Source organism: Gopherus evgoodei, chromosome 23 (genome assembly GCF_007399415.2).
Source record: "Gopherus evgoodei ecotype Sinaloan lineage chromosome 23, rGopEvg1_v1.p, whole genome shotgun sequence".
NCBI classification, from domain to species: Eukaryota; Metazoa; Chordata; order Testudines; family Testudinidae; genus Gopherus; species Gopherus evgoodei.
In genome coordinates this window covers 12,849,886-12,915,065 of record NC_044344.1, presented here as the reverse complement: position 1 = coordinate 12,915,065, position 65,180 = coordinate 12,849,886, and the positions used below count along the sequence as shown (strand labels likewise).

General features: G+C 47.6%; 1 protein-coding gene across 4 annotated transcripts; it reads left to right on the top strand.

Moving 5' to 3' along the window:
• The first annotated feature begins 11,331 nt into the window (after positions 1–11,331).
• GJC1 (gap junction protein gamma 1) lies at positions 11,332–45,114 on the top strand. Of its 4 annotated transcripts, none has more exons than XM_030541282.1 (3): positions 11,332–11,392; positions 43,316–43,391; positions 43,523–45,114. In XM_030541282.1, the coding sequence occupies exon 3, from the start codon at positions 43,542–43,544 to the stop codon at positions 44,721–44,723; it is 1,182 nt and encodes a 393-aa protein (XP_030397142.1). In that variant the 5' UTR covers positions 11,332–11,392; positions 43,316–43,391; positions 43,523–43,541; the 3' UTR covers positions 44,724–45,114. The 4 variants fall into 4 exon arrangements, with proteins under 4 accessions (XP_030397142.1, XP_030397140.1, XP_030397141.1 ...); XM_030541280.1 differs by lacking the exon at positions 11,332–11,392 and adding an exon at positions 13,762–13,842; XM_030541281.1 differs by lacking the exon at positions 11,332–11,392 and adding an exon at positions 18,506–18,626.
• Positions 45,115–65,180: the final 20,066 nt, after the last annotated feature.

Sequence of the window (65,180 nt, the reverse complement as noted above, 5' to 3'; positions counted from 1 at the left end):
CAGGACCACACATTGTTTTGCTGGGGGTCCTGTTGTTTCCTTTGGAGCATGGCAAACCAGTCTGGTGAGTGCCGGCGTGTCCTTTGTCTAACAGCTGGTCCGGCTCTGGGAATGCAGCAGGAACTGAAGCTTTTGTTTGCAGGCTCAGCTAGGGCTCGGGATGGTTCTGACAGATGCTGAGTGGCGTTTGCTTGCGCACGGCACAGGCCTCCCAAGTGCAATCGGGGGGCGGCTTGCAGCTGGGTTAATGGGTGCATTCCTTCAGGGTGCCAGTGCAGGGCACGGCGGTGCTTCCCAGCCCTCCACTGAGACGCCGGCCGCAGTGGGACATTTAATGGGATCGATTGAGAAGTACTGTCCTTGTTTACCTGGAGCAGCGAGAGGCCCTGCCCCAGTTCAGGGCCCGTCTGAGCTGGGCACAGCACGGACACGGAGCGAGAAATAGTCCCAGCCCTGCAGAGCTCCACAGGTTGGGAGAACGGGAGCGTCTTTCTCCTCAGATGGGAAACCGAGGCTCTGACTGACTTGTCTGCGGTCACGCAGGCTGTGGCAGAGCAGGGAACTGAGCCCAGCTATCCCAAGTCCCAGGCAAGAGCCCTGACCACTGGGCCAGCCTCCCTCCAGTTGTAACCTTTGCTTTGTACAGCCCCTTTCATCCCACTTCCCGAACGGAGCGCCTGTCTGGTCTCTGCCCCGCCGGTGTCTCTGGGGGTGTAGCCAGGTGCGTCCCATTAACCCTTATCCTGGGACGCCGTCTCCCTCCCTGCTCCCAAAGCAGCTTCAAACGCCGTCCCTGCCTGCTCCCCACAAGGTGGAATTTGCTCCCTCCCCACCCCCATACCACTCCCCAGCCCAGCTGGACAAGGTGCCGTCCTTGGCCAGGAAATGCTAGCTGGGCTAAAGTGCAATGTCTGGAAGCAGACTGAAGGGAGCGCCATATACAGATGGGAGGGGAGTTTCCCCCTCCCATTCCCCCCACTGCAGCACCTGCCTGCAGTGTGGCCACTTACCTGGGCCTCGGAAGCCGACTGGCCCCTTTAGAAGAGTCTCCGTTTGGGCACCCAGAATGATTAGCCGCTTTGGGAGATCTCAGCCTTGGCTCCTGTGTACACTGAGATGCTACGTGAGCCCCGAGACGGAGAAACGCCTCTGGCGGTGCAGACGCCTCCCACAGGGGCTGCCAGCTTTGGAAAGTGCTTGGGAGACCTCCCATCAATGGGCTGGAGAAGGGCAAAAGCAGGTCAGGACGAGGCACTGGAGCGTCTCATCTGCTGGGCCTGGATGGCATCTGTCAAGATGCTCCGTGCAGGGGTGCTGGCACTGGGGGGCCCAGCGGGGCCATGGCCTGCTCTCTCAGAACAAGTGCCCGGGTGCTGGATCCCGGTGACAGCCGGGTGTATCTGCTGGGGACAGCTGGGGTTGGCTGTATCCCTCAAAGACGAGTCGGGGAGGATGGTGCACTGGGGAGATATAAGAACAGCAGTACAACTTGGCTTGGTCTTGCGGATCTCAAAGCATTTCACATATTAGAATGAAATAAACCTCGCAGTCCCCTGGGGGGACAAGAGCAATATGACGACTGACATTTTACAGGGGGAAACTGAGGCACGGAGCAGGGCAGAGACTTGGGAAGCATCAGGGACAGGCCTGTGCTTTGCCCTCATTCCAGGTAGGAGGGGCTGGGTGAAGAGCTTGGCACCATTAGCATTGAGACTGCCATTTTCAAAGGGCTGGAGGAAGCTAGCCATTCCGAGCCCATGGGAATTGGTGTCTGAGCCCGAAGGTATTTAGGTGCCTGACTCCCACTGGGGATCTGCGCCTGACTCTCTGAGGTCCCGGGAGTTTTGTCTGGGCTGAGGGAGTGAATGGTTCTGTGACCAGACCCAGGGCCCGTCTGACAATGCAGGTCTCTGCGGTGCCACCCCCTCCCTCGCTGACTGGAGCCAGGCTGGGGTGGCTCTGGGAGTCACGCTTGGCCCCGGATACTCTGCCCTGTTTCCAGACAGGCTGTGAGATTCCCCCACTGCTGAGCCCGCAATGCAAAGCAATGCAAAGGGAAGTTAACTGGGTGTCAGGAAGCCTTAAGATTAGCTGCCAAGCCTGGTTAGGATGCGGCGTCGCAGGGACAGTGAAGGAGAGCGGAGGTCAAACCCTAGGACACAGAGCATTGTTAGACTCGAAGAAACCCAAACTGGTGACATGTCACTAACAAGGTCCAATGAGCATTTGTGTCATGCGGCCCACGGGCTGCATTCATTACTGTTAATAAACCACCCTCGGAGCGGGGAGACGCTCTGAACAAAACGAGGAGGCGCCGAGAAAACTTGAAATCCCTCCAGCTTCCCCAGAGTGAGCCTGACAAGGCGTTAATGAGGGGACTGGGATACTGAAGTTAACAGGAGCGGAGTGTGAATTCACCTGAAACACAGAGCCTGTGTCCTTGGCACTAGCTAGTGCTGCTGGATTTGTGCGAGATTCTTTGCAAACACCTGCTTGGATCCTGACCCACAGCCGTGCCCCTGGGAACCCAGCCTTACAAATGTCTGAAGGGGGAATGGCCGTTCATTGTCTGACACTCCCCTTTGAGTGGAGACAGCAGGATTTGGGGGGTGAAGAAGAGTGGTCATTGGTGGCTATTCACCTGCATTAAGAAGTCCCATCCACCCAGTCAGAAAGCAGACGTGATACCAAGTGACACATGGCACACCACAAACAGCCAAGGGTTCAACCGAACAGCTCCAGGGATGGGAGCAGCTTGACACCAGCCAAGAAAGGGAGCCAGCTGCAGAGCTCAGGGTGGATTTGTCAGCAGAAAGAAAAAGGCCATTGCGAGCACTAGTGCAGACCGCCTGCGGCCCAGGCCGGCTCCACAACCACGGGGGCTGATTGAAGTTTGTCCAAGTGGAGGCTGGAAAATCGAGAACCCCTGTCGCCCGACCAGCCTTCCCTCTTGTGCAGGTAAGAACTCGCTGAGGGCACCAGGATTGCTAGGCTGGGCTGTGCACTCACCATGCCGTAGATTCACAGAATTGAAAGCCGGATGGATCCATTAGATCACCTGGTCAGAACTCCGGTAAATCACAATTCAGAGTTTCCCCCCGTTACTGAGTCCAATAACTTGTTTGGCCAAAGTATCTTCCCTAAAGCCTCCAGCCTGGCTCTGAAGACTCCCTTGGTGTTTGGCCCAGCAGTTAGTCACCCTCCCTGTTACTGGTGCCATTCCCAGCGTCTGACTTGGGGCTCTGCCTGTCTATTCACTTTGAAAATGACGGGGGCCATTGCTACCTCAAGGTCACCCAAATGACTCAGTGCAGAGCCCAGCTCCTGACTTGCACTCCTACCGGCTGGTCTCAGCTCTGCCCAGGGCAGGCAGAATTGTTTGGAGCCCAGGATCTGGGCTGCTACAGCCCCACACTTGGCCCATCTGCGTTTTCCCAGGGCAGCAGTAGTGTTGCCTGGAGTCTGGTTTTCGACAGGAACATGCGGTCGAAAAGGGACACTGGTGGCTCCAGTCAGCACTGCTGACCGGGCCATTAAAAGTCCAGTCGGCGGTGCTCCAGGGCTAAGGCAGGCTAGTGCTGCGCCCCAGAAGTGGCCAGTGGGTCCTGCTCCTAGATGGGGGGCCACAGGGTTCCACGTGCTGCTCCCACCCCGAGCACCGGCTCCGCACTCCCATTGGCCGGGAACCACAGCCAATGGGAGCAGAGGAGGCGGAACCTGTGGGCAACAGCAGTACACAGAGCCCCGTGCCTGGCAGGTCCGCCTCCCCCAAGAGCCGGACCTGCCAGACTCTTCCAGGGCGCAGCGCGGTGCCAGGACAAGTAGAGACTAGCCTGCCTTAGCCCTGCAGCTGCTGACCAGGAGCCGCCCGAGGTAAGCCTGCACCCCAACTCTGAGCCCCAATCCCCTTCCCCAGCCCTGTGCCCCCTCCAAATCCAGAGCATCCTCCTGCACCCCAAACCCCTCATCCCTGGCCCCATGCCAGAGCCCACACCCCCAGCCCACAGCCCGTACCCCTCCTGCACCCCAACCCCTTGCCTAAACCTGCAGCCCCCTCTCGCTCTCTGAATCCCTCAGCCCCACCTCCCAGATTGGAGCCCCATCCTTCACCCCAAACTCCTCATCCCCAGCCCGTTCCCCCAATTAGAGCCCACACCCTCTCCTGCACCCCAATTCCCTGCCCTAGCCCAGTGAAAGTGAGTGAGGGGGGGGGAGAGCGAGCCATCGAGGGAGGGGGAATGTAGTGGGTGGGGCCTCGGGGAAGGGGCGGGGCCTCGGGGAAGAGGTGGGGCTAAATTGTTCAGTTTTGTGTGATTAGAAAGTTCCTAGGCAGCAGTAGGGCAAATGGTGCTGGGCCAAGGCACAGATTCCTGTCCCCAGATGGTCCCAGTGTGAGGGTCGTACCACTCCATACATTAGGGAACAAACCCCGCGGGGTCTGGGATCATCCTGCTGGGGGTGTGAGGCGGGGAGGGGTTTGAAAGAAGGCAGGGCGGGCATTGGCCAACATTCATCGAGATGCTGTGGGGAGTCCCCAGAGTAATGTGGACGCAGCTATGAGGTGGATGGAGACGAAGGGAGAGGCCAGGCTGAAACCTGAGGGGGGTAGGGGTAACATTTTACCCCAGTCCGGTCCCAGGGCAGAGCTGTGGCACAGGGCCATGGGGCCCAGCCGCTACGAGGATGGGCTCCTGGCTAAGGCAGAGGACTAGACTTGGGGTCTGTTCCCCCTTCCTGTGTGACTGTGGGCAGGTCTCTCTGTGACCCACCTGCCCAATGGGGATGATACCTGCTATGCAGGGCAGGGTGTGAGCCTCGATGCATCAGGGCTTTCAAGGGCCATGGAGATTCCTGGATGGAGAGTGCGGCATTGTGACCGCATTACTGCACTGGCTGGGTCAGTGCGTGGCACAGCCATGGCCGGTCCCTTCAGGTGTGGCTCTCCCTGGAGGGGAAGGGAAGGGCCCCCGGCCCAGGCCGTGCCCCGAGAGGAAGCAGGGGGGAAGGTGCTTCCTGCTCAGAGACAGGGACAGTGTTTTTGTGTCAGCCCCATGCGGGGAGCTGGCTCAGTCACTCTGCCAGTAACAAACACAGGTTCTGCTGTTTCTGTATCGTCATGCAAGGGACTCTGCCCACATCTGCCAGCCCACCGTGAGGTCACCCACGCTGTGGGTGTGAGGAAGCAGGGAGGCCGTCCCAGGAACCTCAGAGCCTTGACCTTCCAGCCTGGGCCTCGGGGAGGAGAATTAGGGCTTCCAGAGTCCAGGGAGAGGGAGCCTCGCACCCTGTGACGCCTTCAGTTCCACAAAGGTGCACCTGCCAGGGCCCAGCGTGATGTCCCTTCCCCTCAGAGCCAGTGCCGGGGGTATGGCCGGAGCCTGGCACTGCTGCGGGGAAGGGGTGCAGGGGGCGCTGCCTTTAGGGGCTGAGGGAGGGTGCCAGCCCTTGAGTGCACATTGCTCTTGATCAGAGCTTCCTTGTGGCCTCCACGGAAACCTTCCTCCGGAAATGAGCAAGGTCTTGGCATCCCTGTCTTGGCTCTGCCGCTGCCCCATGTTTCCACTCAGCACTTTGCACAAGACCTGTGGCTGCAACTTCAGAGCCTGTCTCACTTTCAGCCAGTGACACAGAAAAGCAAGAGACCTGAGATGTGATCAGCAGCTGGGCAGGGGCGGGGCCTGTGGAGAGCAGGTGGCATCCTGGGGATTTTCTCTCTGGCCTGTGGGCAAGGGGAATGTGGATGGCCATCACCTGCAAGAGGAAAGAAGAGTTGGGAGAGGCCAGGGCCCTCACACGTCTCTCCCTTGCCTCACTGCGTGTGCAGCAGCTCACAGCTGGAGCGTTGTGATCATGGCAGGGAAGCACCTGGGGGGGCGAGGGGGGAGCGTGTGTGACAGGGAGCTTTGCCTTGTTTGAGAATCCCCCTCCCAGCAATGCAGAGCAGGGACAAGAGAAGACACAGATGCAAAAACATGCAGTGGAGACACCAGCAGTGAGTCCTGACATGACGCCGCTGTAGGAGGAAGCCAAGCTGAGGGCCCTGCATTCCAGGCCGCCTCTCCAACAGCCGCACCCCAGGCACAGCCACATGCAGATGAGGAGCAGTGCCCATGTCTCCTCGCCAAACCTGCCTCCCCCCCGCCAAGGATTTAATTGATTCCTTTTTGCTTTTGTTTTATTTAACAATTGGCTCTCCAGGCCATGCTGTCAGCTGGGAGTGTTCATGGCTGACCCTGTGTCTGCAGCCTGGCTGGAGCAATGGAAGCAGAGCTGATGGCAGCCTGGAGCTGGCAGCACAAGCTGTGGCACTGTGCTATATATAGACAGCTCGGAAATCACAGCCGAGGAAGTAAAGCCAGTGCTGTTTGTGTGTGTCATGGCGGCCGGCACTGCGCTTTTCCGTCGCTAGGCCTCCAGAGGGGCCTTCCTCCTCACACACCCTCATCAGCCTCACTCAGGGGACATGGAGACGCAGATAAACCTGGCTGGGCTAGTCACACCCGCCTGTGGCATTCTTCAGGGAGGGAAGTGTGGTCTAGAGCAGAGGTGGGCAAACTACAGCCCACGGGCCACATCCAGCCTGCGGGACTGTCCTGCCCGGTCCTTGAGCTAGTCCCCGGCCCCTTCCCCGCTGTCTCCCCTCCCCTGCAGCCTCAGCTCCCAACACTCTGGGCAGCGGGGCTATGAGCTCCGTCCGGGCGGCGCGGCTGCCAGACATGCTGCTCTGAGCGGCATGGTAAGGGGGCTAGGAGGGGGGGGGTTGGGTAAGGGGCAAGGGTCTGGGGGGGCAGTCAGGGGACAGGGAGTTAGTGGTTGGATGGGGTGTAGGTTCTGGGAGGGCACTCAGGGGATGGGGAACAAGGCGGGTTGGATAGGTGTGGGAGTCCCGGGAGGGCTGTCAGGGGGCGGGGGTGTGGATAGGAGTTGGGGCAGTCTGGGGACAGGGAGAAGGGGGGGTTGAATAGGGGGTGAGGTCCCAGGGGGGCGGTTAGAGGCGAGTGGTCCCGGGACGGGGTGGTCAGGGGACAAAGAGCAGGGGGGTTGGATGGGTCGAGAGTTCTGAGGGGGGCAGTCGGGTGCGGGAAGTGGCGGATAAGGGGCAGGGGCCAGGCTGTTTGGGGAGGCGCTACTAATCTTTCTGGTGAAAACTGAAACAAAAAAATTATTTAGCACTTCGGCCATTTCCACATTTTCTGTTATTATCTTTCCCCCCCTCACTGAGTAATGGGCCTACTCTGTCCTTGGTCTTCCTCTTGCTTCTTAGGAAGGAAAAACTGAATGCACAACTACAAACTGGGGCATAACTGGTGAGGTGATCATACTGCTGGAAAAGATCTGGGGATTATATTGGATCACAAATTAAATATAAGCCAACAATTTGATGCCGTTGCAAAAAGGCAAATATCATTGACAGGAGTGTCATATGTAAGACAGGGGAAATAACTAATGTTCCCTCTAATTTTTTCCATCCATGTGCGGAATGAATTTTGTTATGTGCACCGATATCAAGGTGATGTGTGGATGTGCGCCACCCGTAGAAACAAAAAACCTAGATATAAATCACCCTCACATATTACAGAGTATAGTTTAGTCCAACCGGTTTTTTCATTCAGGGTAAGGCAGCAATTTAAACTAGGGCCAAAGTCTGTGCTCCTCACTTGAGCAGAAAGCCCCTCGGGGCTTGCTTAATAAACGATGGCAGAATTTGGCCCTGGAGGTGAATACTTTCAAAAATCTACAATCAGCAGCATATTTAAACCTGGATTGTCACCTTCAAGTTCAACACATTTAAAAATTCAGTCCACTCGCTGTCTGGCAACATCAAATGTTCAAATCTGTCAGTTTGAAAACAAAACATCTGGCCTATAATTGTGCAGTGAAGTATTTGGACACGGTATTCTACTAATGTGAAATCTGAAAACAAAATTCAAATCTTTATGTGCAAGCTTCCTAGCTGCGACCTGCTAGCAATGCGTGCAATCTGAAAATTAGAATCCCTACTAGTCTTCTTTAAAGCGAGTGCCACACAGAGCATCTATCTGAAAGGAAATGACTCCAGGACAGTACTAACAGCAGTACCTGCACCATTAACGTGTTCTCTTCATATTAAAAAATACATAGTACCCTTATAATCCAAAGGAGAAAATTACCTGATTCTAACACAGTGGATTGTTAAACTGCATGGAGCTTATAGAAACACAATATTGATTGTTATATTAGCTCAGTGGATTGCTATTTCTACATATTAAGCTGATGGTCAATATTTGCCAACGTATTCAGCACATCAGAGTTCATGGGAGTTTTTGCAACAAGAGCAGGAGTTAGCATACAATGAAGGCCCCAAATAGATTAATACCAAACCCATTTATTTAGGAAGTGTTTTGAGCAAAGTTTAAGGAGTCAAAATCAAACAACGTACGTGCCACAAAGATCCAGCTTTCCCTGCAAAAATTCAGAAGAAGCCACTTTCTTTGGATGTGCAAGTTGTTTATCTAGACCAGGGGTGGCCAAACTATAGCTTGTGAGCTGCAGGCGGCTCTTTTACACTTGAAGTGTGGCTCTCTGACTCCCCCGTGTTCCCCCCGCTTCTCTGCCTACCAGACTGTTTTGGGGAGCTCAGGGGCAAGGGGGGGCTAAGGGCTTCAGCCTGAGACCTCCCAACACAGCAGAAGCCCCTAACCCCACCACAGGGCTGAAGCCCCGAGCCCCGGCAGGTGTGGCCCAGCTCTCAAATTTCTGAAGATTGTCATATGTGGCTCAGAGGGTCAGTAAGTTTGGCCACCCCTGCTCTAGACTCTTGAAGATTATCTACAAGTAGCCCTTAGTCAGCTTCCCAGGGGAAACTTACAACTATACAGAAAAGGCATCTTCAGGTTTTTTTTTCTTTTAATTCTTCATCTTTTTTTTTTTTAAAACCTAGTTCCATGATTTTTAAAAAGCACAGACCATGCTACTAAAATCTACACAGAAAATAACTGCTTGGGTTGTTTTTTTTTTGGAAAAGCAACAGTTGAATCCTTTTTTTTTTCAGACTATGTTGCAGCCGAATTCCTGATAGAGTGGATTGATTGATTTATAGCAACATTTTTTTTAAGTACTTGATCACAACTCTCTAAGGAATTGCATGAGCTTTAACAGAAAGAAAGAAAGAAAGAAAGAAAGAAAGAAAGAGGTGGGGGGGGGCGGTCGAGGGAGCAATGCAATGTCCAGAGTTGAAGAGCAATTAAAATCTTGCTTTAAAAAAAAATCATCCCCAGTTGTTCAGCCCCCTCCCTCCATTTCTGCAGAGTGCAAACAGCATTGGTAGCCCAGAATCAGACCCACAGCTTTGTGCCAGAGAAGTCGTCCACTCTCTCCCCACATCCAATACCCCTTAGCCCAGAATTTCCAGTTCGGGTTCCCTCATGTGGCCCAATCACACGCCTGGGCGGTGTTTTGAAGCAGACCCAGAAGTCGCTGGTGCTACCTGTGACATTCTGTTGCTTGGGGCAGACAGAGTCCTGGAACCTCATATTCCTCCTTTTTGTATAATCACGATCTCATATATAAATGATCTCATATACAAAATGTTCATTACCAGGTCAGTATTAGTTTGGATCTTACCCAAAATACCACGCTGGCAGCCTGTCCTTTAGTGTTTAAAACTAAAAGTTTATTATAAAGAAAAAAAAAGAAAGAACAAGAAGAGAGTTGTTAAAAGATAAAGCGCTCAGATACAGAGACTTCAAAGTCCACATATCAGGTTTTTAGCAGTTTTGGTGAGTTTGCTGCCTTGAAAGTCCCCCTAGAACAGATCCACAGCTTAGATGGGTCGTTCAACCCTTTGTTCAGAGCTTCGTTTGTAGAAAAGTTACTCCAGAGGTAAGAAGCAGGAATGGAGACAAAATTGAGAAGATGCAGCTGCCCTTTATATTCCTTTTGCCATGTGACTGGTACTTCCTTTGTTCCAGAACACAAGCTGCACAGCACATGGCATGGAAAAGCCTTAGAGTTCTCTGTCCACAGGCATGCCACATCTCTTGCTGACTCACAAGCTGTATCCCCTAGTTCCTGTCAATGGGTTCACTGTCGGGCTGATGTCCTGTGATGGGCCATCGAACAGGCTCAGCAGTGCTGCTGCCAATCTGTCTGGGGGTGTCACCCAGAAACACAGCACAAGCCTGGAAATACAGATACACCCTACAGACCTATAACGCACAGTACAAAGGTGTTACAAACATATAAACAAGATCATCATACTTGACTAATTTTCACAGATACCTTACATGGCACATCTGGTCAGATTCCCTGCAGTTTTATAATATCAGTATCACTAATATTATAAAACGGTCTCCCATCTTCCATACAGCATCACATAGGCTTCCAAGGGAGGTATCTGTATATCCGATCTTTGGGTTACACCAATACCTGTCTGGGATGGTCTTAGTTTACTTGGTCCTGCCTTGGTGCAGGTGGCTGGACTTGACCTCTTGAGGCCTCTTCCAGCCCAATGTTTCTATGATTCTGTCTTTCACAGAATTAGAGCTGACAACTGAACCCCAGAGTCCTGCCACCAGAAGTCCTAATTTAAACACAAGAGGTGACGTCCTGGCCCCACTGAAGTTTTGTCTCCCGTTGAGAGTTTTGTCATTAGCTTCAATGGAGCCGAGAATTCACCAAGAAAACACTGCACCTTCTTATACATCATCATAAATTGATTAAAATGACTTTATTTATTTGATGGAACAGTTCCAGGATATGACAAATGCTTATTTATAGATGTGAGAACAGATCCTCAGCTGGTGTAAACTGTCCTAACTCCACTGAAGTCAATTGACCTGTGAAAATGTACGCCTGGGGAGGATCTGCTTGCTCCCTGTATTTTAAAGCATTGCAAGGAATGCTACTTAAGAGCAGAACAGGGAATACAAAATGTGAATTCTATTCCCAACTCAGATACTGACTCCCTGTGAGATGTTGTGCCTCACATTCTTCATCTGCGAAATGGGATTAATGATACTCCTTTACCTTTGTAAAGTGTTTTAAGATCCTTGGATAAGGGTTTTTTTTTCTAGATGCATAAAGAAGATTTTTAAAATAAACTATTGCCTTGAAATTAATTTGAAATGAACAAGACTGACTTTATAAATGAGACCTGTATGTTATACTGATGTAATAAGCATTTTGAATAAAGTAGGTACCAATATTACTCCAGTGTTCTGGCAGAATGCTGACATAGGTCCTACATTCTGCCCTCTCACACTGTGCCTGTAATTTCAATTGGATATAAAATTCTTCTGCATTTCCTGCCCTGAAGTGTGGTATTCTCTGCTCAACAGCTGCCTCCGTCCTCTGCAGAAATGGATGTATTTCTGTGTGGGCATGCTTCCAGATGAAAGGAACTATACATAAGGTACTAGTCCTGTTTTGTTATTATTATTGCTGTTTCATATTTATTTTTCAAATGGCGTAGGTAGAAAGATGCAGTGTAGTTGTAGCCATGGGGGTCCCAAGATATTAGAGAGCTAAGATGGGTGTGATAATATCTTTTTATTGGATCAACTTCTGTTGGTGAGAGAGACAAGCTGTGTGTGGCTGGAAAACTAGTGTCTCTCACTAACAGAAGTTGGTCCAATAAAAGATATTACCTCCCCACACCCTGTCTCTGATAAGTAGAGAGGAGTAGTATAGAATGATTACTTTTAAAAATGTTTTATATAATTTGGGTATTATAATATTTAATATTATGTTAAAAAATGTTGTTTTAAATAACTTGCTTTCAGGAGCAGACGTGGGATGCCAGGATTGCGAGCATCTAACCAGAAATGAATGTTCAAAGCAAAACAACAGACCCTGTTGCATTCAGTACTGAGCCCTTATTACCAGAAAGATATTGACAAACTGGATGGAGTTGGGAGAAGAGCAATTCAGAAGTGGCCAGGGAGCTGAGGAGAATGATTTAGAACAGTGGTTTTCTGGTCCACACACTATGTCTAAGATTTCCAAAGGGGTCCGCATCTCCATTAACATTTTTTTAAGGATCTGAAAATGAAAATAAGGTTGAAGATCAAAAGAGCTAACTATGTATAGCTGGGTGAAGTGATGACTAAGGGGATGCGATACATGTCTCAGCATTGAGAAAGGATTTTTGGACACCCTGCAAGGCTGGGGAATAGCTGTAATGGGGTGTGCCAGGGGTATAAGAGAAACAGGATGAAATTAACAGAGAGAAACATCTTACAATCTAACTAGCATCAGGCAAACAACTTGAAATGTACATCTGGTATCAGTGTGTAACTGGCATCAGCCAGGAGCTTGCAATGTGCGGTTGACACCATATACCAGGGATAGGCAACCTATGGCACACGTGCCGAAGGCAGCACACAAGCTGATTTTCAGTGGCACTTTCACTGCCCAGGTCCTGGCCACATGTCGGGGTGGGGGGGGGGCTCTGCATTTTAATTTAATTTTAAATGAACCTTCTTAAACATTTAAAAACCTTATTTACTTTACATGCAATAGTTTAGTTATATATTAAAGACTTATATAAAGAGATCTTCTAAAAACATTAAAATGTATTACTGGTACACAAAACCTTAAATTAGAGCAAATAAATGAAGATTTGACACAGCACTTCTGAAAGGTTGCTAACCACTGCCATATACAAAAACACATGCATCAGGCATCCTGTATGCAACCACCCAGTGCTATGCAACTGGCATCGTGTGTGCAAACACCTTGCATTGTGTGTGCAAATGACACATATGGCAAATTGCCAGCACTATTATGATGGGTTTCACACTTTTTCTTCTTGGGGGGCGGGATTTGGGGCACCATTTCTTGCCCTTAAAGTGGAAAATTAATTGCCCCACTAGTATCCTAGAGGAGGGGAGTGGAGAGGGAGAGACCTGGACCCATCCTCTACTCCAGGGGCCCTGAAGATAGTGGTGAACCACTTGAACTGACATTTCCTTCCCCTGGGCTACTTCCATCTCCTGCCCTTCAGCTTTCTTGCCCTCCCTCTGCACAAGCCAGGTGCCCCTTACCTAGAGTCTAGGACTTCTTAACCCACCACAGCACTTCTCCAAACCGTTCTCTGCTCCAACACCAATGCTTTCTGCTCCTACTCCCACACTGTCTGATTGCAGCAGGAGGGTTTGCTCATGTGACAAACTGCAGGTGCCGTAACTGGCTTCAGGTGCTCTAATTGATTTATAGCAAACTTTCTTCCCCTTACAGGGAATAAGGCTCCCTCCTAACCCTCTCCTGCTGCCCTCTGGCTGTGCTGTACCACACACTGCATGTGCAAACACCACCTTGCACAGGGCACCTTGTATTGCACTTACAATCGCCATGCACTGGGCAGCTGGCATCATGTGAGCAAACGCCCCGTGCTGTGCGTTTAAATGATATCGCACGTGCAAACACCACCTTACACTGTGCAACTGGCACCGCGCGTGCAAACCCTTGCACTATGTGCAAATGACATCGCGCGTGCAAACACCACGCAGCTCAGGGCAACTGGCACCGCGCGTGCAAACTCTTGCACTACGTGCAAGTGACATCGCGCGTGCAAACACCACGCAGCTCAGGGCAACTGGCACCGCGTGTGCAAACCACCGCCCCCGGCAACTGCCGTGCGCCCCGCGCCGTGCACCGCCCGAGCGCAGCCCGCCGCCCCCCCCGCAGACTGGAGCGGCCGGTGGCGAGCTGCGCATGCGCCCCGCTGCCCTCGCCTGGCGGGGGGCGGCCCCGGGAGGCTCCGAGCGCTGGTCCGGCCGGCCGAGGGGAGCGATGCGGGGCCGCTCCCGGGCACTGACCGGCCAGAGACCCGCCCGGCCGCGCCCTGGAGCCGCCGGCCGAGTGAGTGAGCGGGGGACACCGGCGGGGGGGCAGTGGGGCTGGCAGGGTTGGGGGGCAGTGGGGTTGGTAGGGGTAGTGGGGGTACTGGGGCTGGCAGGGTTGGGGGGCAGTGGGGTTGGTAGGGGTAGTGGGGGTACTGGGGCTGGCAGGGTTGGGGGGCAGTGGGGTTGGTAGGGGTAGTGGGGGTACTGGGGCTGGCAGGGTTGGGGGCAGTGGGGTTGGTACGGGTAGTGGGGGTACTGGGGCTGGCAGGGTTGGGGGGCAGTGGGGCTGGTGGGGGTTGGCTGGGGCAGTGGGGCAGACCGTTGGGGGTACTGGGGCTGGCAGGGTTGGGGGGCAGTGGGGTTGGTACGGGTAGTGGGGGTACTGGGGCTGGCAGGGTTGGGGGGCAGTGGGGTTGGTACGGGTAGTGGGGGTACTGGGGCTGGCAGGGTTGGGGGGCAGTGGGGTTGGTAGGGGTAGTGGGGGTACTGGAGCTGTCAGGGTTGGGGGGCAGTGGGGTTGGTAGGGGTAGTGGGGGTACTGGAGCTGTCAGGGTTGGGGGCAGTGGGGTTGGTAGGGGTAGTGGGGGTACTGGAGCTGGCAGGGTTGGGGGGCAGTGGGGTTGGGGGTGTTGCCTGGGGCAGTGGGGCTGACAGACAGTTGGAGGTGCTGGGGTAGTGGGGTTGGTAGGGGTAGTGGGGGCAGTGGGGCTGGTGGGGGCTGGCTGGGGCGCTGGGGCTGACAGACGGTTGGGGTACTGGGGCTGGCAGAGTTGGTGGGGGCAGTGGGGCTGGTGGGGGAGCACTGGGGCTGGCAGGGTTGGCTGGGGCAGTGAAACTGGTGGGGGTGGGGAGAGGACATCAAGTGTGTGTCAGGGACTCAGGGTGGTTTACAAGCTGCCTCCCTCCTGTGAGTTTTGAAGCATTAAAAATCCCAGTGGTTCCCTGGTCGCCGCGGGTCCTGTGGGGATGCGGCTCAGCAGGGCCAGTGCTAGGCGTGAGCAGACCAGGCCAGTGCTTGTGACCCCATTAACTATTAGTGTGTTTTATTGGGGGGAGGAAATATTCCTGTCTAGGCCCCCCAGTGGGCTAGTACCGTCACTGCAGTTACAGGGTGGACAGAGACCCCCAGGTGACCGGCAGGGGTAGGGCCCTGTATGCCATGGAAATACCCTGCTGACCATACGGATGAGCTTCATGCAGGGAATTGGCCCTTGTCAGAGACAGGACTGAAGAGGGGGAGGGAAAAGAGGAGACCCTCTTGTCTCTTATAAATGTGTATAGTTTGGAAACTAGCCCAAATCCAACACAGTTCCAAGCCTTTTCAGAGCTTTTCTTAGGAACCCTATAACAACAGGGTTATAAGTAAAGTGTAGGGCTAGGAACAGTCTTCAGCTAGTTAATGCAAAAGAGGGGGAAGGAATGTAAGGCTATGTCTACACCAGCAACTGAACGACAAAACTTTTGTCTTTCAGGGACATTAAAACACACACAGACTCCCGAAAGACAAAAGTTTTGCCAACGACACAGGCTGGTGTGAAAAGCTCTTTTGTTGGCAGGACCACTCTAATGCTAACAGCACTCGGTTGGTGGTGGAAGTTTCAGGAGAGACGACAAACAGCGACTACACCGTGCTCCTTTTAGTGACGCAGCTGTAGCGACATAAATCTGTCGCTAAAAGCGGCGTTGTGTAGACAAAGCCAAAGTAGCAAATTTGGAAGAACTTTCTGAGAGCAGTAAAGAGCCAAGCTGGAGTTAGTGTATCCAGAGTGAGCGTGGCAGAAGTATAGATGATGTGATAATGGAGCACGCCATCTCCTTAGGAAAACAGTTTTTCCTTCTGGGTACTCCCCATTATTTTCTGGGGTTCACATTCAATCCTTTCAGCTAGGATCCTGTCCCCCATTTGTGTTCACGCTCAAGCCCCAGTGAGACCAAGTGAAGTGAGTGCACGTTTGTTTTGGTTTCTTTTTTTGTTTTGGTTGCCTTTAGGATAATAAAAATGTTAACTATTTAAATTCTTGTTTGAGTTGGGGAGGAGGGGTTGTGCTTAAAATCTATCAAGCCACCTGCAGTTGCGAAGAAATTGTGCTTTTGGGTGAGGGTTGAATTTGTTAGGGTGTGGTGGCGCTGGTGGGTTGGCGTGGTTTGGTGATAGATCAGCAGTATTTTTTTCAACAGCTTTGTTTCAGGGTCTCTGTCATGGTTGCATTTTGCTTCCCAGTAGCTATGCCTGCACACATGGAGTCTGAGATATCTGCTATAATTAGAGGGGAGGGAAAAGATTAATGAAATATTATTGCCTAAACTACTTTGCTGAAATAATTGGCTGGGAGAGGATAGAGCTAGAAAGAGACTGGAGTTTGCGTTTCTCATCATTACTGATTATTGTCATAAAGGTTTTCAGGCTCCAGTACGAGAGGAAAACCCATAGTATCCCCCTGGAGTTGTTCTGACTTGCATTGCAATTTGTCTGCACAGTGTAGGGGGAGGAGGAAGGGGGCTGTGCTAGGAGGTTCTCAAACAATAACAGTGTTGGAAAATGACTTTATGTTTCAGCTTCTGTCAATTTTTTTTTCAAGAGCACTTTAATATTCACCCTAGCTGAAATAGATGCTCACAGATTATTTCTTCTCCACATTCAACAATATAATTTTGAGTATCTTGTCTTTGTCCTTTTGGAACAACACTTGACGTCTCCTCGCATTGAGTCTAATATTTTTTCCACTAGGAACCAGTGAACCATGTGAGTAAATTTTAGCAATAATTCTGTGCTGCTTCTGTCTTTCCCCTCTCTTTCTGTTAAAAAAATCCAATCCGCTTTTCTTACTTTGTGAAATTTTGGTTTCAAGTGTGCTGCAATTTCCACAACAGCCTATTGTGATCACAGAGGTAAAAGGGAAGCTTTAACAATATGTATCTAGTGAAATCAACCCTATCAAAGCTATTTTTATAGATCATGCTCCTTTGTAGCAGAATTCAAAAGGCAGGCTGGAATTTGCTGTTTTGAATTTGTTCTTCATAATTATTATTTAAAAGGAAGTTTTAGAAGTAACCTTAGCTGATGAGTGTGGGCCAGATACAATACTACAATAGTTTTTCTAGTTTGAAAACTTTCCAAAGTGAGCCAAAGAGCCCTACTTAGGTGTTGTTGATGTAACTTGATCATTTGAATTGTCAACAACTTAGAGGTTATTTTACTAAATTAATTCTCTGGGCTGTTAAAAATTAATTATTAACATTTACAAAAAATTGGAAGTTGCAGGGGGTAACAAGTAACGTATACTAGATTTAGGGGAAGATTTCAGAGGCACCTAACCAGTGAAAATCAATAGGAATTAAGTGGCTAACTGCCATTTGAAAATCTTTCCCTTAGGTTTTAAATGTGAAAAAGGCTTGCTTAGTGAGCAGAGAGGAAGGATTGCATGGAAAACCTAAGCAGCTGACACACATTAAGACTAAACGTGTATATATATTCCTGAGCCAAAAAGTGCAGGAGTCTAGAAAATTTAATTGTGAAATGTCTTTTGTTATCAGAGCTGTTTTTTTAGTAAGAACCAAGACTGTAAATTTTTCCAAGTAGCTATTCCATAGATGTGGGCTGTTTTGCAAAGCTATAGTTTTATAGATGAGAAAGGATTTTAGATATTCTTTTTGAAACTAAATAGGATATTTGGCCATTATGGGAGGTGAAACTTCTGTGTTAGCATTAAGTATTTGTATCCAATTATGGGGGGACAGTGGGGGGTGCTCAGGATGTGTCCCCCATAAGTACTCAGCTGCCGTTTATCTGGGGAAGTAGACAGTCCAACTAGCAGTGCATACGCCAAAAAATATCAGATTATGGGCATATAGACATTAAGCCTTGAATATCTCTGAATTCCTTATAATGCAATCTCTTCCTTTTCTGAGTAGAACAAAATTTACTTACAGATATATGTTTTGACATTGGAGGGAATATGTTATATCCTGGTAGTGTAAGGATTGGGTAATGTTAACACAGCCTTCAGCATTAGCACTTGCTTTTTTGCTTGGTAGAGAATATTGGCCCCAAATCACAGGGTTACTTTCTCTTGGTTTCAAGACATACCAAGGAGTCTATAATTTCCATTGGAACAGCGATAAGCAGACGGACCTTTAATACTCTTTCATGCAAGGATGCGCTTCTACAAGCACATCTATGCTGCTTCTCCCCATCCCCACCTCTGCCCTCCAAAATAGCCTGCAAGCATTTGGTGCAAATACAGATCCCAGTGTGGGAACTTGATCTCATGACCTTTTGGCCCCAGATTTTAAAATTCTACCAACAGCACCAAAATCAGGTTGCAAATAGCTACCTTAAATCACCTTATCTTACTACATTTATGTAAAACTGTTAAAATGGTGATAGGCTAAGACAGTGGTTCTCAAACGTTTGTACTGGTGTCCCCTTTCCCATAGCATGCCTCTGACTGTGACCCCCCCTTATACATTAAAAACACTTTTTATATATTTAACACTGTTATAAATGCTAGAGGCAAAGTGCGGTTTGGGGTGGAGGCTGATGGCTCACAGCCCCCCACATAATAACCTTGTAACCCCCTGAAGGGTCCCGACCCACAGTTTGAGAACCCCTGTTCTAAGAAGAGAAGAGACTGTTCCCAACCTGGGTTTAGCAGCAGAGGCGCCGTCTGACTTCTCTGTGTGCCTAGACAGGAAATGTGGAAGTACACAGCTGCATACTCTCTGCTCTGAGATGCAACCTCCTGAAGGACTGGTGTACGTACAGTCTGTCCTGTTCTCCCCAAAATTCATTGAACTGAGGTAAGTATTTGATCTGACTTGTATAAAGCTTAGTGGAGTAATTTAAAATGCAAGCTGGAAAAAGTTGTGTTTCTGGATGTAGTATAGCACATGTGGGGCTGGCCAGGAGGTGTAGATTTAGGGTGAACAACTTTTTTTTGGTTTCTTTGTAATGAAACTATATGCTGTACTCATGAGAGCTATGTACTCTGTGGTCCAGTTGAAAGGATGGGTGTGTGTGTCGGGGGAGATGAAAGAAGGATATAAATATGCTAGCAGCTATTTTAAGACTTTGAAACATCACTAGCAGCAAGTTTTGCTTGGGCAGATCAGAATGGGTTTAAGCCAGCTATGGCCTGACAGTCTTTGGAACTGAGTGCTAAAGGCTCTAAAGCAGTGGTTCTCAACCAGGGGTATGCAGGAGACTGAGCAAAGGTGCAGGTGCTGTTCATGAACTAAGTCAGCTGTACATTCAGACTGATCACCATTTTAGAGCCTTTTGGCTGAATTAGATCAGAATTGGGAATGCATCTTTTACAAATATATCTACAACTCCTGTGAAAGGAATTTTTTTCAGTTTTCAGTATCTCTTTTCTATTTGAGTAGCTGTAATTTGACTGTAACATTTTGCTCCGAATTGAAATGTTGCATGCAAAGTCTTGGTCCAACAATGAACTTCTTTATATCGGTTTGGGAAGTTGTTTTGGTTTTGATTATAGAGAAATCTGTTTTAAGAGACCATCCAAGATTCCAGAAATGTTGCGTACAATTTTGATACAACACCTACTTCTGCTAAGCCACCCGTTTCTATCAGTCTTGTGAGTGGTCTCTTAGGATGGTTTTCGCTGTGTTTCAAACCAATCCAACTTTTCAAAACTTATGAGGGAGAATTCTTTCGTAGACAAAGACTGTTTGTGCCTGATAAGGATTGATTGAATTCTTGCATAGGTTTTGCTAAGTTGTGGTGTGTGTTCTGGGTGGGGGCTAGAGAGCATGTGGATCTAGGTGAGAGTTTGTCCTTTTGACTTTCAGAAGTCTTTTGAGGTTCAAAAAAAAATTAAATGAATCATGAAATCGGCTATTGCAAATACTCTAAATTTAATCACAAAATGAAAAATAAGGGCAAAGGACCACAAAGTCTTTATGAACTGTTTTAAATTACCATGCTGTCAAGTGTGTTTTGGTAATAGAGCACAGTGACATTCTAATGAAGTGATATTTTCAGAAGTAAAACTTTCTGGAGGGAGGATTATGTGTATAATTTAAAGTTCGGAGCTTTTCTGCAGCAAGATACAATACTTATCATTGCACAGTAGCAAAAAGATCAACTGCATTTTACCTGCTGAAAATGTATATTGCTTAGTTAAAGGCTAGCTATAAAACATGTTGGACTATGGACTATTTAAGTAGTGGTGATGTTTAAATTAACATCTCAGGATTTCTGTGATAAAATGAATTAAAGCTTCTTTTTTAACCCTATAAATAAAAAGATCTATTTGAAATAATGAATAGTGTATTTATGGTCATAGCTGTATTAAGGGAAATCCAATGGAAAATTTGAGTCAGCTGAGCTGATGTTTGAGACATTTCCTTATGGAATCATTGGACTGAAAAATGTTTTATATGCTTAAACTTGAACAGATGCTTCCAAACACAGACCCACAATCTATTTCAAGGCAAGTTTAACATTAGCAGTTCCATTTACACGACCAGGATTAACTTGTGAACAGTTCCATTTTAAATATCTATTTTCAGTGCCTGTTAGTTCACCTCCAAGGCCCAAAGTCAGAAAGGTCTTTAAGCACGTGTCTAACTAAGTAGTCCGGTTGATGTCGGTAGCTTAAAGTTAGACATGTGTTTAAGTGACTTGCTGAATTGGAATCTAAATTTCCACTTAGGAAATGAGGATAAATCCTGCATTCCTTTCTTAACAGAAGTTTTGCCTAAATAAGGACATGGATTGGTCTTCAACTATAACAGAAATTAGTTCCACCTTTTTAGAGACAGGTTTGTCAGACAACAGAATAACAGCAGCTTATGGTACTTGTCTGGGCTCCAGTACTCAAAAGGAAATGTAAACTTTATAACAGGCAATCAGCAAGTCTTACACACCAAACTCTTTTATGCAAACACCACATATTTGGTGCTGCTAAACAGGTGATACATTGCATGTTATCGTTCACCTTTCCCCCAAGTCTCACCTGTATTCTAAACGCTAATCCTTGCCCCCTCAAACTATTTTAAAATTTCTCAACAGCTTCAAACAGTTGCCATTTCTCATTCAAGAAACAGCCTGTTGGAGCATTGAGTCTTCTTTACACCCCAAGTGTGGAAATTTGTACTGGTAAGAGGAGCAGAACTGGTGACTTTAGTGATAGGGTTTAACTTGATCGCCATATTTGGGGTTGGGAAGGAATTTCTCCCTGGGTCAGTTTGGCCAACACCCTGAGGGCGGGGAGATTCGCTTTCCTCTGCAGCATAGAATCATAGAATATCAGGGTTGGAAGGGACGTCAGGATGTCATCTAGTCCAGCCCCCTGCTCAAAGCAGGACCAATTCCCGACTAAATCATCCCAGCCAGGGCTTTGTCAAGCCTGACGTTAAAAATCTCTAAGGAAGGAAATTCCACCACCTCCCTAGGTCATAGGTGTCATGAGTCAAGCATAGTTCATGAGTCATGTTTAAACTAGTATAAATGGTGAATTGTTTGTAACTTGAAGTCTTTAAACCATGATTTGAGATTTCAGTAACTCAGCCAGAGGTTATGGGCCTATTTCAGGAATCGGTGAGGTTTGGTGGCCTGCAATATGCAGGAGATCAAACTAGATGGTCACAATGGTCCCTTCTGACCTTAAAGTCCATGAGTCTAATACAGTTCAATGGCTGGTGAAGGGCTGGACTTGGGCACTTTGTTATTTGAAAGGTTCCTGGAAACTCCTGAGACATTAGACTTTAGTGGTATGATACTATGTTAGGAGGATCAATTTTAGGTCACTTTTTTAGAGGATTCTTAAATTTATTACATGTCTTTTCCCTCCACCTGGCAGTTGGATTGATGTTATTGAAGGACCTGGGCTTTACAGGTGAAGGAATGTAAAAAATAATCATGCTTTTTTTTAAGAGAAATTAAACTATGAAGTATTTCTAAAATATGTGGCATCTACAGAATACATGATAGTACCGTTTGGCGTAATGGCTTTATTGGCACTCATTTGGGGAGCTCTGAATAACTCATCCATGACTTGGCCACTTGTGAATAATGTGGCCATTGCTAACTCGTTGATGAAGCATCTGTATCTAATCACCATTTATAAAGTGCTTTACATCACACTATCCTGCATTCTCATTCCCTCTCTTACTGTAACTCATGGTATGTATTTATATAACAGTGTGCTATCCAAAGGACCTGAGTGATGCACTGAATTTCTGGTGTGTGTGTACTTTTTATTTTAAGGGTTAATGGTGAGTAAGGATTGTAGGATCAGGCCATTTAATTGGAAGAGGCACTTTTAAGAGGTCAGGTAAACAGTTGTTGTATTAGTTTGAAAGGATGAGTACAAAGTTAACACTGACCAGGATCTACAGACATGGAATACATTTGTCTTCAGGGCTGTGCTCTCTTGGGCCTCGTCCAGACTAGGGGAGGAAAATCGATCTTAGATACGCAACTTCAGCTACGTGAATAACGTAGCTGAAGTCAAATATCTAAGATCGAATTACTCACCTGTCCAGACAGCGCGGGATCGATGTCCGCGGCTCTCCATGTCGATTCTGGAACTCCGTTCGGGTTGATGGAGTTCCGGAATCGATGTAAGCGTGCTCGGGGATCGATATATCACGTCTAGACTAGACGCGATATATCGATCCCCGAGCAATCGATTTTAACCCGCCGATACGGCGGGGTAGTCTGGACGTGGGCTTGTATAAAACCACTTCCTTTTTGATTGTATTAAAGTAAAAATAATCTCTCAGTTCTCACTTCAAACACTTTTCAAGTATTTTAAAAATACGTGTATGCTTTTGGTTGAAAGCAGACATCTGTTTAAAATGGATACCCAGGCTAATGCAAAGATCCTGAGGTTAAAACACGTTCAGAAGTGGAAATACTCTTAACAACTGAAAACTTCAACAGAACCCCCCAAAAAAATACTTTATTAAAAAAATTAATTCAAGTGTACAAAAAAACTGTGTGCAAGTATCTTCATTTTCACTCCATCAGTCTAAAAATTATCTTCCCTAGCCCTGCTCCCAAATCAAGTCTTTTTCTATGTTCCTACTGCCCCCTTCGCTGGAACTTTCCTTCTCTTCAGCTCGACATTTCCGTGCTGCAATTCAGGTTGTTTTACAGAATGGCCTGATCCTACTCCCATTGCAGTCCATGGCAGAATTCTTACTGACCTCAGTGTCAGCAAAATGTGGCTATTTTCACTGGTATTGAGGGCTGTGTATATTATTACCTTGAATGAGTCCCTGTGCTACATTCTGGAAGAGGAGGGAAGTGAAATTCAGCTGCTAAGCAAACTAATCCAATAAGCGTGGCTCGTCTACCAATGGCACAATTGTTTTTACTTTATTATTGTGTTACTCCAGCTAATTGGTTTGTGTATGTTGTTTTTATGTCTAGCACATGCATACTGAGGAGATGCTGTCTTTTGTGATCTACTTGTGACTTGTCCCATGTGTGCTAGGAAATTAACCCATTGCTGATAATGGTTATCAGCAAGGGGTCCCCCTGAAATGGTGGTCAAAACAGCTGCCCTGGTAGCAGAGATGAAATGATGGGAAGGAGCCTGTTTTCAGCACCCTTATACAATTGAGACCTGATTCCACCAAGTCAGACAAGGGGAAATTTCCTAGTGTAGATGGTGCCTTAGAGATGATAAACCAACAGATGATCAGTGCTTCCTTGTTCCCACGTCCTGCTGGCAGCCATTGTGGATGAAGAGCTTGCATCTGTCTTCCCTTTCAGAGTGAATGAGGCAGAAAATGTGGCCGGGGCTCAGATCGTCTTTGTATTAAGCAGGATTGCTGATGTCTCAATCAGAAAACAGTTACATTAGTTTGGACAGACCAATGCTGTTACTCTTCCAAATTATTGGTAAATACACATGTACTGTATTACAACAAATAGCATGGATGGATGTTGAAGCATTTAGAACAAAAACTAGCTTGTCTAGAATGTTTTAACATTTTTCTCTATCTTTACAATCTCCTCTTAAATTTTTATTTTTGTAAAGCAAGTGGGAGATTATTGGGATCCATATTTCATAGTGTAAACCTGCCCAGTCTTGGAAAGAAGTGTCTTGTCTGACTGAGGACAACCTGGATCTCAAACTTGGTTGTCTGACAAGAGAATGTATGTTTGCCACTATTTTTTTAAATATCTAAATTGAGTTTTTAAAAGATTTCGTTGTGTTCTTGGCTGTGTGTTTGTGAAGTCCCTCTTATAAGGACAAACTGCTAATCTGATCTGGCCAGCACTTAAAATTCTGTGCCCCTGACTCCACAGTGTGTCTGTGCTGAGGCTGAAGTTGAATAATAATCTTACTAAGCAGTAATTCTGTTCCATGTGGCATTCAAGTAAAGTGTGTATACACAAGCAAAAACTTAATTTAGTGAGTGTTAAGCTTGTATCAGGATACACCCTACTCACCCAAAATCTTGAAAGCATGGAAATAAGAAATTAAAGAAGTCTCTTGGCTTCCGTGACATTTTCATATTACCTACAGTGCTGTTGGTAACACACTCCAGCATAAAGCATTCACTTCCCTCTCCTAAAAGCAGTATGTCCCCCAGCTTGCACTCTGCTGCAAAACTTTAGCAGTGACTTCAGATGCTCTTGCATCAGCAGATCGATGCATCTAACTGTCTCACATTCTATGCAGTTGGGAAGTTAATATGCATTAAGGTTTTGGAGGTTGCTGGTAGGTTTCATGGCCTTACTTAATAATAAGTTTGGTGAAATACATGGCAATATAAACAGCAGTTAATAGAGGCAAGGTTTGAACTCACACAATCTAGGCTCCTAGCTTATTGTAGTTTTCTCCAGGCTACAAGGGTATGTCTACATCTACAATTTTGCAGCGCTGGTTGTTACAGCTGTATTAGTACTGCTTTATAGGGCCAGCGCTGCAGAGTGGCCACACTTACAGCAACCAGCGCTGCAAGTGGTGTTAGATGTGGCCATGCTGCAGCGCTGTTGCACACCGCGGGGAAGGAGACCTGCTTGGAGGGGGGGTCGGGGAACGCCAGAGCACACCGCGGGGAAGGAGACCTGCTTGGAGGGGGGGTTGGGGAACGCCAGAGCACACCGCGGGGCTGGATACCTGCTTGGAGGGGGAGTCGGGGAACGCCAGAGCACACCGCGGGGAAGGAGACCTGCTTGGAGGGGGGGTCGGGGAACGCCAGAGCAAACCGCGGGGAAGGAGACCTGCTTGGAGGGAGGGTCGGGGAACGCCAGAGCACACCGCGGGGAAGGAGACCTGCTTGGAGGGGGGGGTCGGGGAACGCCAGAGCAAACCGCGGGGAAGGAGACCTGCTTGGAGGGGGTGTCGGGGAACGCCAGAGCACACCACGGGGCTGGATACCTGCTTGGAGGGGGGGTCGGGGAACGCCAGAGCACACCGCGGGGAAGGAGACCTGCTTGGAGGGCAGTGGAGTTTGCTTAATTACCAGAGAGGCTTCCTCAGGTATGCTGGGATACCTGCTTATTCCATGGAGGTCAACAAAAATGCTGGTGAGTGTCTACACCTGATGACCAGCGCTGGTGATCCAGCGCTGGATCCTCTACACCCGAGGCATGACCGGGTGTACGGCCAGCACTGCAAACAGGGAGTTGCAGCGCTGGTAATGCCCTGCAGATGTGTACACATCCTAAGTTGCAGCGCTGTAACCCCCTCACCAGCGCTGCAACTTTGTAGTGTAGACAAGGCCTAAGCTACAAGATATGGTCCATGAAGGTCTTTTTCCTCCTTCCCGTTCTAACTACAACTGATTACCCTGTGGCACATTTCTTTTTGGCTATTTTAAAAAGTGAAAAATCATTAGACGAACAAATACAGCCAAAGCAAAACCGATAATGTAGTAATTAACACACGAAGAACAATATATGGTGTAAAGCCTAGGATTTCAGATTTGTTGTAAAAGGCGTCCAGAAAAGATCAGATGCTCAATCAAATCTTTAGAAAGTGGTAATTTTGAAATTTTTGTTCTTAGTCTCCACCCGTTTTTCATCAGCCTACCATAACAATTCAAATATTACTCAGTGTTTGCATTCCATATTTCTGGGTTTTTTGAGTATTTTTAGAAAGTGAAGATTTTAAAATTCCTGTTAAATTGAAATGTGTCTCCCAGCATTGACTCTACTCCAGCAACAGCTCCAGCTTACTATATTTGCTTTTCCCAAAACAAAGCAAGTGGAGCTGAAGTGTCAGTTAATTCTAGTATTTAATAGCATTTACAAGGAAACTGAGGCAGCAGGCTAATATTTTTGCAGAAGAATGGATGATTTGCTTGCCCAACCTGCCGTTTTGCTAGTCTCCTCTTGTTCCACTAAATTATTTGCACCCGTACTGAATTTTGGAAAGGGTGCCCATGGCTAAACACACGTTGTCCATATAGTGCTGTATGGCACCCACTCGTTATGTGTGTAGGGTACAGTGTGGTCTAGAAAACTCTGCTGATGGTTTGGTAGGACAGCATAGTCATCTTTTACCCTTGAGCACAGATGACCCCTCCTTTCAAATGCTGCTCAGAAGTCATTTTGGTATACAAACAACCTGCAGGCAATGAAGCAGTTGTGAAGAAGGCCATTCAGCTCATCTCGCTGGTGGCAGCCATCCTGCTCAGAGTTCAGTGCTTGCTGTAGAAGGAGTCTTGCAGTCCAGTGCTGTGCTAGAGGCTTAGAACGTTTTCCTTTCCTGCAAAGCCTAGACGAGCAGGGATTTCAAAGTGCTGGGTAGCCTGTTAAATCCAGGCTGTCTGCTGAGATGCAGTCAAACTTCTCCACTAAAATTTACAGGTAAATTGCACCTTTTTAGCACCCAATTGGCTGTCTTTGTGGGAGCAGGATCTGTTGTAGGAGCACCAGTGATCTGTATGCTATGTATAACCTGTATGCTCAAAAGGTCTGTTACACTCCCCTCCCTCCCGCCCCCCTTGTCTCCTCTCCCTCTCTGAATACCTGTGAAGTGGCTTCCTCCTCCCCCTCCCTCCTGGAATTTTTGTGGGATGAATGGGTTGGTTGAACAGCTGGAAGATCAGAAGAGCTTCCAGGTAGACAAGGTGTCTGGGACTCTAATTAGGCAGCACTCACACACCCAGTGCATGGACACTGGTTGAGGTGGAGTGTAACCAACCAGATGCGGCCAAGTCATCTCTAGTTGCAGGCCATGAGGAGCAGGTCCTTAAAAGGGGAAGGGGCCATGTGCTCAGGAGTGTGCTCACCTCCCGTGGAGGCCCTTCGCCCGGACCTCCTGGCCAGTGGTTCTCTGCGTTGCATTCCGTCGTGCCTTGGGAAGACTGACCTTCATCGCACCGTCCATTGCTGTGCTGTGGGACACTTACCTTAAAGGATCCTGGCATCTCCAGTGCCATACCTGTCCTGGGAGCGTGAGTATGCGAGTGTGTGACCCCCCCCTCCCCCCGCTTCTTTTGAGCTTAGCTATCAGTATAATAAACGTGTTGCTTTCTGCCAAACTCTGGTGGATTATTAGTCCTCCCTAAGTTCACTAGCTGGCCCGATTTTGGGTAACAGGATCAGGCTAAGAAAGCACTTGTATGTCAAAGCAATGAGTGTGGTATAAATGCTGCAACCTGACAGAAGCTTTGTGTGACGAGTTGGATCACAGAAACCCCCTTGGGAACTGCCAACTGATGTGCCAAGACTACTTCCGCCCTTGCTTTCCCTGCCAGCCTGGGACCCCAGCACCCGGTCTTGTTGAGCCGGGGTCTGAACCATGTGCCCCAAAGCTGCAAACTTAACTGAAAGCAACTTACAGAAATGTTCCTGTCTTTAACACTCAGATGCCCAACTCCCAATGGGGTCCATACCCCAAATAAATCTGTTTTGTCCTGTATAAAGTTTATACAGGATAAACTCATAAATTGTTCGCCCTCTATAACACTGATAGATATGCACAGCTGTTTGCTCCCCCCCCCTAGGTATTAATACATACTCTGAGTTAATAAGTAAAAAGTGATTTTATTACATACAGGAAGTAGGATTTAAGTGGTTCCAAGTAGTGACAGACAGAACAAAGTGGATTAGCAAGTAAAATAAAATAAAACACGCCAGTCTGTGTCTAAGAAAACTGAATACAGATAAAATCTCACCAGTTCCAGTGAGCTTCCTTTTACAGATGAGTCTCCTGCTAGTCTGGGTCCAGCAATCACTCACACCCCCTGTAGTTACTGTTCTTTGTTCCAGTTTCTTTCAGGTATCCTTGGGGCTGGAGAGGCTCTCTCGTTAGCCAGCTGAAGACAAAATGGAGGGGTTTCCTACGGGTTTAAATAGACTTTCTCTTGTTGGGGGGGGACCCCCTCCTCTCTCCTATGCAAAGTCCAGCTCCAAGATGGAGTTTTGGAGTCACATGGGCAAGTCACATGTCCATGCATGAATGAGTTTCTTACCAGCCAAGCCACATTCCTGGGAAAGCTCCGATGTGGATTGGTATCTTCGAGTTCATTGTTGGCTTAAGTAGTTCTTGATTGGGCATTTAATTTGCATGTTCCTTTTTCAATTGAAATCAAGCAAGTATACAGCCAATATTCCTAACTTCAAGTGCAAAAATGATACATGAATACAAATAGGAATGTATTGAGTAGATCAAAAGCTTTACAGAGATGTTACATGGCATATGTAGCAGAAAACATTCCAGTTAGATCATATATATAGTCATAAATATATTCCAATGAAGACTTATGGGGTACACCGTCACACCTTGTGCTTCATGGCCAGAGGGATATGGGATCTACAACCCATGGATATTCATAGAGGGGGTATCTGCTTCCTTCACCTGAGCAATCCCCAGGGCTCTGCTCAGGGAATCACTGTTTGAATTTGGCAGTTCTGTCACTTATCTGTCAGGTGTTCCTTTTGTGGGGAAGGTGGTTGAGAACGGTGTGGTGAAGTAGCTCTGGTCTCTTGATTTTTCTCAACACACCATTCTTGCCAGTCAGGCTTCAGGCCTGTGTGTGGTTCATAGACTGATTTATTTGACCATTGTAAACTGGTGAGAGATGGGTCAGGTTTCATGGCAATAGTCTTCTCTACAGTTGGCCATGAGGTGCTGGTGACTTGCCTGCCGATTGGCAAGAATGGACAGGGTTGCTCTTCTGCGGCTTCTTTCCCTCTAGTGAAATATCCCTGGAGTGATATTTGGCTCAGCTGCCTCGTGGGGTGGATTTCTGCAGGCCTGTATCATCACCCGTACTTAACACATAGGAGGATCCCCTTTGGGAGATAATGAGAGGGGTTTGGGGCTGCAGTGCACTCGGTGTGCTGCGGTCATTGGGCTCTGTCTTTCATCACATCCAGTCTCCTTTTCCTGGTGCATGACTGAGACAGGGCATGGATGCAGGTTAGCTGACTCAAGCTTACTCTGGGGAGATGGAGATGAAGCTGCTGGGGAGGAGGAAGCCTTTGGTAGGTTTCTCAGGTGCTCTCAGTTCTCTCTGCTGAGAGCATATGGCCATCAGAGAGATTTACAGTCTAGACATGCTTTTGAACCCTTCTCCCCTCCTCGATTGCCAGGTAGCAGAGCTTAAATGATATCACCATTTGTCCCTGTGTAACTTGCGATGTTTGGGATCTTCTACGGTGCTGACAGCTGTTTTGGAGACTGGAGGCAGGGGGTTGTCCATGTAGGTTCCTTCAGATTGGAACTTGCATGCTTTGTCAGTTAGTGGGAGCTGCTTGCTGACTAGCAGGCATCTTCCTGAGATGGTCTGGATGTGAAGAACTTGTTGCTAAGAACTTGGTTGGGGACATTCATCCGTGTGAGTCCAGAGACTGGGCTGTGAGCTTATGTTGCCACAATCAAAATACGAATGAATGAATAAAGTAAATTACTGTGGGATAGCAATTACAAGGAAAGTGAGGGGAAAGATCAGCTTCTATTTTCTGCCTCAAGTCGGATTTGCCAAACAGACAGTAGATATACCCAGAAGTTTTAGGTGCTGGCAGGCACTTCATCTTTACCATGGGTTTTCTCCCAAGCTGCTGGAGAATTGGATTCTTCCTAGCTTGATAGCTGGATGTGAACAGGTTTCTGTAGAGCTTGTTCCTGTGCTATTGAAATGTGCTTGTTGTGTGGGCCTGTTTTGGGAAACTTGGATTGTGTGTGTGTGTGTGTGTGCGCGCATAGCACTGTGATAGGCACCTTAGAAAGCAGGGGGGGTTCTTCTCATGTGGGGAGCCCACAGCAGTTAGATTGGGTGGAGGAACAAAAAGAACTGATTGATATTCTCTCTCACACACACACACACAAAATCAGAATTAATTGCATCATGATGGACGGGAGTCTTAGATATTCAGTTTCTTTTTGTTACTGGGAGTTGTTATTCTTCCTCGCATGTTGCATTGGAAACCACCTTTTTGGACATAATGAAGTAGGTATAGGGCCGGTGCAACCATTTAGGCAGACTAGGCAGTTGCCTAGGGCGCCGAGATTTGAGAGCGCCAAAAAGTGCCCCCCAATTTTTTTTTAAATGGTTGAGCAGCCGCTGCTGCTGGGACAGAGAGGGAGTCTGAGCTGCTGGCGGTAGCCGGCAGTCCAGGGTGTCCCCTGGGTCAGGGCGCCGCCGGAGGGGATGGCAGGCAGCTCCCGTGGAGCTGCCGCAGTGGTGCCTGCAGGCAGTCCAGTGGTCCGCGGCTCGGATGGCGCTGCCGCAGTTGTGCCGTGGACAGTCGGCTGCTTGCGCGGCTCCGGTGGACCTCCCGCAGACACCACTGCGGCAGCTCCTCTGGAGCCGCGGGACCAGTGCGCAGGGCGGCGAAATTGCCGTCCGCCTAGGGTGCTCAAAACCCTAGTGCCGGTCCTGAGTAGGTACTGCTTTCATGTGAACTATAGGGGAGCATTCCTAAACTGAAGACCATTTTTGCATCCATATTAGTTCACTTATAGGGCACAGCAGGCTACTTGGAGGTTCATTCCATAGCTGTAAATGTAGGTTTGTGTTCTGATCTGATTTATATAATGTGGATTGTTCAAAAAGGAAAGACGTGTTCTCGACCTTTATTTTTTTGACATTACAAGTATTTCATGGTTCTATCTAGGCTTGGTAGAATTCAATATTTACTTATTTTTTTAAAAGTTCTGACAGATAATATTGTTTATTGTAAAGCATTTTTCCCTATTTTTTGTCAATTTACATTGTCACAGTTGCAGCAAATTATGGAGAGTCAGACACTGTGAGAGTCAGACAATTATTGAATGACAGGAGAGAGTAGCCTAGTGAAAAACTTTAGAAAAGTTAAAGCACAAATTGTCAGCATCACATGTCAAAATATACAAAGTAAATATGCTTAAATCAAACTCTGATAAGTTCTCAATCAACATTTTTCTGTCTGTCTTTAAATTTCCATTATCATTCTTGGAAATATTTTTTTATCTCTTGGTGCACGTACAGTGAAATTGATGTTTACAAACATTCATAAAAATCTATTCCTTGCAAAACCCATTTATATCTCATTTTAAAGTCTTATGGGATGGGATCTTAGGTCTCATAATTTCACATACAACTTAAAACTGTGGGGAAATGATGTAGGGAATCAACAGAACCTTGTTCAAATGCCCAAAATATGAGGGCAGAATAAGACTAGTCATCAAATGTCTGTTCAGGAATCTTCTCCAAATAGACATTGACAGTGTGGCTTTTTCTGAACCCTTTTCTGTTTTTAACATGTCACGAGACTTGCAAGATAGACCGAATAGCCCAGCTATTTGAAAAACAGGGTTTTTAAAAAAAAAAGTAGCCGAATCCTCTGTCAGACATGTTATATAAGCACACAGAAACAAAGAATTTTTATCCACTGGTTTAGCAGCTGGTTTTACATGAATCTATTTCAGCTGTGTAAAATCATAAACTTTAATTAACAATTCTGGGATAGATGGCACCAGAGATTAGTGGAGAGTTGGGATCAAATCCCATTTCATGTCACAAGTTTCACTAAGGGTGATGACACACTGAAATGGTTTACCTAGGGAGGTAGTGGAACCTCCATCCTTAGAGGTTTTTAAGGCCCGGCTTGACAAAGCCTTGGCTGGGATGATTTAGTTAGTGTCGGTCCTGCTTTGAGCAGGGGATTGGACTAGATGACTTCCTGAGGTCTCTTCCAACCCTGATATTCTATGATTTTAAGTGAAGGAAGCTTAATAATATTACATCGTCTCATCCCTGTCTCCGTTTGTCAGCATTGCAAAACTCCTACACAGTTCCGCTTGTCTAATTCAGGAGGGACTCAGCACTGAATTGCAGGTCAAGATAGATGCCTGCTGGCCGCGCTGTTTTGGGGAAGCTTGCACAGGGCCTGGATTGGGTTCAGCACAAGCTAATGACTTTTATTCCCTCTCTTCATGAGCATTAAGATCTTGCTAATTTTTAAATGAAAGAAAAGGAAGCTACTTCCCTTCTTCTCAAGCACTTGTACATCTTGTGATCTCTGATGTTTGAATAGAAATGAGATTTGAATGAATAGTCATGATTAGTCATTTTAATTGGCCTTTGGGAGCAATTACATTTCATTCTGCATTTCTTGGAAGCACAATTGGTTACCAGTGAACTTACCAAATGTTAACTCCCACGTTCTTCTCAACACACAGCTGCTAAAGTGTTTGAAAGCAAAATGAAATGAATATGATTTGAAGAACATGAATGGACCTAATTTAATTGGAGAAGATGTGATAAGATGTGGGTGGTGAAGGAAACCCGTTAGTTTGAGTGCCTTCCTCCTAAATGATTGCTTGTTCACGATGCAAGTGAACACACACCCATACTTACTATTTAAGGCTGAACTTTTCAAAATAGTACAGAAGAGTTAGGTGCTCATATCCTATTAAAATTCAGTGGGAGTTGGCAGCCTAACTCCCTTAGGCCCCTCTGGAAAGTCCAGCCATAATACACAGGAAGATCCACCAACCCTTCTGGTCAGGTAGGCCTCTTGGTCACATATGGCTTAGAAATCACGGGACAGGAGGCTGGATCTGGTGAGGCCCACACAAGGATAGTACCTATACAGGGCAGGGTAGGACTCTGTAGATCTGTTGGCTGGACTCCATACATAGGAGCATGTGTGGAGCAGCTCTACTTCTGCTCCATAGCCTGGGAACTGGGTAGATTCCATTCCCTGCCCAGTTGCTGCAGGACCCCTTTGTTCCAAGCCTATTTAGTCAGGCTTCGGCAGGGCAGTGGATTTGACCCAGAGTGTTGACTCCTGACCAATTTCTCCAAGATCCTACTTCTTCAGCAAACTCTGTGGATAATGGAACCAATGGTATACATCACTGCAAACAGCCAATGAGTGTTACAATAATTCATCCCATCACCTGAGTCAGTGTTTATGCCAAGTCCATTTTTCAGTTCCTCTTTAGAGTGCCATCTGAAAGCAGGTAGGCAAAATTTGATTAAAAAAGATGTGATCTGGACCAACTTGCAGCCAGAGAAAAAGATCGTGCTGTTTGTATTGTCTACTCTGCCTGCTCTGAGCAGCTCTAAGTGGTGTTATGAACTTATGACAAATATAAGGAATGAAGGTTTCTCTCAAATGATGTAAATTAGTGGAAATGGCTGACAATTTGCCTTTTTCAGATGGGTGTCACTGTCCATAAGCCTTTGTTTCAAATAATAGAGAGTTAAGTTAAATGTTCCCAGAACAGCAAATCTGGGAAGTATGAAGTGTACAGTGTGTATGTGAAGGTTACTGTTATAGCTGAGTCCTGCAGTATACATGTTGTAAAGGCAGAGACATGTATTCTGTAGCTGCAGCCAATTTCATAAGGCTATTAAAGGATACCGTCAACTTAAAAAAATCACATTTCTGTTTGTAATTGTTTTTTGTCTCCTGTTGTTTGTCACATTTATGATCACTGTATCTGACAGATCATAGAGAAATTTTCATTGTGCTTACATTTAAAAGCACTGTGTGCAGTTAGTCTGTTTCCCATGTTTATGTTTTGGCACACAGCAAGATGAGAATTTTTTTTTTAAAATGTGTTGTAAAATCACAAAAAAATTGGCAGTGGGGTAGGAAAAGCAACTGAAGGGACTTTTAACTAACATAAACTTGCTAGATTTCACGACAAATGTCTTGTAAAACTAATGATCCAATTTCCTCTGTTATACTGTTAGCTGGTCTGTTTTAAAAGTTGGCGTCTCTGTTTTTAGCTCTTGGGAACTTGGAATGAACATTGATTCAGTCTGGAAATTAAAGGCCAAATTCTGCTTGTACTCCACATTTACACTGATGTAGCTTCACTGAATTCATTTCAGATGTATATTGTGGCTACTTAAGGTAAATTTAGGGCCAAATTTTGCTCTGAGTTGAGATGTCATCGGTTAAAAAAAAAAAGCAAGTACATTTTGTGGCTCACTGGCCAACTACCAAGATATTAACTAGCATCATACATGGTCCATCTACACAGTCAGAATTCTCAGGTAACTAGATTTGTATGGTTTAAAGCCAGAAAGGACAATTAGATCATCTTCTCTGGCCTTCTGTATGTCCCAAACCATTACATTTCAGTGTTACCCTGTGTTGAGCCCAATAACTTGTTTTTGACTAAAGCATATCTTCCAGATAGGCCTCTAGTCTTGATTTGAAGACATTAAGAGATGGATAATTCAGCACTTACCTTGGTAATTTGTTCCAGTGGTTAATCACCCTCACTGTTATAAAATTGTGCCTTATTTCTGATTTGAATTTGTGTGGCTTCAGCTTTCAGCCACTGGTTCTTGTTATGCTCTTCTCTGCTAGATTAAAGAGCCCTTTGGTACCCTGTATTTTCTCCCGATTTTCTGCATATTCATTGTAATTAAGTCACCTCTCAGTCTTCTTTTTGAGAGTCTGAATAGATTGAGCTCTTGAAGTTTCTCGGTTGTAAGACATTTTCTCCAATCCTTAAACCATTTGATCGGCTTTTTTTTCTGCGCTCTCTCCAACTTTTCACCAGTGTCATATGCAGAGGTTCTTCTTCGAGTGATTGCTCACATCCATTCCAGGTAGGTGTGCGCGCCGCGCGTGCACGTTCGTCGGAAACTTTTTTACCCTAGCAACTCCAGTGGGCCGGCAGGTCGCCCCCTAGAGTGGCGCCGCCATGGCGCTCTATATATACCCCTGCCGGCCCGCCCGCTCCTCAGTTCCTTCTTACCGCCGTGTCGGTCGTTGGAACTGTGGAGTGCGGCTTAGCTGTCCTCCACGTCCCTAGCTCTCCTAGTTCTCTATCGCTTGTCTATCGTTTATCTCTAGTTCCATATAGTTGTTAATTAGTTTGTTAAGTAGATAGTTTAGTTAAATAGTTGTTAAGTAGTTCTTTGCCGGGGGCTTAGCCCTTCCCGGCACCCGGCGCCAGGCTCATGCCTGTTTCGCCGGGCTTCAAGCAGTGTGCGGCCTGCAAGAAGCCCATGCCTACCAGCGATCCCCACGAAGCGTGCCTGAAGTGCCTCGGGGAATCGCACAGATCTGACAAGTGCCGCATCTGTAAGGCTTTTAAGCCGAGGACAAAAAAGGAGAGGGATCAGAGGCTCCGAACTCTCCTAATGGAGGCGGCACTTGACCCGTCGGCTTCGCAGGCCGTGGTATCGGCACCGGCACCGGATCGCTCCGGCACCGAGAAGACTCCCCGGCACCGACCTTCTCCGGCACCGGAATCAGAGCCAAGGCCGTCGAAGTCTGATACTCCGGCCAGGCAGACCCGGCTTGAGCGCCCGGCCTCGACATCGGCCGCGGCGCCGCCGACACCGTCAGCACCGTTGACTCCGGGCCCGGCGGGTCCGTTGAGTCCGGTACCGCCGAGCTCCCCCATGAGATCTGGGGTTGAGATAGTGGTCCCATCCACACCGGAGACCTTCGCCTCGGCTCGGGACCTTATTGCCCTGACTGAGCCCACTCGGCTGCCACCCCCGGTACCTCCGCTGCGGGTTGTGTCCAGAGGCAAGCCCATGATGTCGGCACCGCCCAGAGACAGTCGTTCGCCATCCAGGTCCCGACGTCTTGGGCGCTCCAGATCCCGACGCCGCTCGCAGTCCCGGCATCGCTCCCCTCAGCGGTACCGGTCGCACTCGCGGCAACGGTCGGCATCGAGACGGTCGCGGTCAGGCTCCAGTCGGCGACACCGGCACCGCGACTCCAGGAGCAGGTCCCGACGCTACTCGCCGCACCGGTCGACCTCCCGGCACCGAGCTGGTGGCAGGTCCCGGTCTCGGTCGACCTCCCGGCACCGAGCTGGTGGTAGGTCCCGGTCGACCTCCCGGCACCAAGCTGGTGGCAGGTCCCGGTACCGATCAGGATCCCGGCACCGTGATAGATCCCGGTCCCGATCCCGGTCCCGGCACCGATATGACTCCCGGCACCGGTCCCCGGCACCGAGACAATCCTCCGTGCCGGCCCGCGCAGACCCTTACCATCCGGGGTCGGCCCCGCCGTGGCCCTCGAGACAGCCGTCCGTATCTTCCCAGACGGACAGTGGGTATGCGCTGGGCACCGACCGGCAGGCGGCGCTGTTCGGGGATCCGCCGCTGCAAGACCAAGGCCCACAACAGTGGGGATTCTGGACACCCTGGGCATACCATCAGGCCCAGGGCCCCCAGCAGCTCCCTGCTAGACCGGCGACTGCGGAGCGTAGGGCCCCTGAAGCCTCCTTGTCTCGCCCCCCTCCCTCCCCGGAAGGGGAGGAAGGGTCCAAACAGCAGGACTCCGCTGTGGCTCCGGAGGCAGAGGCGAGGGCTGAGGAAGACCCTCAGTTGGACACTATCGTGCCTGGGGTCTCATCATCCTCCTCCCCGGATGAGGCGGTGGCGGGTACCTCCTCCAACAGTCCCCCCCCGCTGGATCTCAGGGCGCACCAGGACCTCCTCAGGCGATTGGCTCAAAACCTGAGTCTGCAGGCAGAGGAGGTCTCGGAGATAAAGGACCCAATTGTCACCATCCTCTCTTCTGATGCTCCCACCAGGGTCGCCCTGCCCTTCATACGGACCATCCAGGCCAACGCCAATACTATCTGGCAGTCCCCGGCCTCCATCCCTCCGACAGCGAAAGGAGTCGAGAGAAAGTACATGGCCCCTTCTAGGGGCTATGAATATCTACATGTTCACCCGACTCCCAGTTCACTGGTAGTGCAATCGGTGAACGATAGGGAGCGTCACGGCCAGGAGGCTCCGGCCCCCAAGTCCAGAGAGGCCAGGCGGATGGACCTCCTTGGCCGTAAGGTGTATTCAGCTGGGGCGCTGCAGCTCAGGGTCTCTAACCAGCAGGCCCTGCTGAGCAGATACACCTTTAACTCCTGGGTGGCAGTGGACAAATTTAAGGAGCTGCTGCCACAGGATGCTCGCCAAGAGTTTACGGCCATCTTGGACGAAGGCAAGAAGGTCGCACGCACAGCCTTACAAGCCTCCTTGGACGCTGCGGACTCGGCTGCCCGCACCCTCGCGTCAGGAGTTACGATGCGTCGCATCTCCTGGCTGCAGGTTTCCGGCCTTCCGCCGGAGCTCCAGCACACTATACAGGACCTTCCTTTCGAAGGCCAGGGCCTGTTTTCCGATAAGACAGACCCCAGACTCAAGAGTCTAAAAGACAACAGGGTCATCATGCGGTCCCTCGGGATGCACACCCCCGTGACGCAGCGTAGACCCTTTAGGTCGCAACAACAGCCTTCATTTTGAAGGTGCGCCCGAGGGCGCGGTAACAGTTTCCCCTATGGATCCTTTCCCCCCGTTTTCAAACCGCCTTTCGTTTTTCCTCCCGGCGTGGTCCCAAATAACATCGGACCGCTGGGTCTTAAGCATGGTGCAGACGGGATACCGCCTGCAGTTTGTTTCGTTTCCTCCTTCCCGCCCTCCTTCCTCGTCCCTCTTCAGGGACCCCTCTCACGAGCAATTCCTTCGGCAGGAGGTGCAGACGCTCCTCAGCAAAGGAGCTATAGAGGCGGTTCCGGAAAACGAGAAAGGCAAAGGGTTTTATTCCCGCTACTTTCTGATCCCCAAGGCCAAGGGGGGCCTCAGGCCTATCCTCGACCTGCGAGAACTCAACAAATACCTCGTGAAGTTGAAGTTCCGCATGGTATCCCTGGGGACCATTATTCCATCCCTGGATCCAGGAGACTGGTACGCCGCCCTCGACATGCAGGACGCGTATTTCCACATTGCCATTTGGCCGCGCCACAGACGCTTTCTCCGCTTCGTTGTGGGGTCTCTTCATTATCAGTTTGCAGTCCTCCCATTCGGCCTGTCCACGGCCCCGAGGGTGTTTACAAAATGCATGGCAGTTGTCGTGGCGCATCTTCGGCGCAACCGTGTCCACGTGTTCCCTTATCTGGACGACTGGTTGATTCGGGGCACGTCGGAACAGCAGGTCAACAGCCATGTCCGCATGATCACCGCCATATTTGCAAGTCTGGGCCTCTTGATAAACACAGACAAGTCCACTCTGAGGCCCACGCAGAAGGTGGAATTTATCGGGGCCGTCTTGGATGCCACTGTGGGCAGGGCCTCGCTGCCTCTGCAACGGTTCCAGACCATGGCGGCGATCGTTCAACGTTTGCGGTCAGCCCCATTGACGTCAGTGAGGACATGTCTAACCCTGTTAGGCCACATGGCGGCGTGCACTTTTGTGACCGGCTACGCTCGGCTCCACATGAGGCCTCTCCAGCTGTGGCTTATCAGTCATTACAGGCCGGCAAGGCAACCTTTAGACATGTTAGTCACAATCCCCCAGAAGGTCTTGGATTCTCTCGGCTGGTGGTTAGACCAGTCCGTATTATGTGCGGGTCTTCCCTTTCACCCCTCTCAGCCATCGGTATCCCTGACAACGGATGCCTCAGATCTAGGCTGGGGGGCCCACCTAGGGACCCTGCGGACACAGGGCCTGTGGTCCCAGGAGGAGGTGGGGCTCCACATCAACATACGGGAGTTGAGAGCGGTCCGCCTTGCTTGTCAAGCGTTTTGTCATCGGCTTCAGGGTCGTTGTGTCGCCGTGTTCACGGACAACACGACGACCATGTACTATATCAACAAGCAGGGCGGCACCAGGTCCTCCTCCCTGTGCCACGAGGCGATACGTCTCTGGGACTTTTGCGTAGCCCACTCCATTCACCTCAGGGCTTCCTTCCTCCCTGGAGTACGGAACACTCTGGCAGATCGATTGAGCAGATCCTTCCTGTCACACGAGTGGTCCCTTCGCCCGGACGTCGCTCTCTCCATTTTCCGGAGGTGGGGTTATCCCCGGGTGGACCTCTTCGCGTCCAAGGGGAACAGGAAGTGCCAAGCGTTCTGCTCCTTTCAGGGCAGGGAGCCGGGGTCGATAGCGGATGCCTTCCTCATCCAGTGGTCGACCCACCTGTACTATGCATTTCCCCCGTTCCCTCTGGTCCACAAGGTCCTCCTGAAGGTGCGCAGGGACAGGGCTCTCGTGATCATGGTGGCCCCGGCGTGGCCCAGGCAGCACTGGTACACCATGCTGCTGGACTTGGCCATAGCCGACCCAGTTCCCCTGCCCCTTCATCCGGACCTGATTACCCAGGACCACGGGACCCTCTGTCACCCAGACCTGCAGTCGCTGCACCTAGCGGCGTGGCTCCTGCGTGGCTGACTGGTTCAGAGCTGCGCTGCTCTACGCCTGTGAGAGAGGTGCTCTTGAGCAGCAGGAAACCGTCCACAAGAGCCACATATTCAGCGAAATGGAAGCGCTTCTCCTGTTGGTGCGTAGAGAGAAATCTCCGCCCTATGGAAGTTTCGGTTTCCGAAATCTTAGACTACGTTTTGTCCCTCAAAGGGCAAGGTCTGGCCTTATCGTCGTTGCGAGTCCACCTAGCAGCTATCTCCACCTTTCACCCGGGTGCGGACGGTCGCTCCGTTTTTTCTCACCCGACGGTGTCGAGATTCCTTAAAGGGCTGGAACGTTTATTCCCTAACGTCCGTCCCCCTGCTCCAACCTGGGATCTTAACCTGGTGTTGTCCCGGCTCATGGGACCCCCCTTTGAGCCGTTAGCTACTTGCTCCCTGCTCTACCTCTCTTGGAAAACGGCCTTTCTAGTGGCTATCACCTCAGCTCGACGGGTGTCGGAGCTCCGAGCTCTTGTGGTTGACCCCCCATATACGGTCTTCCACAAGGACAAGGTGCAGCTGAGGCCACACCCTGCTTTTCTGCCCAAGGTGGTCTCAGCCTTTCATGTCAACCAAGAGATTTTCCTTCCGGTTTTTTCCCCAAAACCTCACTCCTCAGGCAGGGAGCAGCAGCTCCACTCGCTGGATGTCCGTAGGGCTCTCGCGTTCTACATAGAGAGGACTAAGCCCTTCCGGAAATCCCCCCAACTTTTCGTGGCGGTAGCAGATCGTATGAAAGGTCTTCCTATCTCCTCCCAGAGGGTATCCTCTTGGGTTACGTCCTGTATCAGGACTTGTTATGACTTGGCCCATGTCCCTACGGGCCGTGTGACTGCGCATTCTACCAGGGCGCAGGCGTCGTCGCTGGCTTTCCTCGCCCGTGTGCCCATCCAGGAAATCTGTCGGGCAGCGACCTGGTCATCGGTCCACACCTTTGCTTCCCACTACGCCCTGGTCCAGCAGTCGAGGGAGGATGCGGCCTTCGGAACTGCAGTGCTCCGTGCCGCGACTTCTCACTCCGACCCCACCGCCTAGGTATGGCTTGGGAGTCACCTACCTGGAATGGATGTGAGCAATCACTCGAAGAAGAAAAGACGGTTACTCACCTTTGTAACTGTTGTTCTTCGAGATGAGTTGCTCACATCCATTCCACACCCGCCCTCCTTCCCCACTGTCGGAGTAGCCGGCAAGAAGGAACTGAGGAGTGGGCGGGCCGGCAGGGGTATATATAGAGCGCCATGGCGGCGCCACTCTAGGGGGCGACCTGCCGGCCCACTGGAGTTGCTAGGGTAAAAAAGTTTCCGACGAACGTGCACGCGCGGCGCGCACACCTACCTTTAAAATCTCCTCTGTAATCCTCCTCATTGATCCTCTGTATATACATCCCAGGATTGCTTTAGCCCTGTTTGCCACAGCATTGCACTGCGACCTGATGTTGAGTTGCTTGCCCACTATAACCTCTAAATCCTTTACAGAGTTCCTGCTTTCCAGGATACAGTCCCCCATTCTGTAGGTGTAGCCTGCATTTCTTGCTTCTACATGTAGAGCTTTGCATTTGGCTGTATTAAAGCTAGAACTGGGTGAACATATTTTGAGAAACAGTAAATTTGCCCCCAAAATGCATTTTTCAGGTCATCAAAACTATTCGCAGATTCAGATCAGATTTGGAAATATAAAAAGGAAAAAACATTTTGAAAAAGTTGAAATGGTTCGTTTTGACCATTTCAAAACTAAATGTTTTGACTTTTTTCATTTTGAAGTGTTTGTGTTTGACTATTGTGAAATGAAATGGGGTTTCATTTTGAAATATAGCTGATTAAACAAGGGTAAAAAAACACCTGAAAACTACCTGAAACAAAAAAAATATATACTTTTGGGTCAAATGAAGCATTCTGTTTGACCCGAAACAGAATTTTTCCATTTTTTGTTTGTCTGTTTCAGAAAAGGGGGGAGGGGGCAGGGAATCCATTTTGGTCAAAGTCGATTTGAGAGGTTGAAGGAAAAGTTAGGCTTGGCCCCTGAACCAAAAAATCAGTTATTCACTCTAATTAAAATGTATTTTGTTTGAATGGACCCACTGACCATGCGATCCATGCCCTGTCCTCGTCATTATTTACTCTTCTGCGAATCTTTGTGTCATCTGCAAATTTTAATTTGATGAAAATGTTGAAAAGCATAGTACTGATTCCAGTGGAACCCAGTTAATGAAGATTCCCCATTGGTGACTGCGTTTTGAGATCTGTTACTTAGCCAGTTCTTAATCCATCTAACATGCACTCTCTTGGTATTGTATAGTGCTAATATTTTAACCATAATTCCATGCAGTATAAAGTCAAATGCCTTACAGATGTCTTAAGTATTTTCCATCTGCGCAGTTACCTTTATCAACCAAACTTGAAATCTCAACAAGGAATTAAATTAGGTTTGTCTGACCTGATCTTTTTCCATAATACCATATTGACTAGCATTAATTATATTCATATCCTTTAATTATTTATGAATTGCGTCCTGTATCAATTTTTTTCCATTATTTTGCCCAGGATTTATGTCAGACTAGCTGGTCTGCAGTTACCTGGGTCATCAGCTTGTCCTATTTGAATATTGGCAGAACATTATCATTCTTTCAGTCTCCTGGAATTTCCCCTGTATTTCAAGATTTATTAAAAATTAACATCAGCAGGGCAGAGATCTCCTCAGCCAACACTTGTAGGACTTTTGGGTGCAGATTATGTGGGTCTGCTAATTTAAATGTGTTTATCCTCAATATATATAGTTTAACATCCTTGGTTATCTAAAGAAGAGTTCTGTATAGCTTGATGAAAGCTTGTCTCTTTCACCAACAGAAGTTGGTCCAGTAAAAGATATTACCTCACCCTGTTTATCTCTGGAAATACTTTGTCATCCTTGTGATGTGCGTCTTTTATCCTGCTGCTTTCCAAATGAAGAACAGAAATATTTATTGAACACTTTGGCCTTTTCAGCATCATTTCTCCATGGATCTGAAGAAGTGGGGTTTTTGGGCATGAAAGCTTATGCCCAAATACATCTCTTAGTCTTTAAGGTGACACCGGACTCCTCGTTGTTTTTGTGGATACAGACTAACACCACTACCCCTCTGATGCTACTTCATCATCATTAACGGTTTTATCATCTCTATCTAATAATGGGTCTGTATCATTATTAGGATTTCTTTTGTTCCTAAAACACTTTACAAATTTAGTGATTTCTACTGACTGCTATTGATTTCCCTTTTCCCTGTTTGTTACATTTTCCTTTTTCCCCCCAGCTAGCACTGCCTATTAATCTCATGGTGACTCCTGTCAGAGTAGGCACTTCTTAGGTATCTTTTGTGCAATGAATGGAAAATGTTACACTTACGTTAGCCTCACTAGGATCCTAATTCAAAATCCACTGAAGTCAATAGAAAGACTCCCATTGACTTTATTAGGCTTGGGAATAAGGCCTTGGAATAAAATCCTCCTTGAGGAAAAGGTGCAGTTGTGTTTCTGCTACAATTTCTTGTCTGTAAGGATGTTGTTACTAGCGTTATTCGGCTTTCTGTGTACTGTATTTTTCACAATTCAAGGGCAGAATGGGTGGATTTTGTTAAATCTTTTTTTTAATATGCAAGTGTACAGGAGAGTCGATGAAATGTTTTAGTGAGAGTACACGTTGAGTTCTGGATACTCAATGCCCATTACATTTCATCGTAATTGGGCTTTCATATCCCATAGGTTGCTATGAGAATCTCAGCCTAAATGTGTAAACAGTCATTTTTATTCAAATTTGAGGTACAGAAGCATCACCATGTTTATCCCACCTTTTTGTAATAACCTGGGAAACATTTGTTTGTGGATTGGGACTTAAGAACTTTTTTTCTTCTTCTCTATTTTTAGTGGCATTCTTGAAAACCTAAAAAGGAAACTTAGATTCTTCAGGCAAATTTTGGCTGGTAGAGATTCTGGATAACAGGTGAGACAGCAAAAGAGTTTAGATGTAGAATTTTTGTATGGATGATTACATTTCCTTGCTCTCTTGATTAAATGTTGGCAGTATTGGGGCTGAGTGTTTTAAACTCTTAACATGTGTCTCTCTTTTTTAAGTTAAAACGATTTGACCACCATGAGTTGGAGTTTCTTGACCCGTCTGTTAGAGGAAATCCACAATCATTCAACATTTGTTGGCAAAATCTGGCTGACGGTTTTGATTGTCTTTCGGATTGTCCTTACGGCTGTGGGAGGGGAATCCATCTATTATGATGAACAAAGCAAGTTTGTGTGCAACACGGAACAACCGGGATGTGAGAATGTTTGCTATGATGCTTTTGCTCCTCTTTCGCATGTGAGATTTTGGGTGTTTCAGATCATTCTTGTAGCCACTCCATCGGTGATGTATTTAGGCTATGCCATTCATAAAATTGCCAGAATGGTGGAACATAACGAACCTGATAAAAGAACCAGGAGCAAAACCTTTTCAATGCGCTGGAAACAACATCGTGGCTTGGAGGAGACAGAGGATGACCACGAAGAAGATCCAATGATGTACCCAGAGATAGAGATAGAAAGTGAGCGGGAGAACAAGGAGCAGCCAGCCCTCACTAAAGCTAAACACGATGGCAGGCGGCGAATTCGAGAGGATGGGCTCATGAAAATCTATGTGCTGCAGCTGCTATCTAGGACTATGTTCGAAGTTGGCTTTCTTGTTGGTCAATATTTTTTGTATGGGTTTGAAGTCAGCCCCACGTTTGTATGTAGCAGAAAACCATGCCCACACAAGATAGATTGTTTCATTTCAAGGCCTACCGAAAAGACCATTTTCCTTTTAATAATGTATGGCGTAAGCTGCCTGTGTTTACTTTTGAATGTCTGGGAGATGCTCCATTTGGGATTTGGTACAATCCGAGACACATTAAACAGTAAAAGAAAAGAGCTGGAAGATTCTGCTACCTATAACTACCCTTTTACTTGGAATACTCCATCTGCTCCTCCTGGCTATAACATTGCAGTCAAGCCAGATCAGATCCAATATACTGAATTGTCCAATGCCAAAATGGCCTACAAGCAAAACAAAGCGAATATAGCTCAGGAGCAGCAGTATGGGAGCAATGAAGAAAACATTCCAGCCGACCTAGAAAATCTGCAGAGGGAGATTAAAGTGGCTCAGGAACGTCTGGACCTTGCAATCCAGGCATATAATAACCAAAACTATCCCACCAGTTCCAGAGAGAAGAAATCCAAAGCAGGCTCAAACAAAAGTAGTGCCAGTAGCAAATCGGGGGATGGAAAGACCTCTGTGTGGATTTAACGTTCGCTGAACTTGTACTTTTTTTTCTTAGTTAATGATAACCAGCAATTCACTGAATAATTACTTTCATTAAGTAAACATTTGATTCTGTTTATCTTCAGGGATTCTGTTGGCTAGTGATCCAAGCTCTCAGAAAGTTTATGCACATGCCCTAGAGTTACAGAATTTTATTCTTGTGTCTTCCAGGTCAGGAGACGAACAGGTATATTTAAATCATTCTTGTTGAACGGTTTACACTGTATGTACAGAATTATGGTGCATTTATTCTGCACAATTTTTTGTATTTGTACGTTGGACCTCTGCAGTTATACTTTTTATATTAAAGAAAAGAAAATAATACAGGTAATGCTTAGCATTTTGCTAGTTCTGTTACTGTGGTCAGCAGACTTATTTTTCTCTTGTTTTTTGCTTTTGTTTGTCTGTGCTGCATTTCAGAAGTGCCTTGTACATGCACACAAGACAAGAGGATTCTTCAGTTACCTAGGGAGCCTATATAGTGTTGACTGCTTATCAGCAGAGCAGTCAAGGGTTTGGAGAATATTTAATGGTGCCACTGGTTGCGTCTTTATACAGTTATGTGCAGCTCACAGGATGAAAGTGTCATATACTAACCAGAACGTGCCGGAATGTTGCACCTTGTGGTTTAAATTATTTAGACAAACATACGCGGGTTGTAAGTCATCAGTTCAGAGTAAGAATGCCATAGACAATTGGGGAGGGCAGGGTTTTGTAAGCTTTATCCAACAGGAGAAAGAGAAACTTAGAACTACTATAAAATGTTCTAAAAAAAAAATGGGTAGAAATTACTGTGTATTCAATAATTCCATGGCATTTATGTGAAATGCACAATAAGGTATTTGTTTCGTTAAGGTCTTACTATAATGCAAAACCCTGTGAGGGCATTAAATTGTTACAGTAACTTCAGGATAACTGATTTTTTTTTTTAACAAAATGACCTGACTTTGTGTAGTCACTGTAAACTGTATTTGTTATGCATTACATCAGAAGGAAGCTTTTCATAGTCCCCGTCCCCCCAACCCAAAAAAAAAAACACAACAGAAACTTTGTTTATAGGAATATATTGAAAATTTGACAAAGATCCCTCACCCCCAAGCCATCTTTCTTCCATTGTGTCCTAGGAACTCAGCTCAAACAGAGCAATATGTAAATATTAGATTTCTGCTTGAGAGACTAGTTGGATGTAGCATTCTGAGGGTTTGGCATTAAAGTTAAATTTATAATTAGAAAAAGGAGAATGCAGTATTACTGCCTTTGGCAGTGTCTTTCTGGCAAGGGGAAGCATTAATGTTTGAGAGATGCTGATGAGTTGTATATGCTTTTAGCTACTATTTATAATATAGTCAAGGCCATGTTCTGTTTTCTCTTCTGTGAAATTTTAGTCCATTTAATAGATTTGGGGGGAAAGTATTAAGGGAAAACTCCTGTTCTGTCGTGAGGCTCCCTCATTCCCACACCGCCATGGATACAGTTAATCAGGAGCACGTTTCCAGAGGTGAGAGAGGGAATCATTAAGAAAGCGATAGATGGTACGACAGAAAATATCATATTGCCTCTGTATAAATCCATGGTATACAGCATGCAGATGTGGTTGTCCTATCTCAAAAAAGATACGTTGGAATTGGGAAAAGGGCAGAAAAAATGATTAGGGGTATGGAACAGCTTCCGTATGAGGAGAGATTAATAAGACGCAGACTTTTCAGCTTGGAAAGGAGATGACAAGGGGGGATATGATAGAGGTCTATAAAATCATGACTGGTGTGGAGAAAGTTAATAAGGAAGTGTTATGAGAAGGAGTAAATAACACAAGAACTAGGGGTCACCAAATGAAATTAATAGGCAGCAGGTTTAAAACAAACAAAAGGACGTTTTTCTTCATACAGCACATGATCAACCTGTGGACCTCTTTGCCAGAGGATGTTGTGAAGGCCAAGACTATAACGGTTCAAAAAATAACTAGATACATTCATGGAGGATAGGTCCATCAATGGCTATTAGCCAGGATGGGCAGGGATGGTATCCCTAGCCTCTGTTTGCCAGAAGCTGGGAGTGGGCCACAGGGGATGGATCACTTGATGATTCCCTGTTCTGTTCATTCCCACTGGGGCACCTGGCATTGGCCATTGTTGGCAGACAGGATACTGGGCTGGATGGACCTTTGGTCTGACCCAGTCTGGCCATTCTGATGAGGCAGTAAGGGAGCTCAGCCCCAGTGCAGCAGAATACTTAAGTATAAGTTCATTCCTGTTCCCAAAGCACCTAAGCATACGCTTAACGTTAAAAATAAATTAATGGGACATATGCATATGCTTAAGTGTTTTGCTAAGGGGTGATTTGCTGAATTGAGCCCTGAAAGTACTAGTTTCATGGAAAGCCACACTGTTCCCCCTTTAATTCCCTCCTTAGCATTATTAATTTTAGAGTATGTCTGTACGTCAAAAAAAGACCCACAGCAGTGAGTCTCAGAACCAGATCAACTGACTCGGGCACATGCTGCCTCTGCGAGGCTAAAAATAGCAGTATAGACATTCCCACTTAGGCTGGAGCCTGGACTTTGAAACCCAGCGAGGCGGGGGAGGGTCTCAGATCCTGGGCTCCAGCTGGAGTCTGAACATCTTTGCTGCTATTTTTATCTCTGCAGCACGAGCCCCTTGAGCCCAGGTCGGTTGACCCAGACTCCAAGGCTTGGTGGGCTTTTTGTTTGTTTGTTTGTTGCTGCGTAGATGTACCTGCAGGGCCCAGTCCTGCTCTCCTTGAAGTCAGCGGTAAACATAGCGTTCATTTAAATGGGAACAGGATAGAGACCTTCTTCCAAAGAGCAGCCCAAGCCAATGCAGACTCCTTTAGATGCACATTGGTAGGCTGCTCCAGTCCGCTTCAGGCAGCAAGATGTTCCATGCTACAGGTATAAAACTTGCTTTCCCGCTTCTTCTCTTGCAATACATCATCCCTTGTTAGTCTGAGGAGTGAGCTTCTGAAGTCTGTATTTTAGCACTTAATCCCTACATGTTGAGTTCTTGGGGATGGTCTATTTTAAGTGAAGAATAGGCCAGGTTATGTTGTCATCTTTAAAACAGCAAGTGAAATTCCAGGCCATCTGGCCAGCGAGAAATGGTTTGTGTCACTAACTTTGTGTTGGTGAGACAGAAGATTGGTGATTGTCTAGTTAAGAAGCAGACGTCTGAAGGGAAGTATACTGAGATGGAGGGTGGACAGAAAGGATTAGCCAGAGGGAAGATATGAGAGTGATGGGGAGGCTGGGTGAAAAGCAGTGACGTGTGAAAACTGTGGAAAAGACATTTGGAGCCTGGAGATAAACATTATCCACAAATGCTGCAGCTTGATGGTTCTCTCCAGCTTCCCAAGAGGGTTACATTGTTTTTAACCCCTTGTAGTTTCTTTGACTGCTGTTTAATAAGTAGGACTGCAGTAATTTAAAATCCTTTGCCCCTGGCTGCTGTTTACATCTCCTGTACCAGTGTACTGTACCAGTGTACCACACCTGTAGTTTAAAATTATCTGACAGTCAGTTACTGCCAGCTGCTCCATATGCTTTCTGTATCTGTCATTACTGCTTGCTTTTTGGGTGCAAGTCATCTTTCCATTTGACCCTAAACAATTACCTGTTTAAAACCACTGGCTCATGTTAATCCTGTGATATTTCCTTCAAAAACAGGAAACAATTCCATTACTGTACAGCTATATTTTGTTTAGAATTTGCATAATTATTCCACTGTGTGCACTGAACTCATTTCAGAAATGCAAAGTAACTGAGCTCAGATTTTTGTAGCTATTTTGTATTCATTTCAATTGTGTAAAAAGTGCACATTTTACTTTGAAACTGAGTCTTTGCCACTCACTAGGTGGATGTCTTTTAAAGCTGTAAATTTTCATGTTTGTGATGATCAGTTTCAAAGTGCATTTTAATTTTCCCTTTGAAGAATTTTCACATGCATTGTGGTGTCCTCTTCGGAAGAGAGGAGGAGGCTTTGGGTTAAATCTGGGCCATCTGAAATAAATATTCAGAAGAGACTTTAAACAAAAAACTGAATATAACTTGGATTTTTGTTGGCGTTAACAGAGTTTTCTATTTTTGGACACTTTTTTGAAAGAAACTACCTAGCATTGTGATGAGTTACAGTCTGTGGGTATATGGATGTGCATGTGTGCGATGATGCTTTGTCTTATAGCTTGTTAGATCCAGATCTTGGAATTTTTCATAAACTTGACCTGCGGTTATTTAAAGTCACATAGATTGCGCATTAGAAACTAACAATGCCTCTTGGAAATGACTCACTCTTCAGTGACCAGTGGAACAACAGCACATTTAAAAAAAAAAAAAAAGGCAAACTGTGTGAGGGCATGTCTACACTAGAAACTTAAGTCGACCCATGTTAGGTAATTACTGCAGTGGTTGATGTCTACCCTATGCTCCTTCTATTGGTATTACACATCATAGAATCATAGAAGATTAGAGTTGCAAGAGACCTCATCTAGTCCAACCCCCTGCTCAAAGCAGGACCAGTCCCCAACTAAATTATCCTAGGCAGGGGTCTGTCAAGCTGGGCCTTAAAAACCTCTAAGGAAGGAGATTCCACCCCCTCCCTAGGGAACCCATTCCAGTGCTTCACCACCCTCCTAGTGAAAGTGTTTCCTAATATCCAACCTAGGCCTCCCCCACTGCAACTTGAGACCATTACTCCTTGTTCTGTCATCTGCCACCCCTGAGAACAACCAAGCACCATCCTCTTTGGAACCCCCCTTCAGGTAGCTGAAGGCTGCTATCAAATCCCCCCTCACTCTTCTGCAGACTAAATAACACCAGTTCCCTCAGCCTCTCCTCATAAATCATGTGCCCCAGACCCCTGATCATTTTCGTTGCCCTCCGCTGGACTCTCTCCAAGTTGTCCACATCCTTTCTGTAGTGGGGGGGGGGCCAAAACTGGACACAATACTCCAGATGTGGCCTTACCAGTGCCGAATAGAGGATAATAATCACTTCCCTCGATCCACCGGCAACGTTTCTAGTAATGCATCCTCACCAGGAGCATTTCCACCACCTTAAGAGGCGTGCAGGGGGGAGAGGATCTCAGCTCTGCACGCAGTCCCTGCCGGGAGCCCAGGTGCACCGCTCCAGGGCTCTTGGCTCCCCACTGCTGGGAGCCTGGCTGTCCCCTTGGGCTACCCGCAGAGAGCCAGGACCCAGGGGCAGCCGAGCTCTGAGTGGGGCCGGTGCAGCCTGGGTAGAAGCAGGGAGCTAGGACTCGGGGGACAGCCAGGTGGAGAGTGGGGTGGGTGCAGCCTGGCTGGGAGCAGGGAGCACAGACATGAGGGGCAGCTGGGCTCTAGTGGGGGCCTTCCGCCACCACAGTGACAGCCCATCTTTCTTGTAAATTTGAATCCTTTCTGGAGACAAGAATGACAGCAAACAGCCAATGTAAGGAACGCAGCATCTACACAGACACTGCATCACCCTAACTACACCGACATAAGCCCTATGCCTCTCATGGAGGTGGAGTTGTGATGTTGGTGTAGCAGGGCACTCACATCGGCGGGAGCAAGGCTGTAGTGTGTACACGGACATAAGCTGCCTTAGGTCAGCCTAATTGTGTAGTGTAGACCAGGCGTGAGGTCTGTCTTGGACAAGACCGACAAGCATGGAAACGTGTGCCTGCTGAAACCTGCATTTGTGTATAGGAACGGGCACACTGAAATCCACTGGTGGAAAGTGCGCTGTTAGCTGTGGTAGCTGAGGCTGAGATTTTTAAGGAGCCTATGGGAGTTGGGTGCCCAGCAATGTTCCCTCTAATATTTTCCATCCGTGTGTGGAAAAATTTTATGTGCACCGAGGTATGTGCAGATGTGTGCCACCAGTAGAAACAAAAAACCTAGATATAATACGTCTCTGCCCTGATGTAACGTGACCCGATATAACATGAATTCAGATATAACGCAGTAAAGCGGTGCTCTGAGGGTGCGGGGGTGCACACTCCGGTGGATCAAAGCAAGTTCGATATAATGCGTTTTCATCTATAATGCAGTAAGATTTTTTGGCTCCTAAGGACAGCGTTATATTGGGGTAGAGGTGTACGTATTTTTAAAAAGTTACCATAGGGATAATTACTCCAGCCAGGACAGGATAGGCATTTTATTCCTCACTGCTCAAAGAAAAAGGCATATACCAGTCAAAGCACTAAAATAACACACTTTGAAAGAACAAAATTACACATCTGAAAGAAATTTTTGTGAGTCCTGAACAGAGTTTTTAAAGATTTATCTTGTGGTTTGTGCATCTTTTCACAAAAAATTGAAACCAGCTGAAATCAGCTACAAGAAAATTTACAATACTGGCAATTTACCCTATTCTGTATGGACAACGTTGTTGTTAGTGCACTTATATTAAACGTAGCACTAAATATTTACTGTATTCTAATGCTTCTGGATTGACTTGACCACTCTAAACATGAAAGATTTCCTGTCGTTTTTTAAGAGATGGGGGATGTAAATCCCTGTGTCCTGATTGGATTTGAATTTGAGTGATTACATTTTGCCAACCTTAATTCCTCTTGCATTTTAACTGGATAATAGTGGTATTCACTTTCTTTCTGAACTGCTGGCACATGTTGCTAAGCAGTGTTAAAAAAACTGGCATTTCTGTGGTGGATGAAGTAATTGCTATATATTGTTTACCTGCCTCACAGGGATGTTGAGAGCTAATAAACCAAATTTATCCCTGAGGTAAGTCCATTGACTTCAGTGGAACTACCCCAAGGATGAGTTGTAGACAGGTTGAGATCCTCTGGTGCAAAATTCTGTATGAGTGCAAGGTGGAATATTCTGTAGGCTCACGCACGTTTCCTGGAACTCAGTTTAAAATGGTGTTACGGGCTGGAAAAGCATGTCAGCCCTTTCACCCAGCAAGTGCTGCACTGCAACTGGCTATTGTGCTTGTGGAAAAGCAGGGAGGAGAAGTTAAGGTGAAAGCTCCATGACCCCATGCTCAAATCAGCTTGATTCCAGAGTCCCTTGTCTTAGAAAGAAGAGAGGAGCACAAGGAGAGAAGCTGCAACTGGACGTTTTGGCCTATGGAAATTCTATTTACTTGAGCTGGTTCAGGAAAATACTTCTTTTCGTTAACCAGTTCCCTGGCTAATTTGAAGACCCATAAGACAAATTAAATGTTGGCAGGGAAGTTTTGTGAGAGAGAATCTGGCCTCTGTACAATGTCCTTTAAATCTTCTCTTGAGAATGAAATAGCTTTCCACTAGCCGAGAGAGACCATTCAGGCAGAACCGACAGACCCCTTTGTCTAACAAGAAAAGCCTGGATCAGAAAAAGTCAGATTAGTCAACCATATTTGGTAATAAAGTTGTTTAGAGTTCAGACAGCTTTTGAAACATTGAGACATTTGGATTACATCAACTGCATGTTGATTCTTCTGTGGGTTTGCAGTAGAGACAAATCCACAACCTCCAAGATTAACTCCAAAGAAACGTACGTATATGTCTGTATCCCATCCTTTAGGTTCCTCTAGTAACTGCAAAGCATAATGTATGCAGAAACTTAAAATAACTAAGGCTGTAAAAGAGTGAAGTGGGTGGGTGAGGTTCTGTGGCTTGCAATGTGCAGGAGGCGCAGACTCGGTGATCACGATGGTCTCTTCTGACCTTAAAGTCTAAATCTGAGACCCCCGCAGAGAAAGAGGATGGTCTTGTGCAGTGGCTCTCAAACTTCTGTACTGATGACCCCTTTCCCATAGCAAGTCTGTGAGTGCAACCCCCCCTTCTAAATTAAAAACATTTTTTCTATATTTAACACCATTATAAATGCTGGAGGCAAAGCAGGGTTTGGGGTGGAGGTTGACAGCTCACAACCCCTCATGTAATAACCGTGTGACCCCTGAGGGGTCCTGACCCCCAGTGTGAGAACCCTTGGTCTTGTGATTAAGAGACTGAAGTGGACTCACAAGGTCTGGGGTCAGGTCCCACCATTGCCATAGACATCATGTGTAACCTTGGGCAAATCACTTAATCTCTGGGCCTCAGTTCCCCATTGGATAAATGGGCAGAGTGGTCCTTCTGTTGTCGTGTCTCCTTAGATTGTAATCCCTTAAGAGCAGGGGCTTTCTCTCACCGTCGAACAATACAGCAACAGTCTTGGCTCTGGATGCTACTGTTGTATGAATAATAATATGGGGCAAGTGTGAATTAGCTAGTGATTTATCCTAGTGAGACTATTGAAACGGGGCAGATGTTTTCCCTGTGTGCAGTTCGGAGCCGCTTACAACAAAGTTGCTTTTCATTGCAGAGGTCTATGCAGGCTTTCTCCATTTTAGCCATGTCTGCTGAATCCTACTGCAGGTGTCTGGATACCTGGGTTCAAAAAAGAATTAGCTAAGTTCATGTCAGATAGGTCCATTAATGGCTGTTAGCCAAGATGGGCAGGGATGCAATCACATGCTCTGGTGTCCCTAAACCTCCGACTGCCAGAAGCTGGGAATGGGCGACAGGATGGATCAGTTGATGATTCCCTGTTCTGTTCATTCCCACTGGGGCACCTGGCAATGGCCACTGTCGGAAGACAGGATACTGGGCTAGATGGACCATTGGTCTGACCCAGTCTGGCTGTTCTTATAGGCTTCTCTGCACTTAAAATGCTCCAGCAGCCCAGCTGTGCCACTGCAGTGCTTCAGTGTAAACATTACCTGCTTCAGTGGGGTGAGGACCCTTGTTCTCCATCCACATATGTCAACGGAACAATTCTTCTATTGAGCTAGTGCTGTATATGAGGACTTAGGTCAGCTTAATAGCATCGTTGAGGGGTGTGGATTTTTCACACTCCTGAGCGTCACAGTTAAACCGACCTAATTTTCTAGTGTAGATCAGGCCTGTGTTACTACCTCTTGTCTCCCGGCACATTAAGGGAGAGAACAAATGGCAGTTAGCCCAGGACATAGGTTTTCAAACTTTCATAGCATGGTCCACATCTTACCATTCACAATCCTAGGCGGCGAGTTATATGGGCCTGTGGTGCCTGTGCTCCACCAATATTCAGAGCTCCACCAGTGTTTGGGGCCAGGCCTCTCCCCCGGCCCTGCCTACTGCCCCCCTGTGCCTCCCCCAGTGCGTCCTGGGAGGCGGCTAGCTGCCACTCCCTGTCCCCCACCTCGACCAGGGCCACAAGCCCCCCACTCGAAGAAGCCCCGAGTACCCACACAGACCTTCACAGAGGAACCTCAGGGCAGCTACTGCCACGGCACATCAACCCAGCCTGCTCTGGGATAAAAGCCGCAGCATCTCTTGATTCAAAGATGCTTTTGATATGCCCCCGTGCAGGTTCTGGGGCAACCAAGGCAGCAGTATTTGCTTCTCCACTGACTTAGCCTCCCTGGAACCTACACGGGGCATATCAAAAGTGTCTTTGAATCAAGAATCAGGCACAAGTCAGATATTAGGAATGGCAATATTCAAAAACCTGTAGGAGAACACTTCAACCTCCCTGGACACACAGTAGCAGATTTAAAGGTAGCCATCCTGCAGCAAAAAAACTTGACGGTCACATTAACACCACCCTATACCGAAAACCCACTGACTGCTATGCCTCCAGCTTCCATCCCGGACATACCACACAATCCATCGTCTAGAGCCAAGTGCTGAGGTATTAGCTCCAACCCCTCAGAGACCAACACCTACAAGATCTTCTCAGAACTATGATACCTGCATGAGAAAATAAGGAAATAAATCAACAGAGCCAGACGTGTACCCAGAAGCCTCCTGCTTCAAGACAAGCCCAAGAAAGAAACCAACAGAACCTCACTGGCCATCACCTACAGTCTACAGCTAAAACCTCTCCAACGCATCATCAGTGATCTACAACCCATCCTGGACAACAATCCCTCACTTTCACGGGCCTTGGGTGGCAGGCTAGTCCTCACCCACAGACAACCTGACAACCTTAAGCATATTTTCGCCAGCAACCACACACCGCACCATAACTACTCTTACTCAGAAACCAGTCCATGCAACAAACCTCGATGCCAACTCTGCCCACATATCTACACCAGCAAAACCATCACAAGACCTAACCAGATCAGCCACAGCATCACCGGTCCATTCATCTGCACCTCCACCAATGTAATGTATGCCAGCAATGCCCCTCTGCTATGTACATCAGCCAGTCTGGATAGTCCCTGTGTAAAAGGATGAATGGACACAAGTCAGATATTAGGAATGGCAATATACAAAAACCTGTAGGAGAACACTTCAATCTCCCTGGACACACAATAGCAGATTTATAGGTAGCCATCCTGCAGCAAAAAAACTTCAGGACCAGACTCCAAAGAGAAACTGCTGAATTTCAGTTCATCTGCAAATTTGACACCAATCAGCTCAGGATTAAACAAAGACTGTGAATGGCTAGCCAACTACAAAAGCAGTTTCTCCTCCCTAGGTGTTCACACCTCAGCTGGTAGAAGAGGGCCTCATCCTCCCTGATTGAACTAACCTTGTTATCTCTAGACTGATTCTTGCCTGCATATTTATACCTGCCTCTGGAAATTTCCACCACATGCATCTGACAAAGTGGTATTTACCCACAAAAGCTCATGCTCCAATACTTCTATTAGTCTATGAGATGCCACAGGACTCTGTCGCTTTTTGAATCAAGAGATGCTGTTCCCCAGAGCAGGCAACGGCTGGGGCTCCTGGGACCTTTTAAATCACCCGAGCCCCTGGGCAATTGCCCCCTTTACCCCTCCATCAGCAGGCCTGGCTGGCGTGGAGGGGGGCCCCTCCCCCAGAGCTCACTGCTGCCAGCAGGGAGAGGGCTGGGGGGGAGAGTCCTCTGGCCCCAGCCCCAGGGCAGCCTGCCTGCACCCCAAACTCCTCATCCCCAGCCCCACCCCAGAGCCTGCACCTCTGCCCCAGCCCTCAGCCCCTCCTGCACCGTGAACCCCTCATCCCCCGCCCCACCCCAGAGCCTGCAGCCCAACCTCTGCCCCTCCTGCACCGTGAACCCCTCATCCCCAGCCCTCACCCCTGCACCCCAACCCTCTGCCCCAGCCCTCAGCCCCTCCTGCACTGTGAACCCCTCATCCCCAGCCCTCACCCCTGCACCCCAACCCTTTGCCCCAGCCCTCAGCCCCTCCTGCACCGTGAACCCTCATCCCCAGCCCTCACCCCTGCACCCCAACCCTCTGCCCCAGCCCTCAGCCCCTCCTGCACCGTGAACCCTCATCCCCAGCCCTCACCCCTGCACCCCAACCCTCTGCCCCTCCTGCACTGTGAACCCCTCATCGCCAGCCCTCACCCCTGCACCCCAACCCTCTGCCCCAGCCATCAGCCCCTCCTGCACTGTGAACCCCTCATCCCCAGCCCTCACCCCTGCACCCCAACCCTCTGCCCCAGCCCTCAGCCCCTCCTTCACCGTGAACCCCTCATCCCCAGCCCTCACCCCTGCATCCCAACCCTCTGCCCCAGCCCTCAGCCCCTCCTGCACCGTGAACCTCTCATCCCCAGCCCTCACCCCTGCATCCCAACCCTCTGCTCTAGTCTTGAGCCCCTCCCGCACCGTGAACCCCCCAGCCAGAGCCCTCCTCTCCCACTCACTGTGCACTATAGGGAAACTGTTAAACGCTTACTGTTTCCAATCCATTTTTACAATCTTTTAAAAAATATATATTGGCTTACAAGGTGGGGGGCGGGGGGCTTGGACCCATTCTGGACGTTACCAAAAATTATAAAAACCTGGTGCCCATGTTCACAATCACATAACGCTGCTCTGGCAGTGGCAATTGCTTGTAAAAGTAACAGTCACACTAGGAGTGTTTAATAGACGTTTACCTTCGGGTGCAGTTTAGCCCCTGGGAATGAGGAGGCAGCCAGCACTCCACAGACCATCGGTGGTCCTTGGCTACCAGTAGTCAGTGGACTTGAGAACTGATGACTCAGCATAACTTTCGGATTCTTGCCAAGATAATTTTTTTATCTGTGCACTGAGGTAAACGAAATATTTTGTTTCGAGTAGTTATTAGGGGGGATTGACTTATGTCAAACAAATTACTTGGTTGAGTGCAGCATACTAGGCAGCGTATGAACAGGAAAACATGACTCCTGCTCCAACACATGTGCAATCTGAATGCAAAACAGTGTGGTTAGTGCTAGTATTGTAGCTCCAGATGTTTAATTTTCATTCTTGTGACTATTTGTGGTAGCATCTAGCGGCTCCTGCTGAAGTTGGGGACCTGTTTTAATAGGATGATGTATAAACACATAGATACCGTCCCTGCCCCAAAGAGCTTACAAACTGAAATAGACAAGACAGGCAAAACGTGGGTAGGGTAACCGAGGCAAAGTGGTGCACTGTCGGTGTGAAATCCAGTCAGAAGAAGAGCTGAGAACAGCTCCCAAGGCTGCTAACCTCAGACTATCCGCTAGACCAGTGGTTTTCAAACTGGGGTACGCCAGAAAAATTCTGTAATGGAGGACAACACATTTTATTTAGTAAGACTTGGCAATCTGATCAGCGTTTAATAATCTCCTTTCAGTTAAAACTACAGCCATATTATTGGTGCATGTTTCCTTTCTGCTGTGTGACTCAGAGTTACAGGTTTTCAAACTGGGGATATGGAGGAACATGGGGCGGGGGAAAAACAGTGCCCAGGTGGTTCAGGCAGGCCCCACTGGCGCTCAGAGCACCACCTGCACCCATTGACTCACCTCAGTGGGTCACCCAGCCTGTCCGGGTTGTGGGGCGCAACCAAAAATTGTAACTCGGGGGGAGCGGGAGAGCTCAGCTCAAAAAGTTTGATAACTTGTGTTGCAAAGAGACACTCGAAGTGCCAGGAAGCTGCCAGTGTTCTAGACTGTGAGGCTTAGGTCTCTGGGAGTCACAGTAGCTATCCTCCAGTCATTGGGTGCAGAAGCTGATTTAAAGAATAGGTTACAAACTACAGCTAGTTCTGCAATTTCACACTTGAGTCCCTTCAGAGCTCTTGGGTGACACCATCTGGTCCTGGTGACTTATTGCTGTTCAGTTTATCAATTTGTTCCCAAACCTCCTCTACTGACACCTCAATCTGGGGCAGTTCCTCAGATTTAACGCCTAAAAGGAATGGCTCAGGTTTGGGAATCTCCCTCACATCCTCAGTCGTGAAGACCGATGCCAAGAATTCATTTAGTTTCTCCACAGTGGCCTTATCATCCTTGAGTGCTCCTTTATCGTCTTGATCGTCCAGTGGCCTCATTGGTTGTTTAGCAGGCTTCCTGCTTCTGATGTACATAAAAAAAAATTTGCTGTTACTTTCTGAGTCTTTGGCTAGCTGTTCTTCAATTTTGGGGGAGTCTTCCTAATTATATTTTACACTTCACTTGTCAGTGTTTATGCTCCTTTCTATTTTCCTCCCTAGGATTTAACTTCCACATTTTAAAGGATGCTTTTTTGCCTCTCACTGCTTCTTTTACTTTGCTGTTTAGCCACGGTGGCACTTTTTTGGTTCTCTTACTATTTTTTTTTTAATTTAGGGGATACATTTAAATCGAGCCTCTGTTATGGTGTCTTTAAAAAGTTTCCATGCAGCTTGCAGGGATTTCACTTTTTGCACTTTTAATTTCTGTTTCAGAGATGTTAAATTTAATAATATTATGGTCACTATTACCAAACTGTCCAGCTATATTCACCTCTTGGACCTATCCTGTGCTCCACTTAGGACTAAATCAAGGATTGGCTCTCCTCTGGTGGGTTTCAGGACTAGCTGCTCCAAGAGGCAGTCATTTAAGGTGTCAAGTAAGGTGCTGCATCCCTTCCTGAGGTGACACGTACCCAGTCAATATGGGAATAGTCGAAATCTCCTCATTATTATTGATTCTTTCATTTTTATAACCTCTCTAATCTCCCCGAGCATTTCACAGTCACTAGCACCATCCCAGTCAGGTGATCGGTAATGTACCCCTACCGCTGTATTCTTATTATTAGATCATAGAATTTCTAGCCATAGAGATTCTAGGGTACAGTTCGTTCATTTAAGATTTTTACTTCATATGATTCTATGCTTTGTTTCACATATAGTGCCACTCCCTCACCAGCACGACCTGTTCTGTCCTTCCAGTGTATTTTGTACCCTGGTATTACTGTGTCCCATTGGTTATCCTCATTCCACCAAGTGTCTGTGATGTCTATTATATCGATATCCTCATTTAACACGAGGCGCTCTAGTTCACCCAGCTTATTATTTAGGTTTCTAGCATTTGTATACAAGCACTTTAAAAACTTGTCACTTTTTAGCTGTCTGCCATTACCTGATGTAATTGAATGAGACTCTCTTCCATTTGACTGTTTCTCATCAGATCCTACCCGTATTTTATCATCTTCCATCCTCTCCTCCTTTATAGGACATAGAGAATCTCCATTCATAGATCCTCCCCTAAGGGATGTCTCTGTCCGAACCACATGCTCCTCTGCACCTATCGGTTTCCCCCTCAGCTCTTAATTTAAAAACTGCTCTACGACCTTTTTAATGTTAAGTGCCAGCAATCAGGTTCCATTTTGGTTTGGGTGGAGTCCATCCTTCCTGTATAGGCTCCCCCTTTCTCAAAAGTTTACCCAGTTCCTAATCTAAACCCCTCCTCATACACTATCGTCTCATCCACGCATTGAGACCATGCGGTTTTGCCTGTCTAACTGGCCCTGCGGGTGGAACTGGAAGCATTTCAGAGAATGCTACCATGGAGCTCCTGGACTTTAATCTCTTACCTCTGTGCTCGGCCCTGGTTAGGCCTCAGCTGGAGTACTGTGTCCAACTTTGGTCACAAGTGTATAGAACGGATGTGGTGAAACTGGAAAGGCTCCAGAGGCGAGCAACAAAGATGACCAAAGGGATGGACTGCAGCCGTACGAGCAAAGGCTGAAGAAAATGGATAAGTTTAGTTTGAGGGCTGTCTGGACTCAGAGTATCAGGGTTGGAAGGGACCTCAGGAGGTCATCTAGTCCAACCCCCTGCTCAAACCAGGACCAATCCCCAGACAGATTTTTGCCCCAGATCCCTAAATGACCCCCTCAAGGATTGAACTCTCATCCTTCAGTTTAACAGGCCTCTAATTTTTTTCATCTGTGTGCGGAATGAATTTCGTTATGTGCAGCACCAATACGGAGGGGATGTGCGGATGTGCGCCATCAGTAGAAACAAAAAACCTAGATATAATATATATATTTTTAAAAGTTTCTACAGGTATGGAAGAAGACAGAACATTAAAACAAGGGATAAATAACAAGGTGCACTGCTTTAGATGTTTATTTAGTATGAACCCTAATACCTGTCCCCATAAATGTAAAAATGTCTCTCTTTAGGTAATGCTGCTCTGAGGCGTCTGGATTCTCAAAATACACTCTAATGATGGTGCATCCTCAAATTCTAGGGCTAAAAGTGAAGGGAAACGGCACTTTATGCCAACAGGTGAAGAAATCGTTCATTGTAACACAAGGGATTTACAGCTTCTAATTTTACTGATAACAGCAATATAAAAATAAAGACATTTTTACATTTCGAATACTGAGTTTTCAGTTGTTTTACTGCAAGTTCTTCATATTTTCAACATTCAGACCAGCAGCTAATGCCAGCCATTTCTTATCACTAAAATCTTTTAGCCACCTTCCTCCTCTGTTTCCACCCTCCCACAGGCTAATACAGGCAGACTCTAAAACAGCAAGATTTTTATGAATACTTTAGAAGTTTTACATCACTTGACTTTTAAACTTGTAGGCAAAATTGTATACACGTAAAACAAATGCCATGCAAAATATAGAAGCTAGTTAGAGAATGTTATTTAGAAAGCGTAACTTTTTAAAGCAGAGGGGGAGAGGCATCTCTCCCTTCCCCACCGCAGCCCCGGAGCTGTGGGGGAAGCATCTATCCCCGCCGCAGCCCCAGAGCTGTGGGAGAGGTTCATCTCCATGCTGCAGCCCTGGGCCCAGGGAAGAGGTGTCTCTTCTGACCCCACCGCAGTCCCGGAGCTGGGGCCGGGAGAGAGGCATCCTAGACTATGTCCTCTCCTTAAAGTTCTAGGCATTCTAGACAGTCCCGGAGCTGGGACCAGGGAAGAGGCATCTCTCCCGTCCCCACTGCAGCCCCAGGCTTGAACAGGACCTTTCCACCAGTCATTAAATCTACAGCTCAATGGGACCTTAACCTTGTCATATCAGCACTCAAAGGTCTGCCCTTCGAGCCTATGGCAACGTGCCATGACCTGCCTGTCTGGGAAGGTGGTGTTCTTAGTGGCCATAAATTCAGCCACAAGGTCCGTGAGCTAGGAGCCATGATAGTAAGCCCTCCGTATAGAATATTCCACAAGGAGAAGGTCTCCCACAGGTTATACCCCAAATTCCTCCCCAAGATTGTTTCTGAGTTCCATATCAATCAATCGATTCACTTACCTGTATTTTTCCCGAAACCCCCTGCCTCTTCCACAGCCAAGAGACTTCACTCCCTCGACATCACGTGTGCCCTGGTGTTCTGCCTGCCAAGAACCAAACCCATTAGAAAATCGCTGGGACTTTGTTGCCATAGCAGAATGGTCACGTGACAGGACGTATCCTCACCGAGGATTTCTAAGTGGGTTTTAGGATGCACATCAGAATGGTACAAAATAGCAAAGCTTCCCCCTCATGGGTACTACAGCTCACGCCAGGCGAGCACAGGTGGCCTCTACGACATCCTTACTGGACGTGCCACTCGAGGAATGTGCGGAGCGGCAGCTTGGAGCTCTGTCCACATGTTCACGTCACACTCCGCTCTCACTCGAGCTGCAGCTGTGGATAGTAACGGCAGTACTGCAAGCATCCCTGCTACCAGCTTCCTCGCACCCTCCTCCACTCTGAGCACTGCAGTCCAACAGGATCCAGAGCAGAGGGGGAGGAGTGCAGGTCGTGGAGTACACAGAGCGACAAACACTTGTAACTGGAGGAAATGGGTGTCAGCAGGCCCAGGACTCCTTGTATGCCCTTGCTTGGAGGCAGGAGGCGCTGCTCTGTGCAGGCCTGGCCCCACACACTCTGCTTTGCCTTCTCCGGTTGAGAGTGCACAGGTACACATGCATCACACGGAGCACACACAGGGACAAAACATCTTGAAGGGCTCAAATTATTGTGCGGTAAGTAACCTCCCCTTACTGATGCAACAGCATTTTGACAGAGAAGCTGATCTTGCCCGTAGCAAAAGTATCTCCCATTTTGGAGTCGTACTCATGAGGGATCAGACAGGCGTTGACCCTCACTGCAGTCCATCAGGTTGCTGCTGCTTGACTGTGTGATCCAAGCAGTAACGTTGGATTGTGAGAGCTTGGATCCTGCTCCCATTTGGACTTTGGCTGCTGCTTTCAGTGGGCTCAGCTGAGCTCCGGAGAACATGCTCCCAATTTTGCAGAAAATGTGGTTTGCTCCTCAACTTTTTTTCACACTGTGACCCAGGGCCGGCTCCAGGGGCTTTGCTGCCCCAAGCAGCAAAAAAAAAACCAAAAAACAGCCGCGATCAGCTCTACCGCCGCTGCTTCAGTCTTCGGCGGCTGGTCCTTCGCTCCAAGAGGGAGCGAGGGACCCACCGCAGAATTGCCACCGAAGAGCCCAATGTGCCACTCCTCACCGTTGGCCACCCCAAGCACCTGCTTGCTGGGCTGGTGCCTGGAGCTGGCCCTGCTGTGACCCCATGTTACAACAGTAAAATGTGTCAGGACCCTCCTCCTCATGGAACCATAGAGAGAGAGGGTAAAACCTATTTGTAAGCCCTAGATCCCATACTCAGACCAGCTGAAGTGTGCCACACTACTTCAGTGTCTTGGAGGCAGCATGAGACAGGGAGGCAGGGAAACCCTGGATTTTATTCATGGCTCTGCCCCGAATCACTGTGTGATCTTGGGAAAGTCATTTCGACACAAATGTTCAAAAGTGGCCTCTTAATTAGGGAGCCTGGGAGCCTGACTTTTCAAGGGCACCAAGTCTCCAGAGCCTCCATTGACATCAGTGGGAGCTAAGGCCAAGGATGCTTGTTATTCTAAATGTGTGTGACTAAGGGACGCTCAGGAGAGAATTCAGAGGATGGGTTACAGTCACTTTCTAACTATGACCCATTGTAACTGAGAAGCTGCTGTGAAAATTCATCGAGATTCTACAAGCGCTTCGCACTCCCCAGCTGCGACCCAGCATACAGCTGGAGTGAGAGGCCATCCCAGCAAACCCCAGATTCTTAGCAGTCACCAGAAACTTGATACATAAACCCCTGTTTCAGATGTTTCATGCTCAGTAAATTAACCCCGATCTCAGACTGCAGCTGTACCCAACACTCAGGGCAAGGCTTCTGTTTAGAATGACCAGATGAGAGGAAGAAAATATGGGACATGTGGGGCGGGGGGTCCGCTGGCAGAGGAAAGCGGGGGGGGAAACCCAGTGCTGCCGGCGGGGTGAAATATTGGGACAAACACCTAAATATCAGGACAGTCCCGATTTTATCGTCATGTCTGGTCAACCTACTTCTGTTGAGCGCACGTGTTGTGGGCAGCAGCAGCAGGAGGACTGAAGTGTGGTTCAGACTGACAGTGCTGTGTATGCTGCTTGGCAGAAACGAACCAGCTTTTCCCCATGCTGCCTCCTGCCTCTGCTTTGATTTCTCACGGTTGCAGCTGGAGCCTAATTAGCAAATGACCCACAGCAGGGGGGAAAGAAATTGAACCTGTTTTTATTGTTTTTGTTCCCTTTACAGCTGTTTGACTGCAAACTCTCCCTGGCCCCAGGGAATTTTCCCATACTTCCCCAGCTGGACAGGAGAAACGAAGGTCCTGTGCAGGCCGTCTTTACTCAGACAAGCAGCCCATGCTCAGCTATGTAGAGAGGAAGAAGAGTCTTGCAGTTAAAGCCCTGGGCTGCAAACCAGGAAATCTGGGCTCTGGATGTGGTTCTGCCACAGACTAGCGATGTGATTATGGCCCAAGTCACTCAGTCCCGCTAGGCCCCAACTGCCCATGTGTAACATGAGGAGAACAAGGCTTTCTTTGCCTGTCTTGCCTGTTCAGATTGTGAGCGCTGGGCCGTTGGAACCACCTCTCACTGTGGGAGATAGGCACCTAGTGGAATGCAGTCCCAATCTCAGCGTGGGCATGAGGTGCTACTCGAATGCACAGAGTAGTGATGGACGTTGCAGACGCTTAGCTTCTGGGCAAACTGAGGGATAAGCCGTTCTCTACAGCGTGGCTCACACTTACTGCACCTTACAGGGTGGGTTTGGGATTAGGTCCTGATTGTGCACATGTGTAGACTGCTGCAGCCCGGTGCCCGGGACCCCCGCTGCCTGTGTGCAGCAAAAGGCATGACCGTGGCTGTGAAGGTGCGAGACTGCAGGTGGTAAGAGAGACCAGGCTCATCAGCTGACCTGTTACCTGCACTCCCCACGCACTGGGTGGAAATGCTTCCTGCTAGGGCATCCCTCATCCCAAATGTGCTGGACCTGCGTAGGAGATTGGCAGCTGCTTCCTGCAGCTCCCAGCAGGCAAAGAGCATCTGTGCAACTGCTTCTGCTGAGTCGCAAAGCTACTGACCTGTGGGTGCCCCTTCCTAGCTGGCAAGAAGGGCCCAGTCTGCGAGTGCATGAGGGCTGTGTGGGATGCATGAATTGTAGCCAATGATTTTAGCTTATTATCCATGTATTGTGTGGTATTATGATTAATCAGTGTGTTATATTACAAATATTCATTGTATGTTAATTACAGTTAATTTGTAGGATTATAAAAGTATAAGATTGATCAGTATTTAGAGGAACCAAGTATTAGACATGAGTAAGACAAGCTGAAACGCAAGACCGGTAGGTTGAGGCCTGCAAAACTTCTGCTTAACTATTTTAGGCCTTGGAGACAAAAAATGATGACTTAAGCCAATGACTGAGAAATAACCCAATGTCCTAAGATTATGGGAAAAGAGGTACCAAGTGGTAATATTGCGCAAAATTACCCAGAGGATTAATATTCAATCATTAAAATACTCTAAAGGCACATCTGTCTCCGACATGTGTCTTAAACCACGGGATACAGGTTGTGCACCAGTGGTAATGAGAACAAAGGGAACTTACACAGCTTATAGAAAATTGGGGTCCCTCTAAGTATCCAGGGGACTCAGACCAATAAGAGAAAAGAGGGTTGACACTTTTATGAAGATGTGCAGAATGTAGATATAGACGGAATCACATTATAGAAAGAGGATGGCCGGAATGGGAAAATTGAGCTCCTTTTGGGAGACTCCAGCAGGAACCATCCCTCTACTGAGAGACCCCTCAGACCCTAACACTACTGATGTAATCCTACATTATAAAATTAACTTTAAATAAAACAAAAGGCCTCAGAATCCAGCATTCATGCTTTTAATGGCCTTTGCCTGGGACTGATCCCTTAAAGTAACACGAACCCCTGC

Excerpts from the sequence above, each read along its gene's own strand:
- GJC1 (XM_030541282.1), top strand. The coding sequence starts at position 43,542 with ATGAGTTGGAGTTTCTTGACCCGTCTGTTAGAGGAAATCCACAATCAT.